Source organism: Elaeis guineensis, chromosome 4, assembly GCF_000442705.2.
Source record: "Elaeis guineensis isolate ETL-2024a chromosome 4, EG11, whole genome shotgun sequence".
Classification (NCBI taxonomy): Eukaryota; Viridiplantae; Streptophyta; class Magnoliopsida; order Arecales; family Arecaceae; genus Elaeis; species Elaeis guineensis.
The window spans coordinates 138,948,061-139,020,149 of NC_025996.2; the positions used below are offsets into that span (position 1 = coordinate 138,948,061).

General features: G+C 38.0%; 1 protein-coding gene, 1 long non-coding RNA gene and 1 other non-coding gene across 3 annotated transcripts; 1 reads left to right on the forward strand and 2 right to left on the reverse strand.

Moving 5' to 3' along the window:
- Positions 1-21,567: 21,567 nt before the first annotated feature.
- Positions 21,568-34,345, reverse strand: LOC105060810 (putative disease resistance protein At3g14460). Its single transcript, XM_073256886.1, is given in 8 exon segments — positions 21,568-21,868; positions 24,555-24,598; positions 24,794-24,848; positions 24,939-25,070; positions 29,049-29,251; positions 29,392-29,884; positions 30,008-30,075; positions 30,078-34,345. Coding segments are annotated over 4 exon segments (4,638 nt in total). The 5' UTR covers positions 34,012-34,345; the 3' UTR covers positions 21,568-21,868; positions 24,555-24,598; positions 24,794-24,848; positions 24,939-25,070; positions 29,049-29,108.
- A 5,058-nt stretch (positions 34,346-39,403) lies between these two features.
- Positions 39,404-39,509, reverse strand: LOC140857620 (small nucleolar RNA R71). The gene has a single exon (XR_012141112.1). It is a non-coding gene; the product is annotated as a small nucleolar RNA R71 (small nucleolar RNA).
- An 18,026-nt stretch (positions 39,510-57,535) lies between these two features.
- On the forward strand, positions 57,536-58,365 carry LOC140857035 (uncharacterized). The gene is made up of 3 exons (XR_012140508.1): positions 57,536-57,808; positions 57,895-58,047; positions 58,153-58,365. It is a non-coding gene; the product is annotated as an uncharacterized lncRNA (long non-coding RNA).
- Positions 58,366-72,089: the final 13,724 nt, after the last annotated feature.

Consider the following 72,089-nt stretch of genomic DNA (forward strand, 5'->3'; position numbering starts at 1 on the left):
TGTGGTACAAATACTCTTCGGCTAGATATTTCACATCAGTCACTGTTATCTTCCATTTGAAATTAAAAAATTTAAGAAGGATGGTGAAAAGAAAAAAAAATAATCAAAATTGAAGGACCGTTGATATTTCTTTCTGTGATGACCAAAACATGCCTATCTACAGAGAAATGAGCTGGGCATGCACATAGGGACATTTAGCCATGGATGAAGGGCTGGCAAATTAGTGCAATTAATGTTATGTCATATAAATTATACCAACTTGACCCATTTGAAGCTGGTCTCTCTCTCTCTCTCTCTCTCTCTAACGAACCGTAAAAACATGGTGTGTGGAGTTTAACCAAATTTGTTATATAGATGCACTTCTATATACATTAGCACTCCCAAAATTTTTAGCCTGATTAGCAATGACAAGGTTATAATGAACACCAAAAACCTCCTCATAATAATTAAGTGGTTCTAAAAATTAGTTAAGATTTCTATTCAGAACTTCTTGATATAAATTTCTCAAGAGATTATGGTACTAAAATTAAAAGCTAAGTGTTCATGAGCCTAAGCGAGCACCACTTGTTGTCCAAGATCAGTTTGGTAGCCAAATAAGCTCAAACTAAGTAAGCTCTTACAAGCTTCAAACAAGCTGAAGGTTCTTGCAATAGATTCATTTGGGCCTCAGTTGGATTATATCGTGCTCATGTTAACAAAAGCTTCAAAAAAATATTTTAAATATATATATATATATATATATATATATTTCTTTTCAAATTTACTATTTTCTTTTGCATGTATAAATTTGTAAATCTCAAAAATTGCATGTACCCTTGCAAGTTTACTATTTATGTATATACCTTTAGGCTTAATTACTTTAAAAATTCTGAACTTTTTGGAGGTTTTCATATTTATTTTAGACTTCTATTCGTTGCAATCAGGTCCTATAACTTTCAAGATATTTTAATTTCTTTCCTGGCCCTTATTTTCATCTAATTACCGTAATGAGAATGATATGTGGGAGATGATGTGGTGTGTAACAAGAGATGATGTGGCATATACTGCTGATATGGTATCTCTCAACTGATGTAAACTGTGCTACTTTTCACCTTTGTAATCCGTCCTCCAACTAGGATTTTCTCTTTTCTATTTTTCCTTCTAGGGTTTCTAGTTCCTGCTTTCCTTCTCTCGTCCAGTGATTAGAAAGGGGTGATTAAGATATTGATTCAAAGTCCATTTAAAAGTGATGTCTTACAGGAATATTGGAAGATCAATACGTGAGTCTCCAAACCGTAGCATGGATTCAACAAGAAGTAATAATAGTGTACGATAGTGCAAGTGTAGTCTCTTAACTAAAATGTGAACTTCATGGATTGACGACAATCTTGAAAGAAGATTCGAAGATTGTCGAAACTATCAGATAACTTTGATCAATGTTGTAGCTATAATGTAGTTGTTTGATCATAATCTTTATATATAATTATTCTTCTTTGCAGAATGAGTCCTGTTGTGGTTATTTCACATGGATCAATCTGAAAATAAAAGATCGAGCCAAAATAGCTCTTCTTAAAAAAAGAGATGAAGCAAGAGATTTGAAAGCGGAGGTGGAAAATTGTCTGAAATCATTGGAAGGTATAGAGAGAAAGTTTAGGCTTGAAAGAACAAGTGTCGGAATTGAAAAGAGAGACAATCGGCTTGTTAGAAAAGGCTGATGTCTTAAAAAAGGAGGCTTTTGACATAAAAAAGGAAGTAATAAAGGTGAAGGCTGAATGTGCTAGGACGCCAGAGAGAAGTTTTATTGGATTGCAATGATGGTTTCATGAGCAATGCTGGCAATTATTTTTTTTGGACTGAAGAACATATATAATTTTAGAAATCGTGTATGTAATGAATGTTTTGTAATCAGTTTTGCAATCAATGATATCATCTTTTTAATCAGCTTTGCATCTACTTTATGCTTTATGCAATACTTATATGTGATCAGTGTTCAGATGTAGAATTTAAGGTTGTTTCCAACAATTGATAGTTCTACTAATATGTTTTGGTATACTTGTGCTGAACTAAGATTGAAGCCATTAAGAGTTAGATTTTAGAACTATATATTACTGAAGCTATTAATGTTTCAATCAAGTAGCCACTATTGATAGCTTAGCTGAAAGAAATTTGTATAAGTTCACCTTGTGCTGAACTTAAATATTATGCAGATAATATTTGAAGCTCTAACATGGGCTAAAAGAAACTCTAATATTATGCTGAAGGGCATACATGTATGTGAGTGAAACCCAGCTTTGAAATATTGAAATTGAGTTAAATTTTAGACTATTATCTAGAATTGATATTTCAATGTTAAGCTAAAACTCTGAAGAATTTGAATGTCATTTCAGAGATTTAAAACATTGAAATTAAAAAGCTCAATTTTAGAGGTTAATGGAAACATTGAAATAGGGCATATTGAAGAGCTCAATTTCAGAGATCAATTGAAACATTGAGACATTGAAAGTTTAAAACTCTACTGCTGGTTCAAAGGTCAATTTCATAGCTCAATTTCAGTGCTTTTCGTTTATTGAGATCAGCTCAATTTCAGAGCTCTGAAACTTTAAGAGTAAGCTCAGTATCACATCATTGCACATTCAAAAGTGAGACTGAGCTAGATTTTATATCAACTCATAATAATAAGACATTAAACTAGAGCATACATTCATATAACATTGAAATATTGAGATATTGGTATCATATCAGCTTATAACATTGAATCAAGCCATAAATTTAGATTACAAATAGTCTTTATAACATTGACTCAAGGCATAAACAAGCTGAGACTATAACACATTATATCATTCACTTACAAAATAAGATATAATCAACTGTATATCATATTACTAGATAAATATCTCATAGAATATTGATCCACAAACTAAACAAGATTATATCACATAGGACATTGATTACAAACATAATTTAAGGACATTGATCCATAAGGACCTAACAAGCACAGCCTATATGCTGTCCACTGACATTCAAAGCTATAACCCTCCAAGAGTGGTCCCCTCAGCACTGCATTTTTTTGTGCCTGGTTAAGAGGAAGTAGGCTGATTACATTTTGATATGATAACATTTTTTTGGGCATCTAAATGTGCTCTTACTGATCCCCTTACAGTATGGCTTCCAGCTTTCCCACTGATATGCCTAACCTTGCTTGGGTCCTGTCAAAAAAAATGCAAATAAGTTAGTATATTTAGGCTATAGTTACAACAAAGCTAATCTCAACTTATCATATAAATTTTTTTTCTAGTACTGGGACACACATAGAGCTCAAAATCCTGTGGCAATCTTTTCTGCCTTGGCCGTTTACTAATTTTCATGGAGGCTTCAATTGGGATTGCTGTTGTTCATTGCTTGTAATCCTTCTCTTTAAAAATAGCTTTGCTCAGCTTATTGTAGGACTTGCAACCTAGCATCAAAGGAAGATAAATTGTTACTAATTACTAACTAACAAGAAGGGACTTGTAACATAATATTAGGTTAAATAATGAGCAACATCCTGGTTGGTTAGAGCAGAACAACCTGGATTTTTCTTGGCCTACCCATTGGTCTCTTTATTGCTACATCATGAGTTAGAACACTTGATGATACCTCACTTCTCTTAGGATATTTTTGTTTGTTATGACCTCTCTCAAAACATATTTGACAGGTCATATGTCTTCCTACTCTTGAAAGCTTATGAGGATTTTTGGAGCCCTCATGTGGGTCTTTTTTCCTATTTTTTGGGCCTACCTGGCATTACTCTCATAGGTGGAGGTAGGATTGCCTATGCACCAATCCTAGATCAAAGCTTCTCTTCATTTATAAGTTATAGAACAAACTCATAGCACCTTCTTCAAGAATCTTTGATATACTACTTTGCAATATAATCTTCAACATCATCATTTTTATGCCATATTGTCGAAATGACATGAATACATGGTATACCTATCAAATTCTATGCATTGCAAGTATAGCTCCTACCCAATAAACTAACTTCATAAGACTGTCCCTTGTATGTCACCTTATACTTCCTATCTCCATTATAAATAGCCTTACACCACCTACTTTCAACTTTATTTTCTTTATCTTTTCTTGAATTTGAGGGCATATTCTTTCATACCACCTATCAATTTTTTCTCTTTTTTTCCCATCCTTATCATTATTGTCCGCCTTATATCTTCAAACATGTTAATAACTGGCTTGTCCCTTGCCCTAATTATGTACGAGTTGAATGTTTCGCCCATATTATTGTCAACCACATCATAGTGTGGAAATGGGCTGAAAAAAGTCTTCACAAATTTTTTCGAGTTACTCTTTATGAAGTCTCTCTATGCCTCCTCGGATAGTCCTTTCATCTCATTCAACACATCAAGAAAATCTTCTTCTGTAGTGCACTTTCATGTCCTAAAAAAGATGAATTTCAGAACCTCACCCTTATGCTTCTTTCTCCAATTTTCATAAATGTGCCTTGCACAATGTCTGTGCTCAGCATGTGACAGCAAATCAGCAACTATTTGAACCAATCCCTACTTAGAAGCATGTAATAAAAGTTAAAGATTGAAATAAGAAAAGCAAAAGTTTTAAAAGAATGTAAACTTTTACCTTTTGTTGATCACTAATAAGTGTCTAACCCAATCCATCTCCAAATTGTAAATCCTTGACTAAAAGATTAATGAACCAAGATCAAGAATCTTTGCATTCTACCTTAACTAGAGCCCATGCAATTAAAAATATTTGATTGTTAGCATCTTTTCTAATGGTAGCTAACAATTTACCTTTACAAAAATATTTTAGGAAACATCCATCAACCCCGATAATAGGCCTGCAAGTTGTCAAGAAATCCTTTCTAAGTACTTCAAACTCTATGTACAACCTCTGAAAGTGGACCTCATCATCGGTCCTATTAACCTTCATAATGGCTGTGGTCCTCTTATTGCTCCTTTTAAACTTCTCACAATAATCATATAACCTTGCATAATGCTTATGATAAAAGGTTTGAAACACCTTTTTAAATCATTCTTTTATGGATCTTTTAAGCAACGCACATTTCAAACTAATTTAGCTTTGAGATTTATAAATTAGATCGCATGTTACTAAGTAAGAATTGTACATATGGTCTATTATAGGTAGTTGCTTATAGAATTTTTATTTGGACGGCCACTTGCCACACATAGTGCTATATGTTGAAGATTTGGTGGTGGCCATGCTATCAATACTACAAAAGAAAAAAGCTTTGTCAATTTAAATATACCGATGCTTATCCTTGGCATCAACAAATATTCTTATGTGCACTACATTGTCGACGCTTTTTATGAACATTATAGTCTAACAGTGCTTATTTGTGTCATAAAATAATTTGGTGTCTTTTATGATGCTAACTTGCTTAGCGTTGGTAATGGTCGAGCATAAATGACACTTATAAGTGTCATATGAGAGGAAGAATAAGATGGTGCTAATAAGCATCGTAGAAAATCATAAATCCCGATCTCCAAATTCGATAGCACTCATCTTTTCTTTGTCCTCCTCATCTTTCAATCCCAACTGCACTCTACCGAAGAAATCCAAGCTGATTCTGGCTCCCTTAGTTCAATGGCTCATCCAACTCCAATGACTTCTAGTTCTATAGGGACCTCAAGCACCGATTCGATCAACATTGTCGAGGCTCCCAAAGTCATCGTTGCGCTGCCACTGAGGATAGTTTTATTGGTCACATTAGAAGTGGTTTGAGCTTTGATTTCGTTACCTGTTTGTTAGACTCCATCTCCAACAAGGTTGGGGTCTCTTTCATATCTCCCATTGTGCTAGCTGCAGCTACTCGGTTTGAAGCAAGGCTCTTGTCATCTATTGTCGAGGAGGATCTGATCACCCTTGTGAAAAAGGTTCGACAGGACAACTCTATTTTTGGAAACCACTAGCTTGCTAAGGAGCTGATGGGCATGGTGCTATTGCCATTGGAATGGGCCAGGACCAAGTCCCAACCTAGCTTTTGATAAGGTGCTGAGCACCTCAATCGAACACCTCTTTAAGATAAGTTTATTTTGACTTGTCTCTTGTTTTTAATACTTGCAAAATTTTTGACTTTGATTTCTCTTAGCAGATAATGCATGATATTGCTCACCTTAATGATGCAGTCATCAGGTTAAACCTCATCAAGCGAAAAGCTTGAAGGGAAATTGCGTGACACCGAGGCCTAGGAGAAGGCAACAGTGGAAGCCAAGGTAAAGGCAGAGGAGGAGTCTTCCAATATAAGATCCGATCTTCATGAAGCTCGAGAAAGAGTCGGACAGCTTGAGGAATGCCTGGTAGTGGAGCAAGGCATCGCTCGGCACTGAAGCAGTCCAAACTATCGAGGAGAAGGTTAGATTAGTAGAAGATTGGGTGGCCGTTGAGAAGAAGAAGGTGATTACCAAGGCTAAAATTAAGGCAATTGTTGAGTTCTGATCTTCACCCGACTTCGAGGCTGAGGTTGCAAAGGGGTCGATCATGGCCTTTGATTTTGGATTCGACTCGTGCAAGGCTTAAGTTGCTCAACTTTTCCTCAAAGTGGATGTCAGCCATCTAGACCCATTTGCTCTTTTGGAGGGAGCTATTGGGGAAGAGCATCCCGATCATCCTGAGACTATGGTACCATCCAAGCATGTTGCTGAAGTAGAGATCGTGATCGAGCTTGCTGTTGAGGCAACTCATGAGTCGCTTACTGTTGAGGCCTCTGAGCTGAGCTCCAAAGCTGAAGTAGTGGTCGAATATAGATCCGAGGTCTCGCCTGAAGCTCCGATCGACATTGAAGACTTGTAAAAGCTTCTTTATTTTTGTTCCACTTTAATCTTAAGTGTCCGGTAATTAAACTTTTTTTAAGAAGTAATGAAATAACTTTACTTTTTGAAATTTGATGTTTTTGTTCTGAAGCCGATTTTGACTTAAGATATGGTTGGTCGGGTACCAAAGTAATACTCTAAGTTTTGCTTGGACTTTGACCTTTGAAAAATTTCTTCAAGTTGTTAAGCTCTAGTAGATTATTGATGCAGATTCATCGAAGTTTTTTTTAAACTGTTGGGTAGAATTTATCAAGTCATAGACTTCAGTTGTATCCTTGGATCTATTTCGAGGATTTCATTTGCAGGGGTCCTAGCTAGAGCCAGGATATTTTTTGATTGTCGTCATCGATGCTGTGCCAAACATAATTTTAGAGGTCTCGATTGCAGCTGAGATATCTCTAAAGGGTCAATTTGTTTCGATCCGATCATTAGTGCTTTGATACTTAGGAGCCTAGGAGAGCATGATATTTAATGTTGGTGCTTCCTGATAATAAAAGTCTGTTTAGAAAGAACGATTAGAACTCTATCTCCTAGGAGGCATGATCTCTAACATCTCTCACAAGATGAACACTTATTGTGTGGTTAGAGGGAGTGGTTGGAGCTTGTCGCTTGTGGCTGGTATCAAAATTGTCGATATCTTCCTTTGATTGGGAGAGCCTTTGCCATTGTCCGATCAGTCACGGAGTGCTTTAAAGGAGTACATCAGTGAGTAGTCTAATTTGGAATGGGAGGCATTGAAAAAATTCATTCCTCCAACGATGGAGTAGAAGCGACAATCGCAAGAGATTGCTTCGGCATCGTGCTCCAAAGAAGGGGGCAATTCCTCCCCCTAGCGAGTTAGCCTTCCGGCCCTCCTCAGAGGAATACCTGGGGGATAGGATGCGTTCCTGACAGGGGACACGCTATGCCATCCCCGATGTCTTTTGCTGATGACCATCGAGGGAGGGTCTTCATGTGTAGAAATGGCTGAAGACCTCATTGAGCATAGTTTAGTTTTGTACCTGAGGACATCGGCCAAGCTCAAATCTTTTATCCTTCTTTTCTTTGGCTGTACCAAATCTTGTAATGAACTTTTTTTTTGGAACATGTGTAGACCTTTTTGAATAAAGTATTCCTTCATTATCTCGTCAATATCGTATTTGTTGTCATTCACTCACTGTGACTTGTATGGGGATATTCGGGAGGACTCGTATGAGGTATCGTCCGAGGTCGATCCAAAATCGATCCACGATGATCTTTGTCGAATTATCGTAGGCCTCCACTCAACTTGCCTGCGGATAAGAAGTGCCAAGTGGCCATGTATCCCCAAAGGATTAGCTCTTTTGTCATTGTCCTCAACCTCCGCTCGACTTATCTATGGGCGAAGAGTGCCGAATGGCGATATGGGGTCCTCGAAGGATTTGTCCTATTATCATGGTCGTATTATGTCATCAGAGTATTATTGAGACATTTAGATTGTGGAGATCCTAATTTGGATTAGGATAGCTCCATATCGTCGACACCTTGCCGAATGAAATTTTAAAGGTCTCAGCCTAAGCCAAGATGTCTCCAAGGGATCAATCTTTTGATCCAATTATCGGGGTTCAATTTGGTGTCTGAATATCCTGTAATCTATGTTGTTGCACCTGGCTCATGGCCGAGGGTGTATAATCGTCGTAGGTAGTTTTCTGATCTTTGACTTGTATAAAATCTATACAAATTTGATCAAACAAGTTCATTAATGAAACCAAATATTTACAAGTCTTATCGATAACATATTCGAAGATTCTCAGGATTCTATGTTTGAGGAGTGAGGGTTCTATTGAAGCTTTTAGTTTGCTATTGTTGTTAATATAGCAACGACATCATCATATAGAACCTAAGCTCATCGGAGATCAACAACATTCCTCGATTGCTCCCTTCACTTCTTCTGATCTTTGGCATGGTCTTCTGCCCCCTTGCTGCCGTTGAAGCCTGAACCATGGAGACAACATTGATCATTGGCTGGTTGTCTCTGCTCCACAATCCATCGTAGATGCTGTATGACGTCGATCGGCATCCAAATCTGGCGGACTAGATTATCGAACAATTATAGGTTAGCTGTCATGGGCACTGGCACAAATGGTGTAGACCCACTCGAAGTGTCTGCTGGATAACTCCACCCTGGCCTCATTGAGTGAACTGTCGATGGAAAGTAGTAGAGTGATAGCATCTCAGTATGTTCTCTCCCTCTCCTCCAATATTTTGCTAACCCTTTTTTTAGCATCAAACTATTGCATCAAGGCTCCGAAGGATGCTGATGTAGTCAAAGGCGGAAGAGAGTCTGAGCACTGGGACACTGATATGGACCTATAAAAAAAGTCCACACTCATCGAAAGTTCTTCAGTGAGGGACCCTCCGATGCTTAAGTCAGTCAGAGCTTGAGAATAGTAAAGGAGGGAGAGAATAGACTTATCATTCCACACCTTGAGGGTCTTCTCGTTATCTCTTTATATAGAGATGGAGTAGTAAGCTATTATGTAGGCTGGTAGGCAGATCATGGTCTGTTAGGTCGTTAGGATAGAAAATTTGAAGATTATTAGTTAAGGATAGTAACCATATTCTAATAAAAATTTTTGGTGATGGCCTACATGGCTGAATAGGTAGGTGACCTGAGATTGGCATATAGCCGAGGTCTCATTTCAAAGCATCCTCCTACGTGTCAGTCATGAAAAATCATTCTGAGTGGTCGGTGATGTTTTGACCTTGAGATCGGCTAGCATCCGAACTGGAAGGTTGGTTAAGAGCCAACAGGATCATTTCTTCCTAGTTCTCCATGGCAGTCTTGGAGAGTCGTCGGACATAGTTATCAATGGTGCATTGATGTCCTTGGCAGGTGGCTGAGGATGGCATACGGAGATGAAGTTTGGTGAAGTTGCCTGCTCTATTATCAGAAAGTTTGGATAACGTTAGTCATCTGGAGTTTGACTCCGTGCCTTAGTCGAACCAAAGAGTATAATAATCGAGATAGTATAACCCCATAACATATACATACATACATATACATATATATATATATATTGATAAGTGATATATTTTTATATTTATTTTAGATATTTTTGATAATTTATGGTGCTAACATCTTCTTAAAAATCTAATTTCATTAATAAATTAGATTTTCTTATAAAAATTTATAATTTAAAAAAAATATAAAATTAGAGCATATTTTTGAAAAATAGATGTTAATTTAATTGAGTAATTTAAGCACAAAAATGATGAAAATTTTTTGAAAAATTTAATGTATATTTTTTTTAATTTTTCAGATAAAAATCGGAGCAAAAATCAAGCCAAAATATCCTAAAAATAATTTTTATAGCCTTCGGTGCATGATGGACCGGCTGCTCGATCCACAGAATTAGGGTGCGGTCTATCGAAAATATTTTGCAATCCACAGGCACGGTCCACGATGGAAGTTTTTCTTATGCGATTCAACGGTCCACGTTCATCTCGACCCAGATCGAATGGCTGACAGCATTTTTGAGTGTAATAAGGATTCTTGGGAGTGATCTGACGGCTCAAATTTCATCCATCGCATGATCCAACGGCTGAGGATGCTCTCGACTTTGAATAGGAGATTAGAGGTGTGATCTGGTGGCCCAGATCTCATCTGAAGCATGATCGAATGGCTGACAATTGATCCGACTTTGATAAGGAATACAACTTTATGTTTTTGGACAGATCTGGGCAGTCTAAGCTCCATCCGATGGCCAGAAAAATTTTTAAGTGTTTAATACGTTTTCTAAGGGTTTTAAGACTCTTTTTCTTACCAAAAAAATATAAAAAATTTATCTATAAATAGGAGGTCCGAGAATAAATCTTAAGAGAAAAAAAATTGAACAGAAAGTATAAAAAAATAAAAAAAATTATATAGGTTTAAGGATCCAAGGAGAAGAAGAAGAAAAGTCGGTTCGCTCTACGGAGTACGAAGAAAGACGGAGAGGTCATCAACCATCTTTTTGACGAGACTGAGCTGATCAACTTTAGATCTTTATTATAGTTTTATTTTTATTTTATTTTATTTTATTAAATTTTTTATACTTAAATTTTAATTTTAATTAACAAAAAATTTATTTTTTTGCACTTTAAATTCATGTCTTTTATTTTTTTTATAATTAGATGCTAGGATCTAATTAGTAGATCTTAGTATCAATTTATTTTATATTTTTTAAATTTTTATTATTTATTGTAAGTAGATATTAGAATCTAGTTAGTAGATCTTAGTACCGAATTTATTTTTTATACTTTTAATTTTTATGTTCTGACTTAAAATACTTTCTTCAAAATTTTATTTTTTTATAAAAATTAAAAATTTCAAATCAAAATCTTATTTTCTTTGTAGATTCGACTCGACTTGCTACTTTTTATGTATTTTTAATTTTTATTGAAGTCAAAATTAGATTAATAATCATGGTGTCTTAACGACAATATCACGATCATATCAATTTTTGGCACCATTGTCAGGAAAAGTATCAATTTTAATATTTAATTTTTTTAATTTTCTTGTAAATATAGCTTACTAATTTTTTTTATTTTTTTTTACAGAAAAAAAAATTAAAAAAAAAAAGAGATAGAAAGCTTCCACTTTTGCTTGGTGAGATCAATTCTAACCCTAATTCTAACTATTTTTTTAGTATTAATTACTTTTTTTTTCAAATTAACCTAAAATTCACCCATATAAATCTAATAAAAATTGTATGATAAGAGTAGAAATTTAATTATTTAGAAGCTTTCATCATCTTAGATTTACTTTTGATGATCGTCGGAGATAAGGTAAGCTTTCAAGTTTGATTAATTTCATGCATCTAATTTAGTTGCATAGAACTCCTTGTTTGAAATTGGTTGTGCATATTTATCTCAAATCAATTTAAGGATAACATCCATAATAAGAGAAGGTGAAGATTTCATCACCCTTCCTTAGCTCAAAAATAACCAACCAGCATCCTACATTAACCCTAATCTAATTAAAATTTAGTAGACGTTGACCTCTAGGATCAATTGAGTTCAGTTTGAGTATTGTGTTGAAGTCAAGTGTAGAGTAAGTTTGGACTCACCCCTGAAACTGATGTCTAAGGCAAGAGGTTACAAAGGCTCTGTCTAAGTGGACTCGTGGTTATTTAATTGGTTCTTTTAGCTTACCTGGCCAATCCAATTGGTGCTAAGGCAAGCAACGGGGGGACCTCCACGACCCCATCTCTTACCTGGCTAGTTGAAGAAAGTGAGAACAAATCCAATTTGTATTTAGGCTAAGTCACTTTACATAGAACTGTTAGATCTAAGAAATCCGTAGGTGTCTAGGTTTAATTATCTGCTAACTTGATCATAATTAACAATTAACCACAACTAATTCTTCTCATCTTTTATCTTTAGATCTAGGACTTTTTCTTTCTTTTCTCCTCTTTCTCCTTTTTTCTTAAAAAAAAAAAACTCAATCACAAATTAGGGTTTGCACTAGTATATGCATGGTATAATTTTTTTGGGTATAGTTGAATCAAATTCTGAAATTAAACAGCTGATCCATAGTACACCTAATAATAAAATAGCTGGAAATTCTAAGAACCACCTAGGAAGATAAAGAAATATTTTATTCTTTCCACCTATAACCCATCGATGTTTTCATCATTCTATGGGATCAAATATTCTGACTCTAGTCCTGAGACCGATTTGAATCTGCTAGTCCAAAAATTAGATAAAGTTGATCTTCTTATAGATAAATGCCTAGCCTTAGGTCAATAATCTCCTGCGCAATACACATCACCTCCCAATTATCAGAGGATTTATCCCAATTATAAGGAGATTTATTCTATCTGTGCTAGTCCAGCTCATCATGTGAGTGAATATCCTACGGCTGCACAGTTTTTATCTTTTATCCAAGAATAAGTTCAAGCTGCTCAAGATCACTCCAATTCTGTCAATGATCCATTCTTAAATGCATATAACCAAGATTGAAGGAATCACCCTAATTTTTTTTAGAGACCCCAACAGACTCAGGTTAAGACCCAAATTTTTTTGATGCAAAACTTTCAAAATAGGCCCCAATACCAAAATTATGCCTATAATAGTGGTCAGCCTAGTCAGCCCATCCAGCCATCCTATTACAATCAGTTGTCATACCCACCTTCTCAACAGACTAATCTAGTCGATGATAGGTTTAGCCAACTTCAACAAATGATTATGATCCAACAGCAATCCCTCACTAGGCTAGAAGCACAAATAGGTCAATTAGCTTAATTTTCATGAGGAGAGAACTAGGTCAATTGCCAAACGAACCAATACCGACTTTCGAAAATAACCCATCCATCCACCAACCACCTAGATCTAGTCATCAATCTAATATCCTACCTAAGAATCTTTAATTTGAAAATGACAAAGTAATCTTTGAGCTTAGAAGTGATAGGATTCTTAAAGACCCATACCAAGATCAGATGAAAGAGGCTAGTACTGATGCTAGCCAAAATGAGAATTTGAAAGAAGAGGTTAGTACTGAGACTAACCCAATAGAAAAATCTGAGTCTGAAATTGTTACTGATCTAAGTGATGAAAAGAAGAGAGCAGATAAGTTATCCGAGATATATAAACCAAGAATCTCATTTTCTTCAGCCCTAAAGGTCAGTTCTTTTACTTTAGAATTACCACCTCCTCCACAACTGAAGTCATCTTTGATCACATCTAAGTATATATGTTTAGAATCAACTGACACCCTTTCAGCATCCATTACTTCAAACTTAACTCCTAACCCAAAAATTTAATTCATGAGCATTTTAGAAAAATAAATAGGAGAAATTCTCGACAAACAAGAGTTTGTGAATGGGTTTATGAATTATCTTTCTAAAATTAAGAAGGAGGATGTAAAATACTTTCTGAAGATTGATAATAAAATATTAAAATTTATCATAGGCCATCTTCTTAAGATTGACAATCCAAAACTATTGAAATTTGTCAATCCAATATTCGATACGAGGTAGGTAAAAGCATCGGCATCGTCTGGCTGAAGACGGTAAACTTAGTACTTCTTAGGAGGCAACCCAATTTTAGTTTTAGCTTTTATTTTTTATTATTTTTTTATATTTTATTTAGGTTAATCGAGTCTTACTTTGTATCTTTTATAGGGATCTGAAGACAATATTATCTGAGTTGGGGGGAGAACTAATTTTGAAAAGACTTCTAGATCAGGTGATATCTCTCTTTTTCTTTCTTTTTGCATGCACCCTTTATTTTTTCTACTCCATTGAAAACAATGTTGATTAAGTTGGGGGAAAGAATAATAAAAATTTTGAAATTTCTAAAGTCCTCAAGTAAGTTAGTATTTAATATTTAAGCACCTGATTATACTTAAGAATCAAGTTGAACCAAATATTTTTTAAAAAAAATTGATGCACAGACCAGAGAGTTTATGAGATATTGAGAGATCAAGTATTAAGAAAACTTAATAAAGAGTTAAGTTTAGAACTTAAACAGTTTTCTTTTAGTATTTCTAAATTTTTCTACCAGCATCAAAGAAGAGTTTACTTCTTATGGACTTGTGTAGGGTAACTATATATTTCTTCATATATATATTAAAAAAAAAATTTAAGTACTTCATGCTGAGTAAGCAGGCCTCTTTGTCTAAGCAAGCATTGAGTTTCACATCAAAAGGTATAAAGGGCAAAGAAACTTATTGTAAAGCTAGTTTTAACTCGTAGCCTGTTTAATTCGAGCAAGTAGGTCCGAGGGGTATTCTATACTTAGTGCCCTAAAGCCATCTGGTTTGGAAGTCATTGGCTGAAAACTCACTACATGGGTCAAACAAAAATCTTAAGAGGTTAAGATATTCAATAGCGATACAACATTAAAAAAAAATCAATTAATGAAGGATGGAAGTAACAATATACTTGTCCATATGAAAGTTAATGATTTGAAGATAAAGGTAGAGATAATTTAGAAAAGTTCAGAAAATATTTAGTATTCTCAGTTTAACTCTCATATTGATTAGTATTAATACTCCAATTATATACCTCATTTATGCTCTACTAGACATCACTCTTTTTGAAAATTATTTGATGAAATTTAAAATTTTAAGTTAAAAGGTACTTAATTCTAAATTCTTTCTTTACTCGAGGACGAGCAAAGTTCAAGTTGGAGGGTGTAATAAGTGACATATTTTTATATTTATTTTAGATATTTTTGATAATTTATAGTGCTAACATCTTCTTAAAAACTTAATTTCATTAATAAATTAGATTTTTTTATAAAAAATTATAATTTAAAAATAAAATAAAATTAGAACATATTTATGAAAAATAGATGTTAATCAATTAAGCAATTTAAGCACCAAAATGATGAAAAATTTTTGAAAAATTTAATATATATTTTTTTCAATTTTTTAGGCAAAAATCAAGCTAAAATATCTTAAAAAATAATTTTTATAGCCTTCGGTGCATGGTGGACCGGCCGCTTGGTCCACAGAATTAGGGCACGATCCACCAAAAATATTTCGTGGTCCACAGGCACGATCCATGATGGAAGAATTTTTTTTTTTGCACAATCCGACGGTCCACGTTCATCCCAACCCAGATCGAATGGCTGACAGCATTCTTGAGTGTAATAAGGATTCTTGGGTGCGATCTGATGGCCCAGATTTCATCCATCATGCGATCCAACGGTTGAGGATGCTCCTGACTTTGAATAGGAGATCAGAAGTGCGATCTAATGGCTCAGATCTCATCTGAAGTGCGATCGGATGGTTGACAATTGATCTGACTTTGATAAGGAATAGAACACTATTTTTTTGGGCAGATCTGGGCGATCTAAGCTCCATCCGATGGTCAGAAAAATTTTTAAGTATTTAATACATTTTCTAAGGGTTTTAGGACTCTTTTTTCTATCAAAAAATATAAAAAATTTATTTATAAATAGGAGGCCCAGGAATAAATCTTGAGAGAAAAAAATTGAGTAGAAAGTATAGAAAAAAAAATTATATAGATTTAGAGACCCAAGGAAAAGAAGAAGAAAAGTCGGTTCGCTCTACAGAGTACGAAAAAAGATGGAGAGGTCATCAACCATCTTCCTGATGAGGCTGAGCTAATCAACTTCAGATCTTTGTTATAGTTTTATTTTTATTTTATTTTTTTTTATTAAATTTTTTATACTTGAATTTTAATTTTAATTAATGAAAAAAAAAAATTCTTACATTTTAAATTTTTATCTTTTATTTTTTTTACAATTAGATGCTAGGATCTAATTAGTAGATCTTAGTACCAATTTATTTTATACTTTTTAAATTTTTATTATTTATTGTAAGTAGATGCTAGGATCTAATTAGTAGATCTTAGTACTAGATTTATTTTTTATACTTTTAATTTTTATTTTCTGACTTAAATTATTTTTTTAAAATTTTATTTTTTTATAAAAATCAAAGATTTCAAATCAAAATCCTGTTTTCTCTGTGGATTCGATCCGACTCGCTATTTTCTATATATTTTTAATTTTTATTGAAGTCAGAATTAGATTGATAATCACGGTGTCCTAACGACAATATCACGATCATATCATATCATATATATATATATATATATATATATATATATATATATATATATATATATATATGTTCAACATGATAAAGTAGAGGTTGATATACATGATTTTTAAAATCTATATTTATGACTACATGAAATGTTGAAATAGATTCAAAATCCATCAAGCATAGTTTAGTTGTGCATATCCAAAAAAAACATGGGTGATTTTTCATATTTAATGTACTTTATGTCTAAATTTTCTTTATCTCCAGGAATATGAAATGTCGAGGCACTTTTGCTCTTGTCCTACCATTTCTAATACCATGACAGCCAATACGTGGCCAGCAGAAAGCTTTGGTTGGTTGGTTTTCCTTTGTTGATTCCTCCACATTTGGAAGGGTTTTATAGTGATGAGGAGAGGGCCCTTGGGGCTTTCCCCCACTTGTGATCACTCGAGAGAGGAATCCCTACATCCAAGCATTGGTTTGAGTGAAGGGGTTTTAGTTTCTATAGCAAGTATTAATCCTTCAAATTTGCTTGGCTTTAGAGAGAGAAAGAGAAAGAAATAAAGAAGATGTTAGAAGGGAAGGCATTGATCCAAGATGCAGGCCATGTCTCCCAAGCCCAGGACCTCTCTGATATCCTCGACTGCAAGAATATTGCTGCCCATATCAAAATGGTCCCTTTCTTTCTCTCCCCTTCCCATCAACTTGTTTTCTTTTTATAGAAAATTAAAAATATGCCACCATTTTTATTCAACTCTAGTTCCTATCTATTGGAGAATATCCCTCACGAGTGTGGAATACAGATCCAGCCTTGTCCAAGAATGCAACGTCGGACAATGTCGATACCACAAAAGGAAGGATGAAAAAAGAAGCACAAAAAATATAACCAAATAATGTCGATCAGCTTAAGACTTACCACCATAGGGTATGCAAACTTCACTTTGAGAGAAATCCATAAATACAAGAGAAAATCATACACTCTCAACTCTCATACATCAATCTCTCAATAAGAAGTACATATCTCTTATAAAATCTTTAAAAATCTTCAAAGAGATACTTCAGCCACTATAAACTCTACCACTATATCATAGATCTTGTCACAAACTTTTTATAGAGCCCAAAAATACTTAAAACGGATAAGAAACCACCAAGATACACTAATTTGAATCAGAATGACTCTTAGCCATCCGATCGTCGATTTGATGCACAGATCGCCATTGATTGCCACAATCTTCCACTGGCCCGTGCACCAGAACCAGTCTCTATAGTAGCCCTAAGACATCCTTAATGGCAACCATCCGATCGCACTGATCAGACGGTCCAAAAGGCTCCCGCCAATAGCCCTGGTCCAATGTCGGTTTCGGGTGCTGTAACCGGTCCGGCATCTGGTTCAGCTCCGATTCAGGCTGGTTCAGCCCGATTTAGCCCAATTCAACCTAGTTCTCAATGGTTCAAAGCTAGTTCAAGGGGTTTTAAGCTGGTTCTCTACTGGTTCTTCATCGGTTCACTTCCAATTTGGTCGGTTTGGCTCCAAATTGGTCAGTTCACCTTGGGTTCGAATCTAATTGAGCTCAATCTTATGATTTCTCCATCAATCTTTGTGTTTTGGGCTTCTATCAACCAACCAATGTCAAATTTGAGATGTTAAACCCAATAAATCTCCACCTCGACTTGACATTCGGCCTCCACATGGATTTTAGAGCTTATGAATGATCTCACCCCCATGCCCTGGGATAAATGCTTGACTGCTCATGGATGGATAGACATGAGAGTCGAGCTAGATCGTTTGATCCCATCTCTATCATATACTGTAATTTGCCTGATCTGAGATCTGCTCGAGCTAGCCTTCTGTGATAATAAGAACTTTACTCTGTGACGTCACCTATCATCCTCCCGAATCTTCCATCTCATATTCAATCTACCTGCATCTGGAGCTCCACCTCATGCTAAGCTCCCTACCAAGAGGTAGTGTCCCACACTTCTTCTCCTTAAAGACAACCCTACTGCCATGCACAACCTTTAGGACTCCAGCATTAGCTCTCCATTTATAGCTGCTTGAATCCAGTCTACTCAGTGAAATTAGATTACTCCTGAAGCTGGGTATGTATCAGACCTCTCCCAACTTCCTCACCGTTCCATCATGTGTCTGCAAGCTGACTATCTCAATGCTCTTGATCATACAGCTCGATCCATTCGACAAACGAGCAGTGCTCTCACTATTTTCTAAAGAGTGAAATAGCTCCTCTCTATAACAAACATGATGCGAGTAAGCCGAATCTAAAATCCACTGAGGGAAAGAAATAGATACCTCATTAGAGACTATATACACATCATCAGTCTCATCAGTGTCGCTATCATGAACCACCACTATAGTAGTCTTCATCCGATCTTTGAGCTGTAGGCAATCTCTGACTCGATATCCCAATTTATCACATCGATAGCATTTGATCTTGCTCGAATCTCTCGACTTAGACTTGGACTGCCTACCTTATGATCTTTTATCGCTTCATTCTCTGTGACCACCACCTCCAGTCATCACCAAAGCTGAATCATCGTTTGAACTCGAGGCTCGATTTTCTTGCCTGAGAACCTTATTTTAGAGAAGTGTAGAAGTGACCTCATCCATCTTGATGGTACTCTTCTCTATAAGAAGAGCAATTACTAAAAACACAATGAAGAAAAAAGTGACAAAAGTAAGACTAATGCCCTGGTCTTCTCCTCAACTTTCTCACCAATGCTGAGGAGATTAGTGAGAATATTCTGAAAGTTACTGAGATGCTCCTATATGCTCTACTCCTCGCTCATCCATAGCTGGTAGAACTACTTTCAGAAGAAAAGAGCATCGATGATAGTCTTCCCTATGTATATCTTCTCAAGTTTCGACCACATCGCCATAAGAAAAGTCACGCTAAGTACATGAATCACCACATCATCCGTCAAGTACAAGCAGATCGTGCTTACCATTTGCATCTAGAACCACTTCCAATCCTTTTCTTACATGGTAGTCGGCTTCTCCTCGCACAAGAGAATATCAATCAATTCTTGTTGGATGAGCACATCCTTCACCCTCGCTTGCCATAAGGAGAAATTATTCTCCCATCAAATTGATTGATCTTTATCTTGATTGAGCCCATCTTCTCCAACTTCGATCAATACTGTCGCAATCTGGACAACACCGTACTCTGATACCACTTGTTTTAGAATCCTTCATGAGTGTGGAATATGGATCTCCTCCCAAGAACATAATGCCAATGACGATGTTGATACTACAAGAGGAAGGATGAAGAAAGAAGTACAAAAAATATGATCAAATAATGTAGATCGGTTCGAGACTTACCTCTACGGGGCATGCAAACTTCATTATGAGACAAATCTACAAATACAAAAGAAGATCACACACTCTCAATTCTCATACATCAATCTCTCAACAAGCACACATCCCTTACAAAATCTCTCAAAATCCTCAAAGAGATACTCCAGCCACTATAAACTCTACCACTACATCATAAAGCTTGTTGTAAGCTTTTTATAGAATCCAAGAATACCTAAAACAGATAAGAAACCATCAAGATACACTCATTTGAATCAGAACTACTCTTAGTAGTCCGATCGTCGATTTGATGCACAGATTGCCGTTGCTTGCAGTAATCTTCTGCTGGCTCGTGCATCAGAACCGATCTCCATAGTAGCCCTAAGATGCTCTTAACGCCAGCCGATAGTGCCGATTGGATGGTCTAGAAGGCTCCCGCCAATAGCCCTAGTCCAACGCTCATTCAAGGGCACTATAACCAGTCCAGTGCTCGATTCAATCCAGTTTCGGGCTGGTTCAGCACGATGTAACCCAATTCTCAGCGGTTCAGAGCCAATTCAAGGGGTGTCAAGCTGATTCTCTATTGGTTCTTCACCGGTTCATCTCCCATTTGAACCCAATTGATCTCAATCTTATGATATCTCCACCAATCCTTGAGTTTTGAGCTTCTATCAACCAATCAAGGTCAAATTTGAGGCATTAAACCCAACACGGTCTTCCTTTGTTCTTCCTCACAAATTGCATCCGGGATTACTATTACCATGTTATTATGTTGGTGGCTATGGAGGAGTTTTTGACCGGAGGTATGGGCCTAATTCTTCCTTTAATATGATTTGGCTGTTGAACAGTTCGTTTGGGTTCTGGATGAAGATTATTAGAATTTTAGAATTTCCACTGGCATATCCTGCCTTAATTCTGGATAAGGGCTGCCTTTGGATTCATTTGAATTGACTCTCTCCATGTTTGTATCATTCTATGTGCGGCCTTTCCCTTGTCATGCATATTCCAGTTTGCCAAATGGAAAAGAGTACAAAGCAGAAGAAATAAACAAGAAAGACATGGAAGAAAAGGGACTGGCACCGAAGCAGAGAGGAGAACCTTCTTGACACCAAATCACGCCCCTGCTGAGATCAAGGGGAACATAAAGCGCCCAATCCATAAATCCACCACTGCATTCCTGAGCGTCTGAGTTACGGGATCGCTTCTCTTCAGGAAAATCCTTGAAACTTTTTGTTCATTCCATGAATTCCAATAAATGGTCAAGACTAATTGATCCCCTCCTCTCCTGAAGCATCTTTTTTGATTCTCTTCGATCCCCATGACATCCACAAGAAAAGCAGGCGAGGATGACCTGTAATCTTCACAGACAAATCTTGACCACAAACTAAATGCTCTTGCTATAAGAACAATGCAGGACCAAATTGCTCATTGACTCATCGGCTACACCACAAGAGGGAACACAAGTAAGAAACCTGCCATCCCTTGCTCATCAGAACATCTACTGCATGTAATCAATTTTTGAACGCCAACCAACAAATGATTTTGATTTTCAGGTGCATTCACTTCCCACATGGCACTATAATATGGGCAGAGAACAACACTACCACTGCTAATGAAATGATAAAAAGACCTCATTGAATATGTTTGGTCTGCTGTGAGTCTCCATAATGGTTTTGTTCCTCACACCTTCAGGATGCACTGAGCGCAGCAGATCATATAAGGTTTCAATCTTCTTTGTTTTGGGTAGAGGCAGTTACAACACGATAGATAATTCCCATCTCAGAGACCTCCATTTCATTACTGAAGCCACAGACATATTATGTTTCGCAACAACTAAACAAAGGTCGGAGTTCTGCAAACTCCGCAGTTGGAGTGCACTTACAAAGCTTCATGTCTCTGCATATGCGAAGCCAAATGCATCATGAATGCCATACTCTAGTATATATAAGATCATAATGCGCAGCAGTTACATTTCGAAAATCATAGAGTATATAGAGTCCTGGCGATTTGGATTTACTTAAAAAAAACTCCAAGAGTTCATGCACACATCCAACACAACTAACATAAGAATAACACAATTATAATGAATTTGTGAACCATTCCTTGCATAACTCCCACCATTGCACCAAGAAAGTCTTCACTTCAAATCCATTCTTGAGGAGGTAATTCTAGATTGACAGCAACAGCCTGTCACATTGCCTAAACCTCTTTGTCTGCCCACTGAAAATGGAAGACTGCAGAGTTAGAACCATAGGTATGACCCCTTCCTTGGCTTCTCTTTCTAGTTATGTGATTATCTTTGTATCTCACTAATTATGTGCTTCTACTCAAAATAAGCAGCTAGAGAAATTCTCTCTTTTTAGCCATAAGAAAACAACAAAAAACTTTACAAGAAGAAAAAGAAAAGAAAAAACAGCTAGAGAAACATTGAAGGGCTTCCCAGGAAGTCAGGATAAGGGTATGGAGACTAGAATTTCATAGTCAAGAAGCAATATCCCGGATGCACAAACTTTAGATGGTATCTTATACATTTATTTATATATATACATATATTTGAGAGAGAAGACATTCATTTTTATCATTTACATCATTGGAGCCTTCCATTTATTTTTGCTTAGTTGGCATGACTATTTAGTGTTTTCTTGTTTTTGAGACTCGTAGAAACTAAATCCTCACTTTTTCTACCCTATACAACCTTGGGGGCAGACTCCAATCAGAATTGAACTCCTGACTTCTTGCCCAAATGGCAAGAGACGACTATCTGGCCAAATGCTTGGTACTACAATTGTTTAATAATTGATCCTTCAAAGTTGTCTTTGCTCCTCTTCTTACCATGCTATTTTCAATTTTTTCTTATGCGCCTTGGAACTATTTATGCAGATACTTGAACAATGTTCCTATCTACATATCCAACACTGCACACAATTCATGTTATTCTACAATTTAACATCCATTTATTTCAACATATTTTCCCCAAGAGATGCTCATCTTATTTGCTTTGGCACTTTGTCCTGTGGTATAGGACATGAAGCATCAAGTCCTATTTTGGTTATGAGCCTCCCGATCAAATGAAGTCACTGTATCTGATACTTAGGTAACCAAAATTTGAGACCATGCTATTCAAATAGCCAGTTAGCTAAATCAGTTGGCTATATATACAACCTTTTATTTGACCACATGTTTATATCCTCTTATCTTTATTTCTGGTGGTTGCTTGTACATTGTTCTGCTTAAACATCATATAGTATATGAAAAACTGAATCCTTGTACCATCAAAATAAGTTTTTCTGATCACATCTTGTGTCTCAGCTACAGCTACTAGAAAAGATTTGGATTGAGTTCTAAATATGAAAATATAGTAGTTTGAGCAAGTGCATAAGAGAATTCAGTAGACTATTGTTTAGGGGAAAAAAATTAGCAGTATTCTTGATGTGTTAGGTCCAATTATATAACATGTTTAAAGGTCAAGTTGAAGATAAAATTATGAAATGGCTAAAAGGGCAATAAGTTCGTTCAGTTATCTCTTTTCCATCAATGGACAAGTCTTTCTAAGTCTACCTGTCCTTCAAAAACGGGATCTTATTTCTATAAGTTGTTCCGAACGTAAAAGGACTTGTTCTGACAAATAGAATGCCTCATCCAATCAACTTGAGATCTGATATTCAACTGAGGCACTAGCTTCATGGCATCTATGTAACCATGTTATGATGAATGGTGCATCTCAATATGTTCGATGAAGAATATAAATTTTGCTACAGAATGGGACCCCATAAGTATATGTCTTGCATGTTCATAAGAGAAGCAGAACAATCACATTATGTCCTCCCTAGGACATAATGATCTGCAGGAATCACTAGGTAGGGTAAAGAATGAAAATATTCATTAGTGATATTCTGTCTAGAATATAATTGACATTGCATCTTTTTTCAATTCAATGTGGGCATCATATATCTCTCTTTCTATTTTATTTTTCATGGATTTTGGAGAGGGTAATAGTCCTCGGTATCAATTTTGTTTTCTATTCTTAATCTAAGTTCTTTCCATGCTTAAGGAATTTTGAAGAGTGGCTCAATACTTACATAAGTTTAGTTAAGATAAATGTAAGAGAAGTCTCACCTTGATCAAACTTGGTTATTTAGGTATCCTAATGCTTGGGGTGTTGTGGGGGGGGGGGGGGGGGGGAGTGATGTGGGTGAAGGACATAATGTATACTTGTTGATTCCTAAAATGTCAGTCATCCTAAGACCAATCTGAAGATCCACATTTGACAAATGTATACTTGTAGATGCATGTTAACAAATTTTGGCATGTTCTAAATTCCTCTAGCTTTGGTTATTGTATGTAACCTAGCAAGATCATGTCATAATCATCCTAATCATCAAACCTTTTCCCAACCATTTTGAGTCAATGGTATGGATCCTTATTCATCAAGTATTCTTATTTAGGGTGATCTCTAATGTTATTCAAAGTTTTTCTATATCCTGGTAATTAAACTCAAGTATTGCCCATAATTGAGAATCCTTATCATGGTTGTACCATGTTCTTAAAGCTCGTGAAACTCAGCTAAATCAAAATATCATATCCCATGATTGATTGTTAGATTCTGTCACCTACCATGAACAATTAGCTGCTCAAATTGGATTAGGTGCCTATGGTGTTTTAAACTTCTAATGGTTCCATATGAATGGATTCAAAAAAATGCTAAACATTTCAAACCTTTATATAAGCATGTAAAAGTCAAGGTCTATGCTTATGCTTGTATATGTGTCATGACTAGAAAAATAGATTGCTTGCATTATCATCAATTTGCAAGCTACAAAATACAGCAAGTAGCTATCAGAAGCTGCTACTCTTTTTTATAAATCTTATTTTTCAACAAAAAACCACAATAGTTGAGACATCATACCCGACGATGCTTTTGGCCTGAACCCACTGCATTACAGGTGCTACCTGGTAAGATCATTTAGGAATTGATGCCACAATCATTTTTTGAAAAATTAAAAAATAATTAATGCCAAGATAATGCTGATAAATAAACAATCAAGTTGGATAAGAAACTATTTTTGTATTTAACATATTATACATTGTAGGAAGATGACAGCAATTTGGTTAATGTTGCCAAGGATTTAGATTTTGGTGCCTTACTCTTGCTAGAGAGCTACTGGCACGGTGTGTATGCCATGCTAACACATGTTCAATTCTGCACCAAAGCAAAAAAGAATAAAAAACTTAAAATTCTGTCTTAGTTAGAAAATTAAAAACAGATTTAAAGTGCTGCACCAATTCATACCAATAGTTCTGCATTGTTATGTATCGGGAATCGTGAGCTGCAACCATAAGGGAGCCCAAGCTATAGGAATTGACCCATGTTGCAATCAGTTGCATCACCAAATATTGGAGATACAGCACCGCTGTCTGTGGGCTGGAAAAGTAAGATTGTAGAATTAGAACCATAGGTATAAGCCCTTCACGGCTTTCTCCTTCTACTAATGTGCTTATCTCTGTATCTCACTAATTATATGCTCTTACTGCAAATAAGCAGTTAGAGAAATTTCTAACAACTAGATCAAAAACTTCAAATAAGAGAGAATATTATTAAAAAAAAAGGTTGGAGAAGCACTGAAGGGCTGCCCAGAAAGCCATGAAAAGAGTGTTGAGATTAGACATCCATCTTCAAGAAACAATATCCCAAACACACATGCCTGAGAGTAGGCTGAAAATAGGTCAGATATAATCTGACTGCAACCATTTCCATATCCAAATCAGATTGGATTCAGATTAGAAATTTGATATCTAATCAGATCCGGATCTGAATTTGGATATGCATTTATAGATACTAACTTTAAATATTTTTCCAATCTAGATCCAAGTACCTAGTAAAAAATATAATGAAATAGATCATATAACCCAGAATTCAACCCAACATTCTGTGGTTTGAATGGCAAGCCTTCAACCACCGATGTACAACATGATTATTGCTTGATATAAGTTGTTTTTTTTATTTATCCTTAAGTATCATTTGATGTAGTTGCGTATTTTTTATAAATTTTTTTCCCTTTGATAAAAAAATGAATACATTTTTTATATTATTCTTTATGATATTTTCAACGCTTTCTTGTTTCAAATATCAATATTAATAACTTCTACATATTTTCTATATTTGTATATAATTTTTCTAACAAGCTCTTTAAAAATAGATAGTTCATGATCTAGACCCTTAACAAAGTTGGTCTTCGTGTAGGTTTAATAATCATGCCTTAAATTCTTTGTTACCTATAAATTGTGTGTAACCTATAGGTGAATTCCATTCCTGTCCTTTGTGATAATATAAATTAGTATTACTTTTCATCATTAAGTTCTGTTAAAATTTGATTTATATCAAAATAGTATCTCACTTATATTTATATTAAGATATCAAAATATGAATACAAATAATATTCGACATATATCCTATCCATTTAGCATGACTATAGGTACACTTAACTTTAAACTACATCCATGTCTATTTAAAATAAATATGGATACTAACGTTGAAATCCATTTAATATCCATATTCGTATACATATTCATCGGAAAATATGAGTATAAATATGGATATATCTATATCCTAACCTATTTGTTTTCAGCCTTACCTCACAAGCTATCTTATACATGCATTTTATCTTTTTTAAGAGAAGACAATCATTTTGATCTTTTACATCGTTGGATCCTTCCATTTATTTTTGCTAAGATGGTATCATTATTTGATATTTTTTTTCAATTCTAAGAGGGCCTACTCCCCATCTTTCCTAATATATTGATATTTTTTTCAATTCTAAGAGGGCCTACTCCACAGCTTTCCTAATATATAGCCACTCCTATCTTTGGGGATGGCTCCAACTGAAATCGAACCCTCGACCTCTAACCCAAGTTGCAAGAGGTGATGCCATCCAAGCAAGCATGCGGTTATACAACTTTATTAGTAGTTGATCTTTCAAAGTTCACCTCCTCCTCTTATTACCATGCTATCCTCAAATTTTTGTTACACGCATCTACATGGCTTAAATAGATACTCAATGTTTCTCATTTGATAAATCTCCATACCTAACACTTCATGCAATGCAAGTCAACTTGCTCTACAATTTAACATGAATCCATGTCAACATGTTTCCCTATGGTATAAGACATGAAGCATCAATTCATATCTTGGTTATGACCTTGTTGATCAAATATGATCTATTTTTTCAGTGATTGTATCAGATAGTTGAGTAATAAAAAAAAAATTGACAATGCTATATCAAAAGGCCAGTTAGCTAAATCAGTTGGCTATGCAACCTTTTATTTGACCACATGTCATGTGTAAATCCTCTTCTTTATTTCTGGAGATCGTCTCCAGTGTTATGCTTAAACATCATAGAATGTATAAAAAACTGGGCTGCCTCATATTATCAAAATAAGTTTTTCTGACCATGTCTTATGTCTTAGCTATAGCAAGTAGAAAAATTTGGGTTAATTTCTAAAGCCGAAAATATAATAGTCTGAGCAAATGTGGAAAAGAATTTAGTAGTACTCTTTTACTCAGGAAAAAAGAATTAGTACTATCAATGCATTAGGTCCTATTACATCAGTTACTGAGAGGTCAAGTTGAAGCTAAATTATGAGATGGCTAAAAGGGCTGTGAGTTGTTTCTCTTTTCTCTTGTCCATGTGAGTTGGACAAGTCTTGCTAAATCCACTGTCCTTGAAAAAAGGGTTCCTGTTTTTGAAAATTGTTCCAAAAGAAAAGAGACTTCTTCTTGGAAATAGAATGCATTGCTCAAATCAACTTGAGATTTGCTATGCAACTGGGGTGGTAGCTCTATGGCATGCATATAACTTAGTTAGGATGAGTGGTTCATCTTATCATGTCATAGCCACAATATGCATATTGTTACAAAATGGGACCCAGTAAGTATACAGCTTCCATGTTCAAAAGAGAAGCAACATAATGTTGTTGTTCACTCCAATCCTTGAGTCAATCATCTTCCCTGGAACAAAATGATTTGTAGGAACCATGGGTGGGCTCAAGATTGGAAAACATTATCTGTGACATTCTGCCTAGAATGTAATTGGCAGTGCATCTTTTTCCAATTCAAAGTTGGCTTTATATGCCTTCCTTTCTATCTTGTTTTTCATAGATTTTTGAGAAGGTGGTAGTCCTTGGTATCAATGTTGATTTTTTCTTTTAATCTAAGTTCTTTCTGTGTTTAAGGAATCTTGAAGCATGATTTGGCACTTACATATGTTTAGTTAATATAAGACAAGTGTCACCTCTCTTGATAGTTATTCTGGTGTGCAAAATGCTGGGAAAAAAGGAAAGAAAAGATCAATGCACATACATGATATGTTGACACCTAAATGTCAGTTATTGGAAGACCAATCCTAAGATCCACTCTTGGCAAATGCATACTTGTTGATGTCTGTTAACAAATTTTGATAGGTTTTAGATTCATATAGCATTGATTATTGTAGACATCCAAATGTCATGATCATTATAATCATCAAACCTTTTAACAACTATTTAGAGTCGGCTTTATGGATCATCATTCATCAAGTATTCTAATCTAGGACCATCTCTGAAGTTACTCCATATCCTGCCAAGCTCATGTACTACCCATAATTTAGAATCCCATTACTGATTGGTAGATTCTATCACTGACAAATTGGATTTGGTGCCATTGGTGCTTAAACTACAAATAGTTCCTCATGAATGGGTTCAAAAGAATGCTTCAAATTTCGGACCTTCATATAAGCATATAAAAATCAAGGTGCATTCATGCCTTGTATGTGTGTCATGACCTAAAAAAACAAATTGCTGGTGTTACCATCAATTTGCAAGCTGTAAAACATAGTAAGTAGCATTTAGAAGCTACAAGTCCTTTTTATAAACCTTAGTTCTCAGCAAAACACAACCACAACAGTGGAAAAGGCATACCTAAGATGCTTTTTGCCCGAACCCACTGTATTACTGTGGACCATCTGCGAAACCAATCCATTTGCTAGTGCTACCATTAAGATCATTTAGGAATTGATGCCCAAATCATTTCCCAAAAAGTAAAAAAAGAATTGATGCCAGGATAATGCTAACTAATAAACAATCAAGTTGGACAAGAAATCGATTTTTTTTAATTTAACAGATTATATGTTCAAGGAAGATGATGGCAATCAAACTTAGTTAATATTGACCAAGGATTTAAATATCAGTACCCATACTCATGCCAAACAACTGCTGGCACAGTATGAATGGGTGCCAAGCCAGGACATGTTCCATTTTGTATCTAAGCAAAAAAAAAAAAAAAAAACAAAAAAAACAAAACTTAATTTTTTTTCTTAGTTACAAAAAAAATTAAAAATAGATTTAATAGGCCTGTGCTGATCCATACCAATGGTTCTGCATTCATATGTACCGAGGATTGCGAGCTGCGACCAAAAGGAAGCCCAAGCTAGAGTAATCGACCCATGTTCCAATCAATTTTGGCACCAACTATTGGAGATACAGCACTGTTAGCATGTTCAATCATTAGACAACTCATCGCTTGTTTCTCCTGGGTTCCATCATCATTTGTGCCTTTCTTCTCTGCTTCCTCTTCAAAAATGCATAAAAAATAGAGCAGTTGGTGCTGGTACAATTGTTAATTTAGCAAATAGCTAAAGTACAAGTAGAACTCATTTAAAAGGTAAACAAAAAAAAAAAAAAAAAGACTGAGAATCAACAATTATAGTTGCCTGAATGTGGAAGAAATAGCAGCAAATCATCTCGTGAAAGCCAGAGTTGAGGGCATTGTTTTATTGTTAAGAATTTGAGGAAGAAAAGGCAATTCAGCCCTTCCACCATTGTGAGCCCAGGGCAATTCACAATCCGCAGCTCCCCAAGTGCATCTCGGTTCTCTTGCATCAACTGTAAAGACCATAGGTTCTCACAACTATCAACTACCAAGGACTTGAGCATGGATGGAAGCAGTTCATCTGGTAGGAGTTGGACTCCAAGACAGTCCTTTATAACCAAGTTTTGAAGAGATGTAAGTGCGGGCAGGCAGCTTATAGGTGGGATGTGTGTGCAACCCCATATTGTCAGCTCTTCAAGTATGCTTATGATGAATGTTTTGAGAATCAAATGCCAAGAATTAGTGAAACAAAGATGCTCAAGGGATGTCAAATCAAACCCATGCATTATCTTCTACCATGTGTTCGATATACTCAGCTTGTTGCCTGAAGCGACCTGGCACGTTAGTAAAAGAGAATCAGGGAACTCTGTTGGTGTATGAGTTCCATACAGAAGATAAAAAACAAACAATCAGAGAATGTATGATTATGTAATTCTCTGAGTAATCAATTGGAGCACTTCAAATTTAGGATGGAGGGGTTCCTTAATGCAGTTGATTTTTTGTATTTGGCACCAGTTTCCAATCCAGGGCAATCAATAATATCCACATGGTTAGGAATAGATGAGAGCTGATCTTCTGCCATGATCTGAAGTTTAGGACAATTTTTTATAGTTAATGCTCCAAGAGAAGTAAGGTTTTGCATCTCCGATAGTGATGTCAACTGCTGGCAGTCCTCTATACGCAGTGATTCAAGCTTGGATGGCAGTCCTTCCTCTGATAAGAGCTGGAGTTGAGGACAATTTATTATGGTTAATGCTACAAGAGAAGTGAGGTTTTGCATCCCCGGCAATGATATCAAATGGTGGCACTCCTCAATATGCAGATCTTGAAGATTGGTTGGTAGTCCTTCCTCTGATAAGAGCTGGAGTTGAAGACAATTTATTATGGCTAATGCTACAAGAGAAGTGAGGTTTTCCATCCCCGGCAGTGATACCAACTGTTGGCAATCCTCAATATGCAGAAACTGAAGAATGGGTGGTAGTTCTTCCACTGATAAGAGCCAGAGTTGTGGACAATTTTTTATAGTTAATGCTCTGAGAGAAGTATGGTTTTGCATCCCCGATAGTGATGTCAACTGCTGGCAGTCCTCTATCCACAGTGATTCAAGCTTGGATGGCAGTCCTTCCTCTGATAAGAGCCGAAGTTGAGGACCATTTATTATGGTTAATACTACAAGAGAAGTGAGGTTTTGCATCCCCGGCAGTGATACCAACTGTTGGCACTCCTCAATATGCAGATCTCGAAGATTGGTTGGTAGTCCTTCCTCTGATAAGAGCTGGAGTTGAGGACAATTTATTATGGTTAATGCTACAAGAGAAGTGAGGTTTTGCATCGCCGGCAGTGATATCAACTGTTGGCACTCCTCAATATGCAGATATTTAAGATTGGTTGGTAGTCCTTCCTCTGATAAGAGCCGGAGTTGACGACAATTTATTATGGTTGATTCTCGAAGAGAAGTAAGGTTTTGCATCCCCGGCAGTGATATCAACTGTTGGCACTCCTCAATATGCAGATCTTGAAGATTGGTTGGTAGTCCTTCCTCTGATAAGAGCCGGAGTTGAGGACAATTATAAATATTTAATGCTCCAAGAGAAGTAAGGTTTTGCATCTCCAGCAATGATGTCAACCGTTGGCACTCCTCAATATGCAGCTTTTGAAGCTTGGATGGCAGTCCTTCCTTTGATAAGAGCTGGAGTTGCGGACAATTGTATATCTCCAGATTTTTAAGTGCATGGAAATTATGCAGGCCTGCTATGGATTCAAGCTGCCGACAACCAGAAATGTACACGCTCTCAAGTATGGATTTTGATATGGATGTGTCCAATTTTCCAAGAGAGTCATGAACGTAGAGAGGAAGGGACCTTATTTTTTCACAATCAACAATAACAATATCCTTAAGCGATGCAAAGGATAAAGGATTTCCCACCCCTTCTAGAAACTTGGAACCACCATACCCATTTATAAGCAACTTTTTGAGATTGGCAGGAGGTTGGAGATACTCAAGCAGGGCTTCCTCCCTTTTTTCATCGACTGGGACATCCTTATTTTCCACTAGAGAAGCTTTTAGATGGAGTCCAATATTATCGCGCTGATAATGGCGATCATTTTTGCAGTCGGCATCCCAAAATAGATACAACCGATCAAGTTTATGCTTATAATTAAGACCAACATCCTTCGCATCCTCTATGCTAACCAAGTTCCTGAGCCCTGAGATGCAGAGATCTCCTTGGAGGTTCACCAAGTCCTTTAACACTCCTATCCCACCCTGCACTTCATAACGTCCACGCAATCTCTGAAGATTTGTTAGTTTTTCGATTCCGGCTGGTAACTGATAGAAAATTCGAGTGCGCATACTATCCAAGTGGCGGAGGTTAGTAAGGCTTCCTACGCCACTGGGTAACTCTTTAAGTTGCGTGCACCAATGAAGATCCAGAGTCTGCAGGTTGCGTAGCTGACAAACTGATTCAGGGAGCCTTTCAATAGCATCTGAGCATAGCTCAAAGTATCGTAGGTTAATAAGGTTACCTAGGCCATCTGGTACCTTTTCAAGACCATCACAATAAAGAATCAATGTCTGTAGGTGGTAAAGCAGGCATACTGATTCAGGAAGCCTCTTAATATATGTGGAATTGATTTGTAAGTAGCGTAGGTGCTTCAGATTCCTGAGTACATCTGGGATCTCACGTTTCCTTCCGCAACAAAGTTGCAGACATCTTAGTAGCGGTGGAAACTCAATTATTTCATGGTTTTCCGCTGGATCTCTATTCCCATGCCATAGCAACAAGGTCCGTAAGGCCCTCAGATTACACGAGCATACTAATTTCATTGATTCCACCGTATGATCCACGTATAAATGGCGAACCTTATCATAGGCACTGGGTAGCTTCACATCCACAATTGCATAGCACTCATTTCCTGCAATTGATTTTGCTAGATCATGTATCATATCATGCATCTTAAATCTACTACGACCACGGTAATCAAAATAGGAATCAAATAACGATCTTCTTAGTAAGTCATTAAAACATTCATCTCCGATGTCCTCCATTGTTTTTCTACCTCGAGGTGGGATGTAACCTTCTGCCATCCATAATCTAACTAAAACATCTCTGTCAAACACATGATCTTTAGGAAACATGGAACAGTAAACGAAACAGGGTTTCAGATGTGCTGGCATGCAAATGTAGCTTAATCTTAGAGATGCCAAAATCTCATTGTTCTCGTCTAATTCCCATAGGTGACTTTGTAAGACCTCCGTCCAACTATCTTCATCTGTCTCATGTCTTAGAAGGCTTCCTATAGACTTTACAGCCAATGGTAAACCGGAACACTTCTCGACAATTTGCTTACCGATATCTGCCAAGCGTGATTGTTCTTCAGATTCTCGACCAGCAAATGCAGAATGCCTGAATAATGACCAAGACTGCTCCGGAGACAAGTAGCCAGGACGATAAGGATCCTCTGTCTGCATCATCTCCGCAACCTTCTCATTCCTACAAGTCACGATAATTCTTATTGTTTCTTCGCCAACAAAGGGGATACTTAAGGACTCCCAAAGGTTTTGTTGCTCGTTCCAGACATCGTCCAGCACAAGCAATACTCTCTTCCCCTTCACCTTTTCCTTGAGCGTATTTTGAAGTGGGCTGAGTTCTGTAAGATTATGGGATGTTTCAGTTGGAGTAAGGGACTCGATGATGGCCTTTGTTAGCCTTGGAACATTGAAATCATCAGATACACAAACCCATCCAGTCAGATCAAAATATTCTTTTACCTTGGAGTCATTGTAGACCAGCTGAGCAATGGTGGTTTTTCCCAGTCCTCCCTTGCCGACAATCGGAACGACAGAGATACCATTTCCCACGCCCTCAGAAAGCAGCAGATCAATTACCGTCTTCTTGTCATGTTCCCTTCCATAAATACGTGATTCATCCACCATGTGACTGGTTGGTGCTGGGTACGGAGCTCCGAAGACCCGTCGCTCTCCATCTTCCTCCCTTAATCGGAGGCGTTCCCGATCCTCCGAGATCTCATCGAACCTCTCCTTGATCTCCCTGATTCTATCCCCCATGCCATCAGGAATTGAAAACTCTATGGTGGGAAGAGAACCACTTACCTCATCCTCATCGTCCCCTTCCACTCGTTTCCTCTTGCGGGAAGCTCCGCCTTCCACTTGGGCTCGCAGTACCTCGTACTGGTACTCGTCCAGCACGTCTTCTGCTTTATAAGCCACTTCTTTAAGCTCCTTCAGCCACAGCTTGACGTCTTCGTCTCGTATCTCCCTTTCCTCCGCAACATGGAGCACTGCCTGGATCCTCATCAATGTTCTCTCCAGTTTCTTCAGATCTTTCAGGACACTGCTGAGTGGATCCGATGATGAAGACGGCGAGGCTGCCCATCTCCGGACAGAACCCAATACTTGGCTGGTTTTTGATAGGATGGAAGAGAGGAAAGCGCTCGCCATTGCACAACCTCGGTTCCCTGTTTCCTCTGATTAGACACGCTTTGGCTTTCCTTCTCAGCGAAAGGAGACCACAATCACTTGCCCCTGTTTCCGTTTTGACCGCACGCGTGTGAGAACCCTTTTTGATTTGGTCCGATCCGGCCCGATGTTGGTCCGGACCGGCCATTTGGCCTCTTAGCGCGTCCATTGCGCGTGCACAGGGAGTTCGGAGTCTATTTCCTCGTCCGCGATTCCGGTGGGAGAAGGGAATCAAGGGCCTGTCGGTCTCCGGCTAAACCTTGCAAAAATTCCTAACGGTCGAGCTTCTCGCACGAAAAGAAGCTGGAGTTCTCCATCTCCGGAGATCGGGGTGGTGGAATTCGGAGCAGAGGGAGGGGAAACTTGGAGATTCTTGCCGCGGAGAGAAGTGTTGCGGCCTTTCTTCGGTTTGGGTACTCGGCCTCAAGTCGACTAGGTGCTACGCTTGGATGTGGACCGATGAGATGTTGGAAGATGATGTGCCATTGTCGGAGAAGGTGCACACAGTCAAGACCGAAGACAAGAGGGAGGGTTGCCGGTGAACGGTGATGGTGGTCTCCGCTCGGCATCGGAAGAGAGAGATCCGTAAAATAAGTCCCACGTAGAGATGGCTCCGACGAAGATCCTCCGACGATCAAGTCAGCAAAGTGACTCAATATAGTGAAAAGAGCAGTAGAGTTTTGGCGCTGTGTTGGCCAACATATTTGGAGGGATCCCTGCTTATCTTTATTTATAGAGGAAGCAAAGGGGATGGTGAGAGGATAAGTGATCATGTCAATCATGTTCTGTCAGCCGTACGGCACCGTGTGGGCGTCTGGCTCTGACAGCGGGTGTGTCTTCTATTCGGCATGTAAGTGGCCATGACGGCGGGCCTTATCATGCGTACGGCATATTAATGGCCTCGTAAGATCCCATCATGGTATGCAACTAGTCGGTCAGGATATGACGTCTGAGCGACGTGACCTGATATGACCTATCAAGATGGCATGATGGCCACGCCTGTCGTTCGGTTGTTCGGATGATGCCCATGTCAGAAAGTCGGTTGAAGGAGCCCATTGAGTGGTGTGATCCAGTCGTCAGTTTGGATGGTCAGTAAGACACCGAAAAAGAAGTCAGAATGACTTCTGATGAGGTCGATCTCGATCTCCTGATGAAGTTGGCCTCGGCCTCCAAATGACTTCTGATGAGGTCGGTCTCCTTGTGATGATGTCGGCCTCCTCGTGAGATCGGTCTCCGGATAACTTCTTGAGGTTGGTCTCCTTGTGAGGTCGGCCTCCTAGTGATGATGTCTGCCTCTTCGTGAGGTCGGCCTCTTGATGACTTCATGAGGTCGGCCTCTTTGTAAGGTCGGCCTCCTTGTGGTGATGTTGGTCTCCTCGTGAGATCGGCCTTCGGATGACTTCATGAGGTCAGCCTCCTTGTAAAGTTGGCCTCCTCGTGAGGTCAGCCTCTGGATGACTTCGTGAAGTTGGTCTCTTTGTGATGATGTCGGTCTCCTCATGAGGTCGACCTCCGGATGATTTCGTGAGATCGGCCTCCTCATGAGGTTGGCCTCCTTGTGATATGACGACCTCCGGATGACTTCGTGAGGTTGGCCTCTTTGTGAGGTCGGCCTCCTTGTAAGGTCAGCATTTTCATGAGGTCGGCCTCCGGATGACTTCATGAGATCGACCTCCAGATGATTTTGTGAGGTTAGCTAAGTGATGAGGATCTACTTCAACACTTGTCCCCCAACTTTCGAGCCTAATTGCATAGCTTTAATCGAATGAAGAGAGCTCATCATTGCGTTGATCCGAGTTGCTTTTCCTGACTTATCCTCTTTTTTGACTTATTTGTTTGCATGCTTTCCTTCTCCGCTTGCTTACTTATCTTTCTGCAAAAATGACTAAGTAGTGAAGTCGACAAGACTAAATAAAGTAGTTAGTTAGGAAGTTGCAAACCGAGTAGAGGATAATCGAATGTATAGACTTGAGAAAAACTTTCTAAGTCATTCAATTGATTTTTGTAGACGCACTTGATCGGATTGAAGTCATAGTCATATATTGTTTGCCGTAGGTTGTTCCGTTGAATCGAAACATAGTCATCGTTTGGAGGAGCTTTTTAAATCATTGATTCGTTATTTGGAGGGGGACCTTGATGACCACCAGAAGTCGGGGTCAGGTTAATCCCGGCCTCATGAGGTCAGATCTAGCTCCTTCCCGAGGTAATGGTATTGTTTGCTTTGGCACCGCACGAGATTTAGCCATGCATAAATGTGAACAGTGTTGCCAGCGTGGGGTCGCATAGCTTTGTCCTTTGGAAAAAAATACCTCGCTAAGGAGGAATTGTCCCCTTTGGCCGCACGCACGGGAGATTAGCCACGCATAAAGCAAATAGTATCTCGCCACTGTAAGGGCCTTAAGGTTTTATCATGGTGGCTTAGGAAACGAACTGGACGAACCACGTGTGGCCCCATTCTTGTACGAGAAATTGTCCGCTTTGACAGCGTGGGCCTGGCCACATGTGGGGCTGTAGCCGCCAGCGTGGGTGCAGGCCGCATGTTGATAAACACATAATTTAAGTCATTTAAAGCAGAAAATCATATTTAATTTATTTTATTTATTAAAAATTTGATGCTTCTTTTTATGTTTTACAGGAAAGATGATCGCCGATACAAAGAGTCCGATTCATAGATCAAAAAGACTCAAGTTTGAAGAAATTTAGACTTAAAATAAAATTAAAATAAAAGAAAGATGCATCCGGTATTATAAAAAATGAAGATACTATGCAAGGAATTCAAAAAGATACAGATGTCATTGTAAAGAAACAAAAGTTTCTTTTTGGTATGTAAAAAGGTGGTTCACGTTGATTTTCTCTGGGCGGTTTCACGTGAAGCTTTGGGCGCGGTTTGAAGTGAAATTCAAAACAAAAGGAAGCTGGTGCGTGAATGTGGGCAGCATGCGCGCGTGAACACGCGGGACGCGGCGTGGACGCGGGGCGCGGACGCGGGACGCGGCGCGGACACGGGACGGATGCTGACGTGGGTGTGGGCGCATGGCAGACAAGTTCAAAATAAAGAAAAAAATAATATTTAAAAATATTTTGAAAGATTTATATTTTTTTAGTCCCACATCGGAAAATCATGTAAAACTCCTCCCTCCTAACACCTATAAAAAGACTTTTGTACTCTCATTGGAGGGAGAGCCCAGAAATTCTTCTAGAGCCTTGCATAGAGGAATAGAAAGGGACTACTTCATGAGCAGCTAGGCTAGCAGTCTCGGGAGTGGAGAAGAAATTTTGTAACGACACAGAGATGGTTTATTGTTCTAAACTTTTCTGTATTTCTTTATATGCAATAAAGATTATGCTTTTTATTTAAATTATCATGAGTTCTTTATTTGCTCCCTTTCATATGCTTTTATTTATGCTTTCTTGTTAGATTAATATTAGGAACAACTTTTACTTTCCGGAGACGCACCGTGATCTACGGATACGGGACGTGCCGAGGAAAGAAGAGTTGTTTACCTAGTACTTTCCGAAGATACGCCGTGATCTACGGGTACGGAGCGTGCCGAGGAAAGACAGGTATTTTTCCTAAGATTAATCACATCTATTTAGTTAAAAAAGAGATACAACTCTGCTAGTGCAAATTAATTCAAAACTCCCGAGCTCTTTTTTTTTTAATTACCTCAATTTTAAGATAATTTATTTTCTAAATCAAAAACAACGCTTCTTTCTTTTACCTTGCAATCTCAACTTAGCCCAAGGTCCCTGAGGATACGATCTCAACTCATCCTACCTACGTAGTGAGTAGAGTTATTTTTTTGGTGCTATCAACGACTACGCATCAAATTTTGGCGCCGTTGCCGGGGATCTTGGCACGGTTGAATTAAAAAATTTAAAAAAATTTTTTTTTTTTTTTTAAAAAAAAAAAAAATTTAAAAAAAAATACTTTTCAGTTTTTATTTCTCGTTTTAAATTTTTTTTTTCAGTGCTTTCTAGCTAGATAATCTTATTTGTATAATTACAGAATTACCTTGCATAACTAATTTACTACTTAGGAATTTTGCTGCTTAGAATAATTTGTTACTTTTCATAGCCCAGTGATTTATTATTTTTTAGACTTAATCACTTAAATTTATTTTCTTGCAAAACTAAAAAAAAAATTATTAAAAAAAATATATAAAAAGATAAAATTATATATATAAAAAAAAAACTACTGACATTTCATAACACTTAACTAAAATAGCGTAACCTCAAATATAAAAATTTCTAACTTGATTGGACACCTTGTTTCTTTGCATTGCATCTCCATAATTAATCTTAAGGGCAATAACCCATTAACCAGATAAGGTGGGGATTTGATCACCCTTCCTTGGCCCACAAATCACTCCCTTGCATTTGCATAACCTAGACCTTAATTTAAAATCAACTAGACGTCAGCCCTAGGAATTTTGAGCTCAATAGGATAAGAAAGCTCGAGAGTTGAACCGAGTGCGAATTGGTTAATTGCTCGGTGTCTAAGGCAAGTGGTTAAAGAAAGTGATTTGCAATTGGTTCCGTTGACTGACCTGGCCAACTTAGTTGGTGTCTAAGGAAAGCAACGAGCAGGGAACCTCCCACATCTTACGCTTACCTGGCCGAGTCAGTTAGTCAGTCTTGAGCTTGGAGTGCTCAAAGGCGGTCTTGAAAGTTAGGAGCTGTCTAGATCTAAGTTAACCTTAGGATAGAGAGTCTATGATTGTTTAAGTTGATTGCAATTAACATCTAAACATTAACTAATTTCTCCCTGTTCATAGATTTAAGATTCTTAGGTTCTTCTCTTTAGATTTTCTTCATTCTTTTCTCACTTTATTATAAAAATATATATTATAAAAAAAAAAAAAAATTGTGTTTGCTCTACAGTATAATTGCAAGGTGTATGCTTGGCCGTAGATCGTTACGACCAGAAATCCAACCTTTTGATCCAGAAATAGAAAGAACCCTTAGAGCTAACAGACATAAAAAGATGGACCGAAATCAGGAGAATGATCCACCCAAGCAATTGAAGGAGTACTTTACTCCTTCCACATATACCTACTCTCCTTGTATTCAAGTGCCCCCTGTGGAGGCCACTCAATATGAAATTAAGTCCAGTATAATCCAAATGTTACCTTCATTTTATGGACTTAGTAATGAAGACCCTTATAAACATCTTGAAGAATTTCTTGAGATATGCTCAACTGTCAAAATTCACAACTTCTCCGATGATGCTCTTAGGTTGAAATTATTCCCTTTTTCACTTAAGGACAAAGCCAAATACTGGCTACATACTTTGGATTCCATGACTATATCAACCTGGGACCAGCTGCAAGGAGAGTTTCTCAAGAAATATTTTCCCATAGGAAAAACTAATCAAATAAGGAAAGCCATAACTAATTTTTCCTAATTAGATGGAGAAATGTTTCATGAAACATGGGAGAGATTAAAAGACCTTATTAGAAAATGTCCCCACCATGCTGTACCCAAGTGGCAGTTAATCCAATATTTTTATGATGGGCTCTCTGAAAGACATCGATAAATGGTCGATGCATCATGCGGTGGGATATTTATGCTGAAAAGTGAGGATGAGGCATGGCAACTGTTTGAAATTTTAAGTGAAAATTTATTACATCATATGTCTGCCTCTATTAGAGATAAACCCATGTTAAACTCAAAAAGAGGTGGAATATATGAAGTAGGAAATGCCATAGATATCCATCAAAAGGTAAATGAACTGTCCCAAAAATTAGATCGTCTTCTAAACACTGGACAATCCCCGATTCCGCCTAATCCAATCCAAGAAGTTTGTGCATTGTGTGCAAGTCCGAACCATTTTGTTAGTGAATGCCCAGCCGCACCCCAATTTCCTGAGTTTGTGCACGAGCAGGTTCAGCAAGTCCAACAAGCTCGCAGACCAGGAAACGATCCATATTCGAACACTTATAACCCCGGCTGGAGAAACCATCCAAATTTTTCCTGGAGGCCACAACCAGTGGTTGGTTCTGCCACACCTCGACCTCAATATCAAGACCTAACATATAGGCATGGATCATACCATCAATTTTAAAATGCTCCTCAACCATCTACTACTGGTTACAGCTCAGCTTTTGAGGAAAAAGTTCTAAAAGCACTAGAACGATTAGAAGTCAACACTCAGATCCTTAACTCCCACATACAATCCATTGCTAAGCTAGAGATCCAAATAGGTCAACTAGCGACTGCATTCAGTAGGAGGGAAGAAGGAAAATTACCTAGCCAATCCGAGAGCAACCCAAGAGGACAATTTGTGATTGAGAGTTATAATACCCCAGAAGCTTTTTCTGAACATGCCAAATCAATCATGACTCTGAGAAGTGGGAAGGTCATTGAACACACTAGTAAAACCAATGAGACTGACCCTAAACCTCTAACCGAATCCAAATTACCCAAGAACAAGGAGGACCTGAAAATAGAGAAGGAACCAACTGCACCGGAATCATCTTACTTGCCTAAAGCCCCATTTTCGGATGCCCTGAAAGCCCCTATTCCTGCAGATAAGAAGGGAAGAAAACTCGATGAGATGTTAGAATTGTTTAAGCAAGTCCAAATTAATCTTCTCCTTCTAGATGCAATCAAACAGGTCCCTGCTTATGCCAAATTTTTGAAGGATTTGTGTACCCAAAAACGTAAATTTAGATCACAAATCCCAAAGAAAGTACGTCTCACTGAATAGGCTAGTTCTGTCTTCCAGCATGCCACTCCTCCAAAGCTTAAGGACCCAGGAGCCCCCATCATTTCCTGTGTTATAGGAGATTATCACATTGAAAAAGCTCTTCTGGATTTAGGGGCAAGTGTGAATCTTTTACCTAGTTCGGTGTATGAACTTTTTGGATTTGGAGAACTGAAACCCACATCAGTCACACTGCAGTTAGCCGACAGATCAATTAAGGAACCACGTGGAATGCTTGAGGATGTCTTGGTCAAGGTAGATGAGTTTTACTTTCCAGTTGATTTTCTGGTTCTCGATATGGAATTAAGTGGCAACCCCAGACAAATTCCCATTATCTTAGGACGACCCTTCCTAGCTACGACAAATGCATGCATCAATTGTAGGACAGGAGTCATGGACGTATCGTTTGGGAATAAGAAACTGAGACTGAATGTGTTTGGTGCTTCCCAAGGACCATCAATGGATACTTGCTTCAAAGTAGATACACTAGAAGATATTATAGAAGATGCAACACCCACAATTCTAGCACCTGAACCCTTAGATACTTTCTTGGCTCACTTTGGAGTATATGACTTTAAGGGATATATGAAAGAAGTTAACATATTGTTGGATACACCACATGATAAAACCACTCCTCCATGGACAATCAAGTATGAGCCATTACCCATCTTTTGTTGGTTTTATTGCATATGACGTCTGGCTGAAGACGTAAAATTTAGCACTTTTTGGGAGGCAACCCAAATTTCTTCTATTTTGTTTTAACTGATCATCATTTTTTTAAAGAATAAAAGACCACTCTGTATGAAAGAGTCTGTTAATAAACTTGACGTCTGGCTGAAGACATAAAACTTAGCGCTTGTTTGGAGGCAACCCAACGATTTCATATTTTTTTTTACTTTACCGCAGCTGCAGGAATTTAGAACAAGAGCCTATTAATCAATGAAGCTATCGTCAACTTTCAAAGCAAAATTATCCGAGGTGCACTCTCTCCTTTTATTTTCTTTGCTTTCCTACTCCATTGAGGACAATGTAGATTAAGTTGGGGGGGAGGAAATTAATCAAATCCTCGAGTATGGTCAGAAATAATTAGTTTTGTGGATTCAAATTTTATTAGGCATCCTAATAAATGAATGATTAACGGTCAAGATAATTTTAGAGATACTGAAGAATAAATTATTAAGAAAACTCAATGAATGGTAGGGTTTAAACTAGATCAAATTTTAGGAGTGATTCTACAAACCCTCTTCTTACTGATCTCAATAAAGAATCTGCTTCATGAGAAATTGGGTGGAAAGATCGAGGTATGCAAAAAAAAAAAAAAAATTCTCCTTAAAAAAAAAAAAAAAAAAAACATTGATTTCCTACTGAGTAACCGGGCCTTTTCGCCTAAGTAAGCGTTGTGGTTCGCGTAAAAAGGTAGGCAATGTTATATAATTAAAAAATATATATATATAAATAATAATAATAATAATAATAATATATATATTAAGGAGACTAAATTGTAAGAAGATAATAAACCTCTTTCCCATTAAGTTAGAGGATTTAAAGAGTAAAGTGGAGAGTTGGTGAAAGAAAAGCTCTGAAATTTCTTTAGTTAATACTCAGCCACTAATTGGGTCAAATTGATAATCCAATGAAATATCTCTTTAATGGTCTGACTAAGTATCATCTACCTTTTGGGATGCCTAACCTAATTTTTTGATTCAAAATCGAGTCAGTACACAATGCTAATATATCTATTTTACTCGAGGACGAGCAAAATTCAAGTTGGGGGGTGTGATAAACACATAATTTAAGTCATTTAAAGCAGAAAATTATATTTAATTTATTTTATTTATTAAGAATTTGATACTTCTTTTTATGTTTTACAGGAAAGATGATCGCCGATACAAAGAGTCCGATTCATAGATCAAAAAGACTCAAGTTTGAAGAAATTTGGACTTAAAATAAAATTAAAATAAAAGAAAGACGCATCTGGTATTATAAAAAATGAAGATACTATGCAAGGAATCCAAAAGGATACAGATGTCATTGTAAAGAAACAAAAGTTTCTTTTTGGTATGTGAAAAGGTGGTTCACGTTGATTTTCTCTGGGCGGTTTCACGTGAAGCTTTGGGCACGGTTTGAAGTGAAATTCAAAACAAAAGGAAGCTGGCGCGTGAATGTGGGCAGCATGCGCGCGTGAACACGCGGGACACGGCGTGGACGCGGGGCACGGACGTGGGACGCGGCGCGGACGCGGGACGCGGCGCGGACGCGGGATGCGGTGCGGACGCGGGATGGGCGCTGACGTGGGTGTGGGCGCACGGCAGACAAATTCAAAATAAGGAAAAAAATAATATTTAGAAATATTTTGAAATATTTATATTTTTTTAGTCCCATATCGAAAAATCATTTAAAACTCCTCCCTCCTAACACCTATAAAAAGACTTTTGTACTCTCATTGGAGGGAGAGCCCAGAAATTCTTCTAGAGCCTTGCATAGAGGAATAGAAAGGGACTACTTCATAAGCAGCTAGGCTAGCAGTCTCGGGAGTGGAGAAGAAATTTTGTAACGACACAGAGATGGTTTATTGTTCTAAATTTTCCTGTATTTCTTTATATGCAATAAAGATTATGCTTTTTATTTAAATTATCATGAGTTCTTTATTTGCTCCCTTTCATATGCTTTTATTTATGCTTTTTTGTTAGATTAATATTAGGAACAACTTTTACTTTTCGGAGATGCGCCGTGATCTATGGATACGGGGCGTACCGAGGAAAGAAGAGTTGTTTACCTAGTACTTTCCGGAGACGCGCCGTGATCTACGGGTACGGAGCGTGCCGAGAAAAGATAGGTATTTTTTCTAAGATTAATCACATCTATTTAGTTAAAAAAGAGATACAACTCTGCTAGTGCAAATTAATTCAAAACTTCCGAGCTCTTTTTTTTTTAATTACCTCAATTTTAAGATAATTTATTTTCTAAATCAAAAACAACGCTTCTTTCTTTTACCTTGCAATCTCAACTTAGCCCAAGGTCCCTGAGGATACGATCTCGACTCATCCTACCTACGTAGTGAGTAGAGTTATTTTTTTGGTGCTATCAACGACTACGCATCACATGTGTCTCACAGCTTTGTTTCGCCTAAGCCTCATGTGCAACCTGGTACTGCGGCTCTTGAGCCTTAGCAGGTACTCTTACGATCGACGGATCCATCTGTGTTCAACCTGGTGCTGCGGCCCCTTGGGGGCACAATCATGGTTGACGGACCCACCCTGGCTTCATCAATCGGGTGTCAGCCGACTAATGCTTCGTCAGGTACTAACCGATGAGAGAATGGTTATCTTGTAGATTTTTTGAGTCATCTGCCTTTCGGAGTCTCGATGCTTAGTCATTTTGTAGGAGCCTCCTGGTGAGGTGGACTTTCTCGGATTTTCTCCTCGGATTTGTTAGTCTTATCTGAGCTTTTCCTCAGATTTTCTCCTCACTTCCAGACAAAGTCAGCTTTTCAATGACCTGATGAGGTCAGCCTCTGGATGAAGTCGACCTTCGGATGACCTGATGAGGTCGGCCTCCGGATGAAGTCGGCTTTCGGATGTCCTGATGAGGTCAGCTTTCAAATGAAGTCCATGTCAGCCTCCTCGTGAGGTCGGCCTTCTCATGAAGCTTGTCGAGGAAAAGGAGACTAGCAATCACTAGAGCCGAAATGTAAAGCGCACCGGGAATCAGAATGTAGTGACCGTTGGATGGGTTGAGAACTCGTCCGACGGGAGTGTTGAATCAAACGATGGGTCGGAGATTAGGTCCGATGGCTATGTCGGAAAGGCACATTATGCGGTGCAATCTCCTCCGGCTGGTGCTGCTGCTGCTGGAGATCATGGACACCTCCGTCAGACTTTTCACCTGTTGCACGAGAGTAGTGAATTGCTGGTGGTTTGCTATCATCGGTGGTCGTGAAGCACTTGGCTCTCCGTGAGTTGCCGGAGGCACATCACGCTGCGATGAGCGTGGAGTAGAGCTTGCAGAGATATTTTGTGCTCTCATCTTGGCCATGAAGATTCTTGAGAGAGAAATTTTTTTTCTGCTCGATTGCCCTCTACCTGACGTGCCAAACTATTACGGTCTTTCTCCAATTGGGGTACTCGGTCTGGAGCCAACTAGGTACTATGCCTGGATGTGGGCCGACGAGATGTTGGGAGATGGTGTGCTATCATCGGAGAAGGTGGACATAGTCAAGGCCAAAGGCGAGAGTGAGGGATTGCCGATGAACGGTGGTGGTGGTTTTTGCTCAATGTTGGAAGAGAGAGATCTATAAAATAAGTCCCGCACGGAGATGGCTCTGGTGAGGATCCTTCGATGCTCAAGTCAGCGAGGTAAATCAATATAGTGAAAAGAGTAGCAAAATTTTGGCATTGCATTAGCCAACATATCTGAGGGATCTCTGCTTATCTCTATTTATAGAGAGACCAAAATGGATGGTAAGAGGATAGGTGATCATGTCAATCATGTTCTGTCAGTCGTATGGTGCCGCATGGACGGCTGGCTCTGACAGTGGGTGTGTCTTCTGTTCGGTGCGCAGGTGGCCATGGCAGCATGCCTTATTACGTGTGTGGCGTAATAATGGCCTCGTAACATCCCATCATGGTGTGCAACCAGTCGGTCAAGATATGGTGTCTGAGCGACGTGACCTGATATGGTTTGTTAGGATGGCATGATGGCCATGCCTGTTATTCGGTTGTTTGGCTGACGCCCGTGTCAGAAAGTCGGTTAATGGAGCCCATTGAGTGGTGCGACCCGATTGTCAATTTAGGTAGTCGATACGGCACCGAGAAAGAAGTCAGCCTTCTGATGACTTCTGATAAGGTCGATCTCGGTCTCCTGATGAAGTTGGCCTCGGCCTCCAGATGAAGTCAGCCTTTGAATGACTTCTGATGAGGTCGGCCTCCTGATGATGATGTCGGTCTTCTTGTGAGGTCGGCCTCCGGATGACTTCTCGAGGTTGGTCTCCTTATGAGTTCGGCCTCCTCATGATGATGTCGGTCTCCTCGTGATGATGTTAGGCTTCTTGTGAGGTTGGCTTCTGGATGACTTCGTGAGGTTGGCTTCCTTATAAGGTCGGCCTTCTTATGATGACGTTAGCCTCCTCATGAGGTCGGCCTCCTTGTAAGATCAGCCTCCTCGTGAGGTCCACCTCCATATGACCTTATGAAGTTGGCCTTCTTATGATGATGTCGGCCTCCTCGTGAGGTCGAACTCTGGATGACTTCATGAGGTTGGCCTCCTTATCAGATCGATCTCCTCATGAGGTTGACCTCCTTATAATGATGTCGGCCTCCTCATGAGGTCGGCCTCCAAATGACTTCATGAGGTTGGCCTCCTTGTGAGGTCGGCCTCGGATGACTTCATAAGGTTGGCCTCCTTGTGAAGATGTCGGCCTCCTCGTGAGGTCGGCCTTTGGATGACTTCGTGAGGTCGGTCTTCTTGTAAGATCGGCCTCCTCATAAGGTTGGCCTCCTCGTGAGGTCAGCCTCTGGAGAGGAGGCCTCTGAATGTCTTCGTGAGGTCGGCCTCTGGATGATTTTGTGAGGTTGGCTAAGTGACGAGGATCTATCCCAATAAGAAGAATCCTAGGAGAGAGAAGAGGAATAAAGACGCTCGACAGGGGCCAGGGGTAGGGGTTCCTAAGGAGGAGTGGGATGATGGCAGCAGCTGATAAAGAAAAGCAAAGAAAGAAGGATAAATCCGTCGGTAAGTTGTTAGAGCGATCATGGTATTTTGGTCATTTTACTTTGTATAATGGTGCTCATGCATCAGGATAGCAACAGATCAGATATGGATGGGATCAATCGATATTCATATACATCTTACTAGAAAATATATCATATCCATCTCATGTCCATCTCAGGTCGGGCTCTAAGGTCAAATTGGGTATATTCGAATTAATCTCTTATTTTCTCTTCTCTGTTCCTCATTTTCATTGCCGCCCACCATCGCCTGCTGCCCTATCCCAAACCCCATAAAATATCATGCTTCCACCAAGATTAACCTCTCGAAACCTCAAAGGACCAACTCACATCGCCACAGCTCACACAAAATCTCATATGTTTGAGAAAAAACCACAACCGGAACCTAAAGACCCCTTCGATCTCCCTTAGGTCAATTAGGTGCTCTCCTTCCCCACATATATCTAAAAAAGAGAATAAAAGAAAAAGAAAAAGAAGCAAAAAAGGAAAAAAATCAATCGATGTCGAGAAAGGTCTTACCTTCTACTTTTTTCCATCTCTCCTTTATTCTGGTTGATTTTTCCCATGTTTTTCCCCCATGCTTCCTTTGTTTTTTCGATCCTTGAGAGTCTTAGCTGGGTGGGAGGCTTGGAGCGGCCAAATAGGGAGCTTAGACAATGGCTAGGGTTTTGTCGAAACTCTAATTGTCGCGCTGCCATTGCTAGGGATGGGGAGGAGTTAGGAAGCCACCGGGCCATCGTTGGAGGTTGGGGGGGAAGGCCTCAGATATCAAGGGCTTGGCGAAGGTGAGAGATAGTGGGGAAAGGAGGTAGCGGATCAGTGGTGGTGATGGGGGGAGAGAAAAGACCTCGGGACAGCAGGGTTGTTGACTATCGAGGGCTTGGCTGAGGTTATAAAGGGTGGAGAAAGGGTAGCAGTAGACCGATGATGGCAGACTGGCAATGGGCAGACTGGATGGTGGTGGGGACTTGGAGAGAAAGGGGAGCAGCGGTGAGAGACAAGAGGAATATAGGTGAGAGGTTAAACGGGGTTAAGTGGTTAATGGATTACTTTTATATTTATTATATATATATATATATATATATATATCAGATCAGGTCGGGGCAGCATATGTTATTACCCATATCTAACCCAAACTCGATTCAAGTATTTTTTATAAAACCCATACCCATCCTAGATTTTAATTGGGTTAGATAAAACCTGCCCCATTCGGATTGGGTCGCATCAAGTTGGATACCCGATGAGTCGGATCAATTTGCCATCCCTATCTTGCACGTGATTTTTGTCATACCCTCTATAAGGGTAATATGTATGATTTTTTTTTTAATATTAGGAGTTGCATTTATTTCGCTTTCATATTGTAGAGTAGGTGGAATTTAATAATTGTGATGATGGGAATAGAAAATAGAAATGAACAAAGAATGGTGGTACGGATGACCTTGGAAAATTTGCTATTTATATGAGCATGCTTATAAATATTTTTTCCACTTCTTCTCTTATTAAAGATGTGTGTGCAAAAAAAATAATTTATAGCAGATAAATTTGCACAGGTATACACATATTTCTGATATTTATAAGAATATATGTATAAAAAGTTTAAAAAAGAGATAATGATACACATGTAAACAACAAACTTGCAATGTTATGCATGTAATTTTGATACTTATAAGGTTATCTATGTAAAAAAAGAAAAGAAAAAGAAAAAGAAAAGTCTCCAAAAGATCATCCTCAACCTAAAATTGAACTTTTTGAGGAAAAACTAAATTTAAATCATTTATTTTGTACCAAGGAAAGGAAAAAAGCAAAGTAATCTTGCAAGGTTATAGCTTAACTCTTATAGATTGTGTTGGACCATATTTCATCCACCTGATGATGTGTCCACTCTCGAAGGCATGGCAGATACCTGGTATCGTGACATGGCCAATCGAGACACATGATCAGAACAATATCATATGATCTGGATGGCACCACAGATACCACTTACGATGGATCGATAACCTGCTTAGAACTATTTGACGGTGCCTCACTGATCCCATATTTTTCTGCTTCAGCCCCCTACAAGTCATCCACTAGGTCGAACACTCTTCAGAGCTTTCAATGCATGAGTCTCGTCGGTGATAGGCTCTATAACAGCCTGCCGACATCCACTGCTCCATTGAACATGGGCGATAGGCTCTGTGACAATCTCTGATGCCCACTACTCTGGCTCTGTCAATACTACCTCAACTCTGATAGACGCCAACCATCTGACGGACCCCCTTAAGCAAAAAGGAGAAAAGCTGGGGGAGGAAAGAGAGGAGGGGAAGGGATGCTCTCCCTCTATAGACAGGGAGGATTCTGGACTCTACTCTTTCTAACTCCATCTTTCTCCATTGTTCTCTCTCTCCAATCGGTACCAACTTAACCATTAGAGGGTCTTCCGTCGGAGAACCTCTACTATCTTCTCCAGCATTCTCGAATTTTTCTTACAAGTCCATGATGCTCCGATCGTAGACCAGCTACTTCAGCCCGACGAGAACCAACATCGTTAGTCTAGCTACTCCTCGCCATATTACTCAGTCAGAGAGTTGCAACAACAGATTGGCGTTAATGAAAGGGCCACTAGCCCTATTTCCAAGAGAAAGATGGAGACGATCAGATCCCATGACCATAACGCCATGTCAGTAGTCATCCTTGTGTGGCACTCTCGATGGAGGAACCACCCCTAGCAGTCTGCTGCCGATCCTCAAGGTCAAGCATCATGGTGGGACAAGTCCAAGCATCCATTATTGTTGCATGACAGTCATAGCAAAATGGTGCAGCAAGGGCCTTTGCTCCTCAGATGACCCCATCCTAGTGAAGTCACTAGGTCCATACCTACATGGGTATGAATGAAGGTACTCGTGCATGACTGTAGCTCAAATTTTGCATCGATAGTTTCAATCGACTAAGCTGAATCTGCACCGCTCACCTAGATGCCCTCAAGTCTTAAAAGGAGGCAGTCAGGTAGACCTACTATCGGAGCCTCCCCTCGAGAAGGACTCCACCTCAAGCCAGTACCAGCACCATTCCGACAAAAAGATGGACTTGAGAGAAAGACTTGGGCATCAGAACACCTAAATAAATTTTGAGAGGTCAGTCATCGATCGAACGATGGCTCCATCTTTAAAATCCAACCATCACTCTCAAAAAAACCTCAAGCAGGATAATGCATGCATTGGTTTGAGATGCCATCACCATACTGGCTCTGAGATGAAGCATCCAGACGGATGTCTCATTCATCCCCTTGAATCCTTTCACACCAGTCTCTTGGCATGGGCCCACAAGTGAGTGAGTGTTAGAGGAGATGGAATAGTACGTTGGATGATACTCCAATGACCACACCCCACCAATGGTCCCGCAAGATTGGATCCTTTCGAATGCGATAGGAGAGGAATTGTTACTGACTTCAGCTCGATGCCGACAAATTGAGTAAGCGCATCATCGACGTTAGTCCAACATCCTCTCGTGTCGACTAAAAAAGAGAAGAATCATCATCTGCTTCAGTCCAATGTCCCTCCTCGTCTATTGGCAAAGCAAGTGAGTGCTTCACCAACCTCCACCTGATGACTCTCCTCACCTGCTGGAGAGATTCATCGTGACAACAACCACATGGAGCTCAAAGAAAAGGTGCAAGAGAAGTTCTCTCATTGAAAATAGAGTTATCGTTATAAAGATAATAACAACAAAGAAAAGCTACAAAAAGGGAGCTACATTGATGTCTTCAATTGCTAGCTATGAAAATGGACTCAAGCTATGCCTCAGAGTTATCAAAGACATTCGCACAAGGCAGTGCGTTGGTGAAGATCGTAGCCTCCTCAAAGGATACTTTGACAACACGACGGACACCCTCTCAGAGATATATCCACCTCTCAGATGCTTTACCAAAGTCTACTGGAGAAGCCACCTCACAGAGGATGGAGGATTAGCCCCGTGGAGAGACTGCAGACTCCTCGATCGAGTGTGATGCGGAAGTAACCTCCAACGATCGTCAACTCAACTTCCTCATCGGAGCGATGGAGGATTCCCAATGCCTCCTATGCCAAGCCCAAGCATTTGCTATAATGACTCTCGCTCGGGTATCCAGTAGCAGTCCAGTTAGAAAGCAAACTTTTCTAGCTGTGAAAAAGATATCCACCACCTTTCGACAGTGGTGGAACAGTACCATCACACCATAAAAGACTACTAACAGATCTTAGCACCATCGTACCATGGAAGACCACCAACGGATCTCAGCCCAAAGGTGATGAAGGGTTCCTTATAAAGGGAATCAATATTGAACTCATCCAACCACTCTTGTTGATCAAGCGATAGGTGTCACCGAGTGAATGATCTCAGAGATCGCCCAAATCAATAGCCAGAGACTCAAGCTGCCTGTCCCTACAAACCATCATTATCAGGGTACACTGCACCAAATGCATGATGCCCTTGGGATTCTATGAAAATGACCTCCCAAGTATCAAGCAGACCGAATTCATCAATGATGGTGAGACAGATCCATTAGTTTTCTCTTAGATAGTCATAAAACTTCTGTGATGCCATGGGGGCATCCAACGCCCTCTTCTACCACTCCTTCTCGATGACTCTTGGAGAGAATGTGAGAGCCTGATTCTTCAATCTCTTGCAAGGGTCGACTCACTCCCTCGAATGATCGGGAGATGAACCTACGGCATGCTTCAGCAGTCAGAGGCTACGGTTGAAGAATAGCTGTAGCATTTTCTCCATTGTCCGGAAGGAAGAAGTGTCATTAAAAAGAATACCTAATGAATTTTGATGCCATCGTCCCAAAAGTCCGTGCCTTCAACAAACCCACCACTACACGAGCAATGAAGCAAGGACTCAGGGATAAGGGTCTAGTTTTCTCCCTCAATGAGGACTTTCTAGGAGATAGTGTTAGCCTTATAATCTGAGGGCAAAGAGATGCTCCGATTTAAGAGGATGAAGTCTGACCTTAGAAAGAAGAAGGAAGGAAGAATGGTGATAAGAAGAAGCCCTGTAGTGATGATTACAGAGCTTCAAAACAAGGAGGAGAGAATTGCTCCAGACAACTGCAAAAGGAGTAGGGGATGATCCTCCATAATACCTTCACCACTATGTTCCTTTCTCTAACCTATGTGTTCAGATACTCATGAAGATCAAAGGTGAAGACTCTGTATGTTGGCCTCCAAAGATGAGAGCATAAGAAGGATGGAGAAAAGTACCACTGCTTCTACCACAATCATGACCATGACACCACGGAGTGCCACTACTTAGAAGGTGATTTTGAAGACCTCTCCCACTACCAGTACCTTGAGAATTGAAACAAGAACCTCATGAGAGGATCACACTAGACTAGTGTCAAAGCGGGGGATAGTAACCTCGGTGGCGACCTAGCAATCAGAATCATGAACATGATCTCGAAATCCACCAGTGGCAAGGGGTGTGGGAATCATGGAAGACCAAGCGACAAGCTCCAAAACTATTGGTATTTGATGTGAAAAGTGGTGAAGAACTCCATTCTGCAAGTGCGGGCATCCTTAACAATATTGGAATGAATGAAACTCTCAACCACGATAATCCACCATATTGCCAAACGAGTTGAAGCCCAACTCCCACCATTAGCCATTGAAGTAAGAGTTCAAAACAGGATGTCATTGTACTAACTATGGGAAACTGATCACCATAGAGCTCATGTCAAAGCCGATGTCTCCTGACATCTCCCAACCAAAGGTCCTGTGCTCAAATGGACTGGAGCACCTAAATCCTTCGAACACAATGGATGAACCTCGAATTGGATAGTATTGTGTTAGCTAATGGAGATAGATGGATCTAGAGCCTATATGTCAGCAACTCTTAGTGACATCCAGCTTCTATAGGCTCGAAGACTTTAGGTATATTGCCAGTAAGCGATGCAATTCTTTATACCTTTATCTTCAATAATGTTGATTCTCCTATTGAAAAATCTGATTGTAAAGTCTAAACAAACAGAGATCCATCATTAGAGTGATGCCAAAGACCTCATGTGACCCCTTGTTCAAGCATGATCCGAGTGGGGGCCGTAGATAACCTTGGTTCGACATTAAGTGACATCTCAAAGAAAATTTTTATGACAACATCAGGACAACCATATAAGACACAAATGAAAAAGTGAAGGAACATTTTATTGAAGAAAAAAATTTTAATACAAGAGAATTTCAACCGGACAAAGTCCATAACAACAAGACAAAAAAGACTACGATCACTGTCTGTTACTTCTTGAATTGATTTTGATGATTACAAAGTATTTGAGGGGGTTACTAATGATTTTGACTTAAAAAAAGATTTATTATTTTTCAGAGATAAAATTATAATTTTATCAAGTTCTAATTTGGAAGCCTCAAGAGCAAGAGCAGAAGATTTGTAATCTATTGGAGGTAATTTTAATATTTTTGGATGTAGATTTTGAAAGAAAATTATGTTTATAAATTTGAGTCGATCCTATGAGTCGACTCACGGCAAAAGGGGCTAAACGACATGTTGAATTCTTTAGCTGGCACATCTAATTGAGTCGACCCCATGAGTCGACCTCTATGCATGAGTCGGCTCTATGAGTTAATCTCTGTTGCTGTGCAAGTCAAAGATATAGAACTGTCAATTTCTATTCTACGCTACATGAGTCGACCCCTGTGCATGAGTCGACCCTATGAGTCGACCCCTACGACAGAAAAACTCTGCAACAGCTAGTTTTTAGCTCATTTTAGCTGTATTTAATGCCCATTTAATGTGCTCCAACGGCTCTATTTCAGTCTAGATTACTCTCCACCATTATTTGAAGTTATAAAAGATATTTAAAAGAGGAAATCAACAAAAATTTTGAAAAGATTCTTCAAGCATTCATTTCAACCCTAAGCAAGAGCCCTATTGAAGTTAAAGAAGCTTTTATTTCAAGTTCACCAACCCCTCAAGAGCTCATTCAAGTCTTCAACCACCTTGAAAAAAATCAGAAAAGCTTATTTCTCTTTGTGTAAAGTGTATTTAAAGCTTTATTTGCTCATTAAAGGAGTTACATCTGTATTTCTATGTGATTAACTGCTATACTCTATTTTGAGTTGATATTTTATTTTGAAAGGATTTCAAAATATGGAAAGGTTGATCTGAACCTTGAATCAGATTGTATTAGATTGGCTTGTATCCAAAAAATAAGTATTCTAACTTGAAATAGCTAGAGTCGGAGGTTCCGACGTTGTATTCGGGTTGAATACGGTTTAGTGGATTTAAATTCTCAAGTAGGAGCTTGGGGAGTGGATGTAGGTGCAAAGTTAACATCGAACCACTATAAATCTTTTTGTTTGTGTTGTGCTTACTTGCTCTCCTTTTAAATTTTTTTATCTTCTTGCATTCTTGCATCCAACTTCTACACCTTGCATAAATTTCACTCTCCATATTTATCCTGCTTATTGTTAAATAATCCTTATAGTTGTAAGTTGATTTTTAAATTTTTAAAAAATCTAATTCACCCCCCTCTTGGATTGCATAGCTGGGCAACAAGTGATATCAGAGCCAGGTTCTCTAGTCCTACTTTGATTTAACCATCAAAAAGCTAAAGATCTATGGCAACTCAAGTTGGTGCTTCACTAGCCGAGGGGCAGTCCACCAACCGACCTTCACTTTTCAATAGGTCAAACTATACCTATTGAAAAGTTCGGATGAAAATCTTTATTCAAGCACTTGACTATGATATGTGGAGTATCATAGTAAATAGACCACATACATCTACTAGAATAATTGATGGTATGGAATCAACCAAACCCAAAAAAGAATGGGATAAGGTTGATAAGAAAATGGCTCAACTAAATATTAAAGCCATGAATATTTTGTATTGTGCTCTAGATGCTAATGAATTCAATCATATTTCAATATGCATGTCAGCTAAGAAAATATGAGATAGATTGGAAGTAACTCATGAAGGAACTAATCAAGTGAAGGAATCAAAAATTAACATGCTTGTGCATAAATATGAACGTTTTAAAATGAAGCATGATGAATCAATAACTGAAATATTTATTCATTTTACTGATATTATTAATGATCTAAAAAATCTTGATAAGTCTTATTCTAACAGCGATCTCGTGAGAAAGATTCTTAGGTATTTACTAAAGACTTGGGAGGCCAAAGTGACTGCAATCCAAGAAGCTAAAGATCTGAATATCCTACCCTTGGAGGAGCTTCTAGGATCGCTGATGACACATGAGCTAAGCATGAAACAACACCAAGAAGAAGATGTCAAAAAGAAGAGGATAATCATCCTCAAATTCACTATTCAATCTGATGAAGAATCTGATAATACAGAAAATGAAGAGCAGGATGAAGAAATGGCCCTCATTACTAGAAGGTTTAAGAAGTTCTTGAAGAAAAGAAGACAAGACACTACAAGAAATTCAATTTTTTACGATGAAATTTTTTCATCGCTAAAAATCATATTTTCGTCGCTAAAAGTATTTGCGACGAAATATATCATCGCTAAAAATTTGTAGAGAAAGCTTTGTAGCAAAAGACTTTAGCGACAAAATTTTTTTATTTCATCGCAAAAAATAGTAAACCTAGACGATGAAGTTATGTGCTATATTAGCGATGAAAATATTTTGTCGCAAGAGCTTAAATTTTCATCGCTAAAATTACAATGAAAAATAATTTCATCACTAAATATTATGATTAAAAAAAAATATTCTCTTATTTTTTGCGATGAAAATGAAATTCGTCGTAAAACTTAGCGACGAATTTCATCGCAAACTAAATTTGTCGCAAAAATTTCATCGCAATAATTGCGATGAAAAAAATGTTCATTGCTATAATTGCGACGAAAAAAAATTTCATCGCTATAATCGCAACGAAATAAAAATTTCGTCGCTAGAAGGGCGACAAAATAAAAAAATTCATCGCCATAATTACGATGAAATAAAAAAATTCATCGTCATAATTGCAATGAAATAAAAATTTCATCACAAAAAGTTAAAATTTTTAGCGACGAAACTATTTTTTCGTCACAAAAATAGCAACGAAATAATTTCATCACAATAATTATGACGAAAAAAATGTTCGTTGCTATAATTGCGATGAAAAAAAAATTTCGTCGCTATAATGGCGACGAAATAAAAATTTCGTCGCTAGAAGGGCGACGAAATAAAAAAATTCGTCGCGATATTTGCGACGAAATAAAAATTTCGTCGCAAAAAGTTATAATTTGTAGCGATGAAATTATTTTTTCATCGCAAAAATAGCAACGAAATAAAAAATTTCGTCGCAATGAATAATAAAAGTTTTACTTTTTTGGGTTCATAATTTTTTTGCGACGAAATTAATATTTCATCGCTAAAATAAATTTTGGATAAAAAATAAATTTTTTATTTATTTTTAAAAAAAAACCTACTCAAATATAAATTATCTGATCAAACATATTTTAAATAAACAATATATTAACATAATAAAAAAATTCTTAGTCAAAAGACCAATTCCAAGTATCAAAAAGTTTCATAACCATCTTTGTCATATACAAAAATATAAGTCCATACACCATTTTAAATTTAAAATAAGTACAAACTAGGTATGATCTGACTCGTTGGCCTCGTTCCCTTCTCCAGACGTCGATCCCTGACCCGATATGTGTCGCGATGGTGGTGCAGAGGCGGCATCATGTGACTGTAGAGGTGCTAACTCAGAAGCATCAATATAGAGCCATCCCGCCACCGCAGCTACGATCCTCTCGAGCGTCTGACTATGATTCATCCAGTAACTAATCTGATCTTGCATCATGCTCATGGATGTCCTAACTGCCTCTGGCACCGATGCATCATCAGACCAGTCGGATGACGAACTGCGTGATTTTTTGGACCGCATGCTATGACCAGATCCTAACTGCCGCCCGAGGACGGTATTCAAAATCGTATCATCTGTCATCAAACAAACCTGCTGTGATCCAGTATCACCGTCAGATCCCACCTTCCTCGTCGCCTGCTCTCTCAATTCTAACATTTTTTCCTTCACAATAAACCAAATAAAATCATAAATTTTTTTCAAACTCTTTAAAAGTATTCAAAATGTAGAGTAATGATACTTACATGACGCTGCCTCGCCTCCTCGGTCACGAACTCGCCACTCTTGTTTTGATAGAATTTAGCATAGGCGTCGACTCCGGATAGTCCCTGTTCAAATAAAAAAAAAAAAAAAAGATATCAAAATAATATAAATATTTAATAAGAAGTTATAAAGTATGATTGCAAATGTAGTTACGTACCATCCTCTTCATTCCCTGTGCAAAAGAGGTACTTCCTTGCGTGTGAATAAAATCAATCTTGCTCCTATTCATCTTATTTGCCTCCGATCATCGCTACAAAATACATACAATTATAACCAATAAAGGACATAACAAAATTAAAAAAACTTGGAACACTAGACATACCTAAAATGCCTCACTTCCAAAATGCTCATATAATCACCGCCAATCGTCACTAGACCCAGCCCAATTTCTGTATGGCTGGGTCACAGGATCAATCCCCTTCACCTGCAGGTCATTGCAGTATTTATGAAGCCTACATCACCGATCTCTGTATCTATTTGTAGCCATTTTGAGAATACATGCCGTCACTTCTTCGTCAGTGCAATCCTCGAAGTCAATATTATCCTACACAGTAATCATACCAAAAAGCAAATATATGAAATTATTCATATAATAAAAAATTTATTTATATAACCAAAAATAATATGGATCATGTAATGATATGCAAGACATCCAAATTTAATTCTTACCTTGATGTGAGAGACTAGAGCATCACGGTATCGAGGAGCTACATGCTTGAAACTTTCAGCAGCCCACGGAAAATGATTCCACATATACAAACTGATCTCATTTGCGATGATACTAGCCTCTGTGCCAACTGGATGATCTCGAAATATCTGTACCTTCAATTTTTCATTGTGTGTATGCACATATTTTTCCAAAACAAGACCCCTACTAGGACCACGCACTGCACGTCGATGCTGTGTTCCTACATGTAAAAATTGATGAAATGAACATATATCATGTATCACTAAATGCATATAACAAAAAAATATATATGGTTTATAAATTGATAGAGATGTACCTGTAAGAAGATGATGCTGCGGTACCATGACCTCCGGCTGGGCAAGCTCTGGCTGAGCACTAGTCTGCTCTGTGGACTCGGGCAACTGAGTCTCATCTAAATCCTCTGACTCATCATGCAAAATGCCAAAGTGAGGATGTGTATCATCAAGCGGAGCCTGCTGCCTACCCCGTGAATGTCTACGTCCAGGACCAGTCATGATGCTGCAATGATTAAAATAATTTAAATCAGTACGTAATCAAAAAAACTCAAGTATTACATGATATAACAAAAAAAATAAATTGAATTACTTATTCATATTAATTATTGTTCTCAGATTCTGAACTCGTGTCCATATAGTCATCTTCGACGGGAGTCATAGAAGACTTCGACCCTGAAGTGCTATCATCATCGTCGTTAATGAAGTCATTATTGGATCGTGCTCGTGTCCGTGCCCTTATCGACGATCCAACAACAGAAACATCCTCAGGTTCATAGTCGTCTCTTTGTAATTATCCTATGTCAATCGTATCATCTGGCACTAATATGTTATCTGGTGCTTGCATTTGATATGCTTTGTTTTCAATAATTGCAGACTTCATTCTCAAGATGTTCATCGTTCGGGCATGTGAAAAGTGCAGGATCAAACAAATGCCTATGCTGAGCCCTTATTGCAACTCGCCAAGGCTCTTTCATTTTGTTATCATCAATATACCACACTAGTCTTGCTTGCTTTGCAAAAATATAAGGATCACTTTCATACCATACATGACCAGTGTGGACACTGACGAGTTGAGGATCTATAACAATTGGCCTGTGTCATCCTAAGTCATACCATCGACACTTGAATAACATAATCCGTCGAAGACCACTATATCTCAACTCTATAACCTCATGCAGAACACCAAAAAAATCTATTATTTCACCCTTGTGCTCGCCCTCCACGCTTATTCCACAATTCTGTGTGGTTCGATCACGATCGCGATCTTCCGTTAAGAATCGCACACCATTGACTATGCATGCTGAATATACTGATACACGTCTGTCAGATTTTCATGCAAGTGCAGCTAAGTCATTACTGATACAGTTAGGATTGTCTATACGTAGCTGAGCTATCTACAATTAAAAGAACAATAAGCAGGTTAAATTTGATAAAAAAAATACTATATAAACAAACTTTTAATTATGGATGAACATGAACATAACTTACCCGTTCGTCAAACCATGATGCGAATTGATTCCTATGTCGTGCCACTGCTAATGTAGGATTACTTCTTCTGAGCTCACTTTCGTGTTCTCTGAAGTGATACAGTAATACCATGTATATTTTAATTTAGAGTCCATGTACATTTATTGATATATCAATAAATAAAAATTAAATGTATATACTCACATCATGTATGCTTCTACCTCCTCGCAATTGTTTAGCACATACCAATGCATGTCATCCGTTTCTTGTGGTGTCAACATTCGAAAATCTTTTTTACCATATGGTCGGGCAACATTGGAGAACACGGACAATCCATCGGTCAGAATCTCGTCAACATCGATATTCCGTTGTGGCCTTGTAAATTTGGTCTCCACTCATCGAAGGTACATAGAGCAGAATGTCAGACATTCATTCATAACATGTGCCTCTGCTATTGAACCTTCAGGCTGTGCTTTGTTAGTGACGGCACTCTTGTATTCACGCATCTCCCTATTCAATAAATTATCAATTGATATCACATATAATAAGAATACAATAATGAATAATAAATATTACAATATCATGCAATTACCTTTCAATTGGATACATCCATCTTATATGTACTGGCCCACCCAATCTAGCCTCATGTGGAAGATGAACAGAAAGATGCACCATGATATCAAAGAAGGCGGGAAGGAATATCATCTTGAGCTTATAGAGAGTAATGATAATCTTCTTCTCCAATATGTCGATCTGACTTCATCTCAATGTCTTCGCACATAAGTCCCGAAAATAAGTTCCCAGATCAAGTAACGCATCACACACATTATCCGGCAATAATCTGTGCAAACCAACTGGGAGCACATGCTGTAGAAGTATATGACAATCATGACTTTTCATCCCGACGATCTTTCCATCTTTCGACTTGATGCACCGTTTCAAGTTTGAGGCGTATCCATCAGGAAACCTCACTGATCTCAAATATGAAAGAAATTAATTTCTCTCTCTTCGATTCAGTGTATAACATGCCAATGGCTTCACCAGCCTATCCCCTCGTCGAATCAAATGTAATTTCTTTCTAATCCGCATATCCTCTAAGTCAAGACGAGCCTTCACAGTATCCTTCATTCTTCCTTCGATATTGAGAATGATATAAAATACATTATCAAATATATTCTTTTCAATATGCATGACGTCAAGATTATGTCGAAGAAGAAGCATTTTTCAATATGGAAGATCAAACAACTTGCTCTTTTTTCTCCAATTTTCGATACTTGTTCGCACCCCTACTTGGCTGGCCAGACCCTTACCAAATATGACATCCTGTGGGTTGGGTAACTGATTTAAAATATTGTCCGTAGACCAGAATCTTGGTTGCGCACATCGTTCATGCTTTCCATTGAACTTAAGACTTCTCCTCCATCTATGATCATCTGGCAAGAAACGTCGATGGCCGGTAAAACAAATCTTTCCACAAATACGATCCGATGTAATATCATCGTTACAAGTTGGGCATGCTTTATACCCTTTTGTACACCATCCAGAAATATCGCCATATGCAGAAAAATCGTTAACTGTCCAAAGCAGTGCTGCATGCATACGAAAGATGCCTCCTACAACATGATCATATGTTTCGCATCCTTCTTCCCACAAATATTGTAACTCTTCGATCAATGGCTCTAAAAATATGTCTATGTCTCTTCCAGGGGCACGGGGACCCGGGATCAACAAGGCCAATAGATTAAAAGGTGATTTCATGCACTTCCATGGTGGTAAAATATAAGGAAATACCATAACAGGCCACATACTATAAGCAGTACTAAGATTACCATATGGATTAAATCCGTCTGTTGCCAACCCTAGCCTGACATTTCGTGAATCAGCTGCAAACCATGGATGTTCACGATCAAAATATTTTCACGCATCTCCATCTGATGGATGTCTCATGACATCATCGTCCATATTATTTACCTCCTTATGCCATCGCATGTCACAAGCAGTATGCCTCGACATGAACAATCGACGCAATCGTGGTGTAATCGAAAAGTACCATAAAATCTTGCATGGTATTTTCTTTTTCTTCTTATCCTTACCACGACTTTCTTTCCATCTGCTTGAATGACAAATTGGACATGCTTGTAGATCTTGTTTATCCTTCCGAAACAGAACACAATCATTCGGACATGCATGTATCTTTTCACAGCGTAGGCCCAAGTCATCGACTCCCAAATCGAGTCCTTTCAATAACTTTTTGGCTTCATAATGACTTGATGGAAGTAACTCTCCCTCTGACAGTAAGTCCTTCAAAAATTTGAGCAACCAATTAAACGAGTTGTTTGACCACTTACCAAGTGTCTTCATGTGTAATAACTTTATTACGACAGACAACAGAGAGTACTTCTTACAACCAGGATAAACATCACTTTGTGCATCTCTTAATAGATGCTCGAATCTTTCATTTATAGAGATATTACTGTCCTCTTCAGCTTCTTGTCTCGGAATGGAATGCTGATGTTCTGCTCTCGCTTCTACATTTACTTCAAATAATTCTGGATGAAGATCCTCTAAAATTTCTCTATCTTCTTCACCAAGTGTTTGTCTTTCACGACTGCATGATCCACCGACTGACGACGGATTTATGGGACTCCTGGACAACATGTTCGAGCTAGTCGACAAATCTTCACCATGACAAGTCCATCTCTTGTAAGTCACATTTATACCGTGTTCGTATAAATGATTCTGAATGTCCGATAAGGTACACCAAAATAAATTCCTACATCGACGACATGGACAACGAGCTTTCCCATCTTCTCTAGTATGATTGGACGCCACATTCATAAAAGTCGTCACACCCGTAACATACTCGGGACAGAACTTATCACGTAATGACATCCAACCACGATCCATACCTACATATTTATGATGCAAACTATACAATCAATTTTATGTAATAATAGTTGACTAACGCCTTATATCTCCTACCTATAGAGTGATGGTCCTATTCCATTCAGGAACGTAAGAATTTAATATTGCAATACATGTCTTGTATACCAAAAAAATTTCGACAGCATTTCGACGCAGTTCTCCAGATATACAAGCATTAAAATTGTGCTATGTATCCAGAGAACATGATCGAAAATACCGACAAAACTCTGCGATATAGAAGCACATGTGTTGCAATATTAAATTCATTCACGTGCCCAAACTGTCCACGAGGATAATTCGAGAATAGTGTGTAAAGCACCAATATTTTTTTCATAAAAAAAAATATTGGTTTATGCACGCTATCCTCGAACGAAAATTCTAAGGCTTATAAATTTGTTATGCTACAATTAATATATTATTATTAAAAAAAAATTATTTTTAAAATATTTTTAAATCATGATTAAAATTAATTATATCAAACAAATAATTATATCTAACATTATATCTAATTACTAAAATAATAAATAATTATTTTTAATGGCTAAAATTTATTAAGAAAAAAAATTAAAAAATATATAAATTAATAAAATGGTTCTCACCTTCAACTCTTCCGTGAGCAGTGATGGTGACAGTGACGGCAACCGGCGGTGGCGGCCCGGCGGTGGCACGGCGGTGGCGGCCCGGTGGTGGCGCGGCGGTGGCGGCGGCGGCCCTACGAAACCAGACAAGCCAGGTAAGGATCGACCTTCAACTCTTTCTCAGGTAAAAGACTGAGAAAGAAAATGAGGGAGAGAGACAGGGATGGATGGGTCGACCAGCGGCGACTGCCTTGCAGACGCTGCGGTGGCGGGGGATGGGAGGCCGAAGCGGTAGGCGGCGGCGGGGGATGGGAGGTCGAAGCGGCAGGCGGCGGCGGGGGATGGGAGGCTAAAGCGACAGGCGGCGATGGGGGATGGGAGAGGGTAGGAGGCGCTCGAGGAGCTTGAGCTTGGGGAGGAGATTGGAGGGGACGTTGGTGGCGAGGACAGTAGGGCGGCGGCGGACGAAGGCGTGGAGCTGGCGGGGGGAGAGGCCGGCATGGCAGCGGAGGAAGGCGAGGACGGCGTCAGGCTTGTCGGGGGTGGTGATGTGGAGGGATTTGGAGGCGACGAGGGCCTTATCCTTGGAGTAGCCCAGACGAGGGCCTTTCGGCGGCGGCCGGCGAGGAAGAATAGGAGGAAAGTATGGAAGGAGGAGGAAAGGGAGGGAGGAGAGGTGGCTGCCACCTTCATTTTATGGATTGGAGGGTTAGGTTTTCGAGGGAACCGGAGGGAAGGAGGCAGAGAAGAGGGAGGATTCGGTGTGCGGAGGAGAGGGTGGCGAGGTGGGAGGGAGATGGCCGGCGCACCGGGAGGTGGGCTCGATCAGCGACGGGGGGCGGGCTCGAGCGGCGACGGTGGCGGGGATGGAGGGCTCGACGGCGGTGGGGAGGGAGAGAGAGAGAGGATGGTGGCGGGGAGGGAGAGGACTTACCGGAAAGGACGACCGACGATCGGGGAAGGAGGACTGTCGTCGGAGATCGGGGAGGGAGAAAATTTGGATGACCGCGGCAGAGATCGGGGAGGGAGAAATCAATAGGGTTATTTTCAATTAGGGCAGAATATCAAAGGTTTTTTTTTTTAATGAAAAAATATTTAGCGACGAAATACATTCGTTGCTAAAAATAAATATTCTGTCGCAAAAAAATATATTTTTTGCAACAAAATTTTTTTCGTCGCAACTGATTAATTTTTTGCAACGAAAATTTAATTTCGTCGTAAATGATCGTAAAATCAAATTTTTTGCGACGTAATTATTTTCGTCGTAAAAAAAAAAATTTAGCAACAAAAAATTTTTCCATCGTCAAAAAAAAAAAATTTGCGATGAAAAAACTTTCGTCGCTAAAGATCAATTCTAGCAACGAAATTTAAATTTTCGTCGTAAAATATTCAAAAATTTTTCAATAAAATAAAATTTAGCAACGCAATAGTTTCGTCGCTAAATATAAATAAAATTGATCGCAAAAGCCTTTCTTTTTAGCAACAAAATATCAATTTCGTCGTAAAAAATATAATTTTTTTGCGACAAATTTTTTTTTTGTCGCAAAATTTTTTTTTTTAACTATGAAAAAAAATATTTCAACCCAAAAAAAAATTATTTTTTGCAACGAAAAAAAATTTCGTCGCTAAAAATCAACTTCTAGCAACAAAAATAAAAATTTCGTTGCAAAAGATATAACTTTTTGCAACAGAATTTTTTTCGTCACAAATACCTAATTTTTGGAGATGAAATTTAAATTTCGTTGCAAAAGCTTAATTATTTGCGATGAAATATATTTCGTCGCTAAAATTTTATCATAAAAAATTAAATTTCTTGTAGTGAGAAATGAGGAAGAGGCCACCTACAAAAGGAGAATATAGCAAAGAGAAGGATAAGGAGCAACCCCTTATTTGTTATGAATGCAAGAAATCGAGACACTTTAAGTCTAAATGCCCACAACTGAAGAAGGATCTCAAGAAGTACAAGAAGAAGGCCATGATGGCTATGTGGAGCAGAAGTGATGAGTCAAGCTCCGAAGAAGAAGACTCAAATGAACAAGCCAACTTGTGCCTTATGGCACATGAAAATGAGGTAAATACTGAAATTCTTATTGACTTTATCTTTGAAGAACTTCATGAAGCGTTTTATGATCTAATTGATGAACTAAAGAAGCTAGAGATAAAGAACAAAGAATTAAAAATCAAAGAATCAATTTTTACTAAAAGAAAATGAGAGTATTTCAAATAAAAAATCAATCCTGTCTCAAGAAAATCTGAACTTAAAAATTGAGATTGCTAAGTTAAAACCAATGGTTGAGAAGTTCACTTTAAGTTCAAATAAGCTTCACATGATACTTGATAATCAAAAGGCCATTTATGATAAAGTCGGTCTTGGATATAACCCTTTAAAGAAATAAAAATTTCTGAAAAATATCTTTGTAAACTCATCATACAATAAGTTTTCAATATAACTTGCTTAAAATGTGGTAAAGTAGGACATAAATCCTATTCATATTTTTTCAATAAATCTAAAAATTTTAATGTAAAAAAAATATGAATTTCAAAAGGAACCATTATGACTAACCAAAAAGGACCTAAAAAAATTTAGGTACCTAAAGTCAAAACTTGATTCTTGTATATAGGTGTGTCTTGCATCCCAAGGAGTAAATTAGAGATGGTATCTTAATAGCGGATGCTCAAGATACATGACTGGTGATGAATCTCAATTCATCACACTTGATGCTAAAAATAGAGGGATGGTCACCTTTGGAGACAATCGCAAAGGAAAGATCATCGGTATAGGTAACGTTGGTATCACTCCCTCCAAGTATATTGAAAATATTTTATTAGTAGATGGTTTAAAACATAATTTATTAAGTATCAGTTAATTTTATGATAAATGATACAAAGTCATTTTTGAATCCTCAGTTTGCATAATAACTAGTCCTATTAATGAAGGCATTAAATTTGTTGGGTATAGACATGGTAATATTTATATGGTAGATTTGAATGATCTTTCCAAAATAAATATGCAATGCCTAGTAGCCTTGAATGCGAAGATTAATGAGATTAGTTGGCTTTGGCATCGTAGGCTTGTACATATTAGCATGCATTCACTTTTAAAACTTATTAAAAAGGAATTGGTTATCGATTTATTCAAATTGAACTTTGAAAAAGATAGATTTTGTGATGCATGCCAAATGGGTAAACAAACATGAGTCTCATTCAAATCTAAAAATATTGTTTCAACTTCTAGGCCATTAGAACTATTGCACATAGATTTATTTGGACCAACTAGAACTACTAGTGTAGGTGAAAAATGATATGGTTTTATAATTATTGATGATTTCTCTCGTTTTACATGGATCTTCTTTTTAGCACATAAGGATGAAACTTTTCATGTTTTCTCAAAATTTTATCGAAAAGTCATAAATAAAAAAAGTTTTTCAATTCAAAATATTCAAAATGATCATAGAACCGAATTTGAAAATCAAAATTTTGAAAAGTTTTATGATGACAAAAGTATTGACCATAATTTTTCAACACCTAGGACACCCCAACAAAATGGGATAGTAGAAAGAAAAAATAGAATCCTCGAACAAATGGCCTGTACCATTCTATGTGAAAGCAACCTTCCAAGATATTTTTGGATGGAAACAATTAACACGGCATATTACATAATAAACCGTGCTTTAATTAGATCAATTTAAAAAAAATCCCTTATGAGCTTTGGAAAGAAAGAAAACCAAACATTGCATATTTTCATATTTTTGGTTGTCGATGTTTTGTTTTGAACAATGGTAAAGAAAGACTAGAAAAATTTGATGCTAAATCCGATGAAGCGATTTTTCTTGGTTACTCCTCTTCTAACAAAGCTTTTAGAGTTTTCAACAAAAGAACTTTAATAGTAGAGGAGTCAATACATGTTGTTTTTGATGAAACTAACGATCTTCCTTCAAGGAAGAATGAAGGTATTGATGATGCAGATCCTCTTATAGAAGGAATGAAGGAGATCACTCTAAAAGACTCAACCATTCAAGATGATGAAAAACATGAAGACAAACAGGATGAGGAAGGTGAAGAATAACAAGAACAACCTCTAGGTACAAATGATCTACTCAAAGAATGAAGGTATGATCACAATCACCTCAAAAAACTAATCTTTGATGATTCTACACATGGTGTAAGAACTCGCTCTTCACTTAGAAATGTATTCAATCATTTTACTTTTATCTCTTATCTTGAACCTAAAACTATAGATGAAGCTGAAAAAGATTATAATTAGATAAATACAATGCAAGAGAACTTAATCAATTTGAAAAAAATAATGTATGGACTTTAGTTTCAAGACCTAAAAATTATTCAATAATTGGCACAAAATGGATATATAGGAATAAATTGGATGAACATGAAAATGTGATAAAAAATAAAGTAAGATTAGTTGCAAAAGGTTATAATCAAGAAGAAAGAATTGATTTTGATGAGACCTTTGCACCTGTTGCTAAATTAGAAGCAATTAGACTTCTACTTGCATATGCTTGCTTTATGAATTTTAAGTTATTCCAAATGGATGTCAAAAGTGCTTTTCTAAATGGATATATTGTTGAAGAAGTTTATGTAGAACAACCTTCAGATTTTGAAAATCATATTTTTTCTAATCATATTTTTAAATTAAACAAAGCATTATATGGTTTGAAACAAGGACCTAGGGCTTGGTATGAAAGGCTAAGCAAATTTTTGCTTAATAATTATTTTTCAAGAAGAAATGTAGACACAACCCTTTTCATTAAAAGAAATCAAAATGATATATTAGTTATACAAATATATGTTGATGATATTATTTTTAGATCTACTAATGAAACTCTTTGTCAAGATTTTGCTAAGCTCATGCAGGAGGAGTTCGAGATGAGCATGATGAGAGAACTTACATTCTTTCTCGAACTCTAAATCAAATAAACAAAGGAAGAAATCTCCATCACCCAAAGCAAGTACACCAAAAAATTGCTCAAAAGATTTGAAATGGAGAACTCCAAAGCAATTGGTACACCCATGAGTCCATCATGTAAGCTTGACAAGAATGAAGGAGATAAAAATGTAGACTTAAAATTTTATAGAGGCATGATTGATTTTTTATTGTATTTAACTGCTAGTAGACCAGATATTATGTTTAGTGTTTGTCTTTGTACTCGCTTTCAATCAAATCCAAAAGAATCACACTTAAATACAGTTAAAAAAATCCTTAGATATTTAAATGGTACACAAACTCTAGGACTATGGTATTCTAAGGACTCATCAATTGACTTAATAGGATATTCAGATACCGATTTTGCTGGATGTAGATTAGATAGAAAAAGTACTAGTGGAACTTGCCAATTTTTTAGAGTTAACTTAATCTCTTGATTTAGCAAGAAGCAAAACTCGATAGCACTGTCTACGGTCGAGGCTGAATACATTACAGTTAGAAGTTGTTGTGTTCAAATCTTGTGGATTAAGCAACAACTTGAAGACTTTGACATCAAACTCAATGAAACTCCCATAAGATGTGATAACACCAGTGCTATAAATCTAACTAAAAATTTAATTCAGCATTTTAGATCAAAATATATTGAAATTAGATATCATTTCATAAGAGAATATGTCCAAAATAAAGATATAATTCTTGATTATGTTTGTACTGAAAAGTAATTGGCTGACATCTTTACCAAGGCCTTAAGTGAAGATAGATTTTGTGAAATTATGAGAGAACTAGGAATCTTTGATCCATCAGCTTAAGTATCTCTCTGATTCCAAATTATTAATGCCAAAAATTCATTGAACTAAATCTATTGAGCTCAATTCTTATTTTTCTTAAGAGCTCAAAAGCTCAAAACTATCATTCACATGATCAATATTTGGGTAAACATCTTTCTCTTAGAGTTTTAAATTTTTTTGAAATTGTCCCATCATTCTTTTGAATTTTTCTGTGCCATGAGTCGACCCCCAGGGTTGATCCTAGGGTAAACTTATAATTTTGTCAAAATCCTTCGGGCGCTCTCTTCTTATTGAGAATTTTTTTTTGAGCCGACTCAACCCTTCATCTTCTTCCTCCCATCGAACCAAAAGCTCTCCATCTCTTCTCTCTCAAACCAAAGATTTCTCTCAAATATCTCCTCCCATCAATTTTCACTCCTCAAATCACTCGTTAAGGAACCAACTTCCTCTCCTCTCCCTTCCTCATTCGGGGCAGTTCAAGCTTGCCCTAGAATCATCCCCTCTTCTCCAAATTGATGATTTAACTCCTCAAATCCTTACCTTTTTCCTTCCAAAATTCTTTCCTCTCTGCCTCACATTTAGTCTCCTAAGCTCCTTTCAAGTCTCTCTTGACCAAATGACTCACAAAATGAAGCTTCCACAGAGGAGAAAATCTGTTCGCGGGTTGGAAGAGAGTGTACGCAGAAAGAGATTAGCAGCCGAGCCCTCTCCTGCTCCAATCCCTGCTCCAGGTCCTGCTTCAGCTTCCACTCATCTCCAATCAACCCAAGCAAGGTACCTCTCTCTGATCAGAAAGTGAAATCCAGAAAAAATATTGATTTCAAATTTTTTGAAAAAGAAGAGTTCACTATTGGATCGAAGATTAAGTATCAAAGATGAAAATTTTACTGCTCTTTAAAAGAAAATATTTATATCGATCTAGTCAGAGAATTTTACTTAAATTTGAATTATAGCAATGGAATAGTGAAATCTACAGTAAAAGGTATTGATGTTATTCTTGATCCAGTACATTTGGGACAGATACTGTATTTGCCTTGTGAAGGCTATACCAATATGGAGCTCCCTATTAAAGAAGAAAGAATTAATATTATCTTAGGGAGAACCTATACTGGAAGTCTAAATAAATTGGAAGCAAAAATTTTTTCTGTTGAGATGAGGCTGTTACATCATCTGGTAACCAAACTGTTTATCCCTAGGAGTGGTAGACACGATCTTCTATCTGATAGGGATATTTGCATTATGTACCATATGATCACCCAAACCCCCTTGAACCTTCCAGCATTGATGTTTGAGGCTATAAGAGAAATCCTGAACAGGTCCAAGGCTCACTTGCCTTTTGGTATGGCACTCACCTTAATTTTTAGGAGGTTCGGAGTCAGTTTTGAGGGGGAGGTAGTTGCTAGACTATTTCATTCTGATACCATCAATCGCCACACACTGCATCGCATGAATTTTTCTAAGACTGATGGCGGTTGGACAAAGGGTGTTGAGGAGAGAGCGGAGGATAGAGCAGAGGAGGAGGGACCATCTTCACCTCTTCGTGATCATAGAGCATCCTCAGATATTCAGTTCATATCTGATTATGAGGCTGATCCTTCAGAGTCTGTGAAGAGGCATGCTTCAGTTTCACAGTCAGAGAGCAAAGCACATCCTTCAGAGTTCAGACTAGCAGATGATCAGATGGAGATGATGTCCCAGCATGTTACCTCCATTCTATCTCAGCGGTTTGCCACTTCAGTCTTTGATTAGAAATCGACATCCCAGGGTGACTCAGACCAGACTCTGATCCCTCATATTTTTTTGATTTTTTAGATACTTACTGATCAGTCGGTATGCATTGAGCAGCTTGAGGGATGTATTTTGAGATTGACAGGCAGAGTATTAGACTTGCAAGGGCCAGTATTAGCTTTAGTCTATCTCCAGCCGCATGAGGATATCACAGAGGTCTCAGACCTATCTGCAGAGGTGGCTAGACTTCGAAAAGTTTTAGAGAGTGATTTTGACTTCTTGAGGAGAGAGATCAGGGGCTCCAGTGAGAATGCTTCTACTCAGTTCAGTGCCTTGATGCAGTCTGTATCAAGAGCCTTGGATCTTTTGGACACCATCAGACTTTTTCTTATTACACAGTCTATAGCTTCTCAGGCTCCAGGATCCTCTCACCCCTCTACTCGTGTTGGTACCTCTACCCGTGACTGAGGCAGATGCGGTCGAGGTCGTGCTCGTGGACTTGATCCTACATCCCCTCACCCTATCTTTGATTCTTCAGATTCTGATCCCTCTAGCCATGACATCTATTAGATCTAGATTAGTTTGTCTCCTATGTCTAGGATCTATCTTATGGGTCTTGTATTTGTTGGCTAATTAACTCTTGGATAGTTTCTATCCATGACTTTTGTATTTTGAGTTGACTCATGTGTATTCGGACACCTTTTGTATTCAGTCACTTTTGAATATATATATACATATGTGTGTGTGTGTGCTTTGACTTTTAATGAATGTCTATGAATGTGATCAAATTGAATTATTTTAATTATGAGATATGAAAAATAACTCATATTAGTACTGAGAAATACTATGAATTGCAATATCTTCTAGATGAGCAAATTGATATATCCTTTATGATTGCTATGTTGAGGGACAGTAGAGAGAGAAGCAATCAAAGAAGGAGGCTAAAGAAGTAAAATATGGTATCAAAAAGGGAGACTAAAGAAAATTTATCCTTTCAAGATTCCTTAAAAGAAGGAGTAGAGAATCTTAATTGATGCTATCAAAAAGGAGAAGTAAAGAAAATTTGTCTTTTCAAAATTTCTTAAAAAGAGGAGTAGAGAATCTTAATTGATGCTATCAAAAAGGGAGAGTAGAGAATCAAAATTGAATTTGAGCAATAAGCAATAAAAAAATGAGCAATAAGCAATAAAGAAATTAGTAATAAGCAAAATTGTTAAGCAAATGTGTCAAAGAACTAAAATTATCAGCTCCTTTTTTATCTAATTTTCAAAGCAAATGAACTTATAAGCAAATTTTAAATTGATCTTCAAACTGCTTATGATGCATTTCGTTCAAATACTTGGCTATGATATTGAAGTGATGCATCTTCATAAATTTAAAATTCATGTTCAATGCTTTATATATACTTTTGCTCAAGTATTTTATCATCATCAAAAAGGAAGAGATTGTTGCTCCTTGAATTGATTTTGATGATTACAAAGTATTTAAAGGGGTTACTAATGATTTTGGCTTTAAAAAATATTTATTGTATTTCAGAGGCAAAATCATAATTTTATCAAGTTCTGATTCGGAAGCCTCAAGAACAAAAGCAGAAGATTTGTAATTTATTGGAGGTAATTTCAATAGTTTTGGATGTATATTTTGAAAGAAAATCATGTGTATAAATTTGAGTCGACCCCATGAGTCAACTCATGGTAAAAGAGGCAGAACGGCATACTGAATTCTTTAGCTGGCATACCCAATTGAGTCAACCCCATGAATCGACCCCTATGCATGAGTCGATCGTATGAATTGATCTCTGTTGCTGTGCAAGCCAAAGATACAGAACTGTCAATTTCTGTTCTGCGCCACATGAGTTGACCCCATGAGTCGACCCCTGTACATGAGTCGACCCTATCAGTCGACCCCTGCGATGGAAAAACTCCGCAACGACTAGTTTTTAGCTCGTTTTGACTGCATTTAATGCCCATTTAATATGTTCCAACAGCTCTATTTCAGTCCAGATTACTCTCCATCATTATTTGAAGTTATAAAAGATACTTAAAGGAGGAAATCAACAAAGGTTTTGAAAAGGTTCTTCAAGCATTCATTTGAACCCTAAGCAAGAGCCCTCTTGAAGTTAAAGAAGCTTTTATTTCAAGTTCACCAACCCTTCAAGAGCTCATTAAAATCTTCAACCACCTTGAGGAAAATCAGAAAAACTTGCTTCTCTTTGTGTAGAATGTATTTAAAGCTTTATTCGCTCATTAAAGGAGCTACATCTGTATTTCTGTGTGATTAACTGCTATACTCTATTTTGAGTTGATATTTTATTTTGGAAGGGTTTCAAAATATGGAAAGGTTGATTCGAACCTTAAATCGGATTGTATTGGATTGGCTTGT